This window comes from Notechis scutatus, chromosome 2 (assembly GCF_049901735.1).
Source record: "Notechis scutatus isolate UNSWTSFEM ecotype Mainland chromosome 2, rNotScu1.2, whole genome shotgun sequence".
Lineage (NCBI taxonomy): Eukaryota > Metazoa > Chordata > Lepidosauria > Squamata > Elapidae > Notechis > Notechis scutatus.
Genome location: NC_142010.1, coordinates 10,760,209 through 10,812,993, shown reverse-complemented (window position 1 = coordinate 10,812,993; position 52,785 = coordinate 10,760,209). Strand labels below are relative to the sequence as shown.

The following is a 52,785-nucleotide window of genomic DNA, read 5'->3' as shown; positions in this document are numbered from 1 at the left end:
ACCAGCCTGAAGATGGCGAGTGAGACCTCGTCGAAACATTGCCGAGATGCTCTCATTCTTACATGGGAAAAGAGACCGAACACACAAGACCTGCATATATATATTTCGCTTCGTGCTTGCAGCGAGCAAAGCGTGATCGGAGCTGCCGTCTCTCTATAAATACTGGTAGGGAGGTTGGCTGTGTTGTCATTTCTTGATTGGTTGATGGAGTTGATGTTGGCAGATTGGCTGGCTTTTTCGTAAGAACACGTGTGGCTGAGGTATTGGCTGTGTGTCTATCAGCCTCCTGTGTTGTAACGACCTGGGTAATGGGCTGTGTGATGACCTTCTGAGTTCTATTGTTTTGACCTCCTGGGTCTTGTGCTGTAATCTCCTGGGTTGTAATGACCTGGGTCATGGGCTGTGTGATGACCTTCTGAGTTCTATTGTTGTGACATCCTAGGTCTTGTACAGTAATCTCCTGGGTTGTAGGCTGTGTTGTAACATCCTGAGGTTTTGTGGTGTAACCTCCTGAGTTCTGTGATGTGATATTCTGAGCGGGTGGCTGTGATGTGATGTTCCGGGTTTTGGTTTGGCTCTGAGTTTGAGGCCTGGATATGTGTTTATGGCGTGTGTCAGTTTGCTTGGTTTGGGGGTCGGGTTGTGTGGCAGCTGGTGATGCAGCCGTGGTCTGGTTTCTGGACGGTGGTTGCCTTTCATCTATGGGATGGGTTTGGGTTTGAGTCTGGTGAAGGAGATTGGTGGTGGTGTCATGTGTTGTTTTGGGTCTTGTGTTGGTTTTGGTGGCTGGGACTCATTTGTTGATAAGGGCTACTTTCCCCTCTTAAAATAACCTTCTTTTTTCCATTCCAGCCTTAACATAATTATTTTGAAATTCAATTTTTTTCTTTTTTCCTTTTGGCTTCATTTTCCAGCCTTTTGTGAATTTTCTTATGCCTCCGGAGAGATGAACTCCAACCAAAAAGTTTTCCGCACTCAGAGCACTTATGAGATTTTATCCCTGTGTGAATCTCCTCATGGGTCCGAAGGTCACCAATACGCACAAAGTCCTTCCCACAGTCCCTGCAGGTGTGAGGTTTCTCTCCTGTGTGAAGCCTCTCGTGGACGTGAAGATATTCCTTGTAAGCAAAAGATTTCCCACACTCCAGACATTCATAAGGTTTTTCTCTGGTATGAATTCTCCGATGCCTCACAAGGCTGTCATTCCTGAAAAAACATTTACCGCACTCCAAACATTTCAGAGAGGTCACTCCTACGTGCTTTATCAGGCTGTGTTTTCTCAGGGTTGACAAATAAGCAAATACTGCCCCACAGTCTAAACATTTGTGATCTTTTCTTCCTTTGTGAACTTGCCCGTGACGTGTGAGGCCTCCTTTGGTAAGAAAAAATGTTCCACACTCGATGCACTGAAAGGGCTTCTCCCTCGAGTGAATCTTCTGGTGTTGACACAGGCTTCCCTTTACAAGGAAGCACTTCCCACACTCTGTGCACTTGTAGGGTTTCCCCCCTGTGTGGCCATCCTGGTGTGAACGAAGATAGGACTTGCCAGAAAAGCTTTTCCCACACTCCTCACATTTATAGTGTTTCTTTCCTCTGTGCCGTTCCTCGTGCCTGCAAAGGTCCGAAAAATACACAAATTCTTTCTCACAGTCTGAGCATTGATAGGGTCTGTTGCCAGAGTGGATTCTCTGATGTCGTATCAGGGAGGCCTTGGTGCAAAACATTTCCCGCATTCTGGACACTCTTCATTTTTCTCCCTTCGGTTTCTTTTCTTGTGACTCCGAAGAGAGGATCGCGGGGCAATTTCCCCCTGCACGCATTGTAAGACTTTATTTCCTGGTGAACTTTCTGGTGGAGCCAAAGCTGCGACTTCTGAGGGAAGGTCTTCTCGCATTGGCTGCACTTGTAATGTTTCTCTCGTGTGTGAAGCTCTGATTTTTGACATAACCACAATCTTTTCCTCCACTTCCGGCATTCCTGAGATCTCTTTCTTCCTTGGTGGATTCGCTGATGGGCTCCAAGGTCCGAGCCTTTAGCAAAACGCTCCCTGCACCCTCCGCATTTGTAAGGCTTCACTCCAGGGTGGCTCCGGAGATGTTTGTCAAAGCTCCAGACTCCAGGAAAGGAGCTCCCACAAAGAAAACACAGGTGGGATCCACTCCCCGTGTGCAGCTTCCGGTGGATCAAAAGGAGGGACCAGTAAGTAAAGGATTTCCCGCACTTGGAGCATGTAGACAATCCTTCCTGGTTCCTCTGAGGGGAACTCTGCTCAGAGGGTTTCCCCCCATGCATGGTTTCTGGAGGCTGCTCAATTGAAGGGCTTTGCAGTCCAATGTTTGGTGAGAGGTTGTTTGTTTGTTTTTTTCCACGTAGCTCCTGCTGGACGAAGGGAAAAGAAGTGAAGGAAAGAGTTAGATCCTTTCTCTTTCTGAACCCAAGTATCCCAAACAATAGCTAGGACAGGGGACTCCAACCTTGGCAACTTTAAGCCTGGCGGACTTCAACTCCTAGAATTCCCCAGCCAGCAAAGCTGCCAAGGTCGGAGACCCCTGAGCTAGGAGATCCCTTCCATGAGCCCTGGTAAGATTCCCAAAGCCTCCCCCCACCTCAAAGCAATGCTGGGATCCTCTTCGGAAAGATCCCCCTTCCCCTTTCTTAGCAGGTGGGGAGGGATGGCTGACAAGAGTCTCTGTTGCTCCCCTTTTGCCTGACTGAAGTGGGATAATCTCCATCTTTTCCTTTCGTTCCTTTGGGATTTTGTGCGTGTGTGTGTGTGATGCAGATGATATGTGAGATCCACTGTAATAACCCGCACAGGACTTGCATGTATCCATACATGTGGACAGTAAATCCTATGTAGATATTTGTGGACATTGTTCTTTGTTGACACAGATCAAGATGGCCGCCACCTAAAATGGCTTCCCATGGTTCCTTTATGGTTTAGGGAGGGTGTACAGGAAGTCCTTGACTTACAACCATTTGTTTAGTGACCAAAGTTACAACGGCATTGAAAAAGAGACGGAATGACCAGTTTTCACCTTTTGTTCTAACCTAGGCTTCCTCAGAAAGCATAAAACACAATCTTAATCCTGGCAAGACCTCTTTTATTTCCACGTTCATTCACAGCCTGCAAGGCTTCACAAACAGCCTTTCAGGGGAATGTTTATAAACACCCACCTTATCGCACTTGGAATGCGGCCACAGAACTAATTGCCAAATGCAGAGCAAGACCAAACTTGACACAGAGTCAAACAGAACTTTTCAAAGCTTGAACCGACCAGACAAACTCACATCCCGTTCGCTCCTCTTTTATGTCCTATGGGAGGGGCCAATCATCTCCAAGGTGCGGGCTTACTCCCGAGTCAACCCTGCTTTCTCAATTGTTCTTGTCCTCTGGTAGGTCTGCACATGTGCAGGCTGGCAACTGGTTCCAGAGACTCCTCCGCATCACTGCTGTCTGAACCTGAAGGCAGCTGATGACTGCCAGCCTGCCCTGGCCCCATTGCTGCCTCTGATGCAGAGCCCTCATCCGGGCCTTCCTCAGCCTCCAGAACCGGCTCGGGTTCCTCCCCAACCTCCTCACTACTGTCCCACTCTGCTGCCAGCTCTGTCAGCTGCCAGCGGGCTATAACACTTTCGTCCATGAAGCATCCCCACAGCCACTTGATAACTAGCATGTATTTTTGAGGGTTTCACTGTCTTGGGGTCATATGGTCCCCTTTTGCAACGTTCCCAGCCATTTTCTGATCAGGAAAGTCAATGAGGGAAGGTGTCAGGATTCCGGCAGTCACCCCCATTTAAATCATGAGTCTTGAGCGAAACTTCCAAAACTTCAAAAGGATTTATTGGGAGTTAAAATCTGGCACTGCCTGGGTGTAGCCAACTCTGAGGCACATCATTCATTGTCACCCTTGACCCTGGTTTTCCCTCCACCCCCTGGGTGTATCGTAATTCATATTCTCCAATGGGACACATCCATAGCCAAGAGTCATCAATCATGCTCTCCAGTTAAAATTTTGAGTGGCAGAAACTTCAGTCACCTAGTTACTATCTTTGAAAAACTATTTATGGAATGCACTTTCGGTTTGCACGCTGCCGTACGTCTCCCCCCTCCCTTTCTGTTGGCAACTCTAAAAAAGACCATAGAAATATTTTATGAGTTGACAGAAGGCAGATTCATTTGATGAATGCCATGATTTATTTTAACAACTGTGGCAAAAAGGGCATGAAATGAGGAACAGCTCCCATAACAACTGAATCACTTAGCATTGGTAATTTTGAGGTCTGTGGTCATAAGTCGAGGACTAACTGTACAGGTAGTCCTCCACTTATGACCACAATTGATCCCAACATTTATGTGGCTAAGTGAGAAACTTGGTAAGAGAATTTTGCCCCGTTTTATGACCTTTCTTGCCACATTTGTTAAGGGAATCACTGCAGTTGTTACATTAGTAACACAGTTGTTCAATGAATCTGGCTTCCCCACAAAAGGTTGCAAAAGGGGATCATGTGACTCCAGGATGCTGCAACCATCATAAATGGGAGTCAGTTGTTCGGCATCTGAAAGTAAATCACGTGATCATGGGGATGCTGCAACGGTCGTAAGTGTGAAAAGTGGTCATAAGTGTCATGCCCTTGTTGGAGTCTGATTCTGAGGGGGAGATTGAGCAGCTGACAGGGAGTGGGAATGTGGCTCTGGTGGCTGTGGAAGAAATGGGGGAAGGGCACAGTCCGGCTGGGCATTCAAAAAGACCAGGACCATCCCTTCTTCATCCTAGGGCACACAGGGAGGAATGGAGAAGGGAGAAACATGGCCTACGGGAGAGAAAAGGGCCCTGATCCCTTTCATTAGTTGCAGCTGGGAGAACAGGATATAAGAGGGGCGTTTGCACACAGCTCCTTACTGGAAGCAAAGCATGCATTATCTTTGTCGCGGCTTATCTGGGTTTTGGCATCCCCCCCAACTGTGGTTGCTGCGTTATTTTGTGGAAGTCTGCAATTTATCATCCTGGCCTGTCGTGTTAATTACTTCAGTGTGGTTTATGTTGTTGTTGTTTTATTTCTAACTATCTTTACTTTGGGTTCGGACTGCATTTGTTCCCTTCGTAGACTGGTTTTGGAGAGTTTGATATCCAGCCGAGGATAATTGGACCTTGGGGGCCCAAGTTGGAGGCATTAAAGGGAATTTATTCTGCTTTCGTGACTTTGTTATTTTTGTGTCACTTTTTTCAGTCCTGTTGTAAGTTTCTCCCAGACTACCTTGTAGTTTCTCCCAGACTACCTGTACATGGGTTCAGCAAGGACTCCAAAGCTTTACGTTATCCACCAGACGGTCCTACCTGCCCAGGTCAGGCTTTGGGCTCTGTCCTTATCCAGTTTCTTTTGGCTTAACGGAGGGGTGGGATTCAAATTTTTTAAAGAACAGATTATGTGGGTGTGGCTAGGTGGGCGTGGCCATGGGACTGGGTGGACGTGGCTTTTTTTGTTTTTGCAGCATTCCCCCCGTGCTCTGTTTTTGAGCCTCCTGGGCCTCAGGGGAGCCTTCTATTTTTGCTCCCAGAAGGCTTCCCTGGGGCCCAGGAAGGAAATAAAACAGAACCTGGGAGGGGCACACAGCACCTCCCCAACCTCCATTTTGGGGCCTTTGGGCCTCAGGGATGCCTCCTGGGAGAAGCAGTAAGACACCCAGGTCACCAGACAAGACAGTTGGGAAAAGGGATTGGCGAGGAGGGTATGGGGTCCCTCCTTTTCTGAACACACCAGGGATTTACACACACTCACGTCCGACCCAGGGAGCCGGATGCGCACGGTCTCTCTGATGGGAACTGTGAACGCCACTCGCTTTCTACTGGCCCACGGCGCTGGACACTCATAGTCACCAATGGGAAGCGCAGTAGTCTTTCACCTAAGTCACTCCTGACAAGTCCTCCCACCTTTTCCTAAGAGAGGGTGATCAGTCCTCTCCTCCGTCCCTGCTTACAGGGAGGGATTATTTCCCAAATCCAATACTTGCCTGCAGGTGTCTTCCCTCTCCACGGCCGGCTGGAAGATGTCCTGGTCTCCTCACCTTTCACCTGTGGTTCTTGGAGGTGTCAATCGCCGCCGCCAGAGAACAGCAGTCTCGGGAAGTCCCTCAGATTCAAAGGACCGATGGCGCCTGGGATGTTCCCTTCAACTCACCGATGCACTGGCACTCGGGATGGACCCTCCAGCGGGCCTCAGGGCCCCTTGTGTCCTGCCGCGGTTGCCATTAAATGTTGCAGCAATTCTTGCTTCCAAATCAGGACACAAGACCACGAAAGGTTAGGGAATACAGGTTTTTATTTGCGCAAAAGGTTCAGAGTATTAGCAGGGCAAATTCTGAACCCCCAGCTCTTCCTGAGGCATTATTTTTATACCTATTATGACCTCAGCTTAGGATGGGGCGTTCCTTTTATTACATTTTACCAAACAAGTTCAATATTGTATATATCTCTGAGAAGGAAATATAGAGAAAATGAGAAGTACAATTTTAATTGCTCAGTTATCTTACACCATCAGCTATTTTCCATGTTCACCCTTGTTTACAGTAACGTGGTTAGTTCCAGTTCCCGAGTTCAGCAACTTTGTGGGTTTTCACAATGTTATGTTAAGCAAAGCTTCGGGGAAATTGGGGATTTTTGCTAAATATGACTTGCTGACTTGTGCTAAATATGAAAAATGCTTTATGTGTTATTTTTCAACTGCTTCACTGAAACATTACTTTTATACATATCATGACCTCAGCTTAGGCCGGGGCGTTCCTTCTGTTACATTTTACCAAAAAAGGAGAATATTGTATACATTTCTATAAAGGAAATATAGAGGAAATGAGAAGTACAATTTTTGATTCCTCAGTTATCTTATACCATCTGTTATTTTCCATGTCCACCTTTGTTTACAGTAATGTGGTTAGTTCCAGTTCCTTAGTTCATGGCTTTACACAATATTTTTACAAGAAGCAAGGCATGGGGTCAGGGGATTTCTGCTAAGTGAGTACATTCTTTATTAGTAATTTTCCATACTGCTTCACCAGAATTCTCCACCCAACCACTGGAATTACTCCCCCAGGTATGTAAGCTTCACAAATCACCGTTAAACAAATCAGGGTTTAGCTGAGGGGTCTGTAACTTCTGGGATGAAGACCGATCCCAGCTCAGAGAGTGTGCTACAGGCAAAACCCAATTTCACATCATGGCCTTCACGGTTAAGCAAATCAGGCATGATATTCCCCTCTGAAAAAAAAATCGGGGCCGGCCAAAAGAGACCCCCCACCGCCCGCTCGCCCGCCCGCCCGGGCGATTCCCCAAAAAATCGGAATTCCGATTTTAATCGGAATAATATCATGTCTGCAAATTAAATAGAATTAACATGGTTTTTCTGCCTTCTTGTATTTCATCATTTCCCCTTCCTTCAGTGCTGCAGTTTGCGAACAAGGCCACCGACCAACCTGTACCTCCTCCTCCTCTTCTTCTTAGTTCCCTCTTTCTCCCTTCTCTCCTTTATAGCTCAATTCGCCTTTTCCCTTCCTTTTCCCTCCATTTCTCTCTCTTGGGCTTCCTCTCTACCGCTTCCTAACAAGACCCGGCTCGATTGAAAACTTTGTGAAACACTCGTCAGTCAACCTGAGGCGCTGACATCCCGGGCTTCTTCAAGGGCCAAACAAAGAAGCAATTGATTTACAGAAGTTCTGCCCAGTTTGGTCAAACAAAAAGCAAGAGAAATATTTAAAAACAACAAAAAACTGAGGATATTTATTCCCTCTTCTTCTAAGATTAAGCACAAAGAGGATCCTTTCTGGGTTGGGAGAACCTGAGTGATTGCTTTTGGGAATGAGGAAAGAGAGAGAGAGAGAGAGAGAGTCAGAGAAAGGAAGGAAGGAAGGAAGGAAGGAAAGAAAGAAAGAAAGAAGGAGAGAAAGAGAGAAAGAAAGAAAGAAAGAAAGAAAGAAAGAAAGAAAGAAAGAAAGAAAGAAAGAAAGAAAGAAAGAAAGGAAAGAAAGAAAGAAAGAAAGAGGGAGAAGGAAGAGGAAGAGAGAGATAGAATAGATAGATAGGATAGAGAGATGGATGGATAGATAGGATAGATAGATGATATATATCCTATCTATCTATCTATCTATCCATCCATCTTCTATCCCGATGATAGATAGATGGATGGATGGATGGATAGATATATCTATCATTATCTATCTATCTATCTATCTATCTATCTATCTATCCATCCATCCATCCATCCATCCATCTACCCTGATGATGGATGGATGGATGGATGGATAGATCTATCTATCTATCTATCTATCTATCTATCTATCTATCTATCTATCTATCTATCTATCTATCTATCTATCTGATCTATCCTATGGATGGATGGATGGATGGATGGATGGATAGATAGATAGATAGGATAGGTAGGTAGGTAGGTAGGTAGGTAGGTAGGTAGATAGATAGATAGATAGATAGATAGATAGATAGATAGATAGATAGATAGATAGATAGATAGATAGATAGATAGATAGATAGATAGATAGAGCCTTTTGCAGGATCCAGTCTGTGTCGATCCCCGGGACCAGAGGGGTTTGTCTTCGGACTCGTGCTGGAGCCCATCGCCACGGAACCTCTCTCTCTCTCTCTCTCTGTGTGCTGTTTGTGATATTTATGGCGCCTGTTGTGTGGGGCTGTTTGAGACGTTGATTGGGTTGGCTTTTAAGTCGTTAAAAGTGTCTCTACATTTCTTCTTCTTCTTCTTCTTCTTTGCTTCTTGCGCAACCCCCGGCTGGAATCCGGGGCCCGAAATTCTTCTCCCCAAAACAAACCTTTCCGTTATGGAGAACCTCCCGACCGAGAAGAAAAAGAGGCCAAACTTTCCTGCCATTGTCAGGTTTTCAAGGCTCTTTCTAAATAGATCCAACAAGCTACAGGTCGATCCATTATTGTTTTTGTGTTTTTTTTTAATTTTGGCCAGTGCGCTTGAAGACCGGAAGGGTTTTTTGTTTTGTTTTTTTTGGAGGGGGGTGTGTGGAGTTAAAGATCCCTACCTGGCAAAAGCGGGCAGCCTTCTCCGAAGGATTCAGCGCCGATGCAGGGAAGGGATCGCGGGGGAAGGCGGCGGCGGCGGCGGCTGCGGCAGCAGCAAGAGCGAAGATCCAACCCGGATGACTTCCAGCAGCCGAATGAGCAGAGAAGAGGAAGGGATCGCGGGGCTTCGGGGAGGGGGCGGGGCGGTTCCTCTCGGGCCCCGCCTCCTTCAGACAGCCACGCCCGCCTCCCCTTTGACAATGAAATCCGCGCTGCCTCCCGCCCATTGGGCAGCGGGGAGGAGACTGGCCCCGCCCATTCCCCCCCCTCCTCCTCGCGACTTCTCTTAAGCCAGAGCGGTCGCCTAACTTTGCAAAGCTGGCTGGGTAATTGTGGGAGTTGAAGTCCGCCAGGCTTAAAGTTGCCAAGGTTTATTTATTTTATTTTATTTATTTATTTATTTGATTTGCCAATTGTTTACAAGATAATAAGTATAAGTGTATACATAGTTGTGAATACATGAAATGGGTACATATAAGAAAAATAAAAGAAGAATAAGAGAAACAATAGGACAGGGACGGTAGGCACGTTGGTGCGCTTATGCACGCCCCCTACAGGCCTCTTAGGAAAGGGGTGAGGTCAATAGTAGACAGTCTAAGGTTAAAGTTTTTGGGGTTTGGGGAAGAGACTACAGAGTCGGGTAGAGTATTCCAGACATTGACCACTCTGTTGCTGAAGTCGTATTTCCTGCAATCAAGTTTGGTGCGGTTTACTTTGAGTTTGTATCTATTGTGTGCTCTTGTGTTGTTATGGTTGAAGCTGAAGTATTCATTGACAGGTAGGACATTGCAATGTATGATTTTATATACCATGCTTAAGTCAGACCGAAGACGGCGTAATTCAAGGTTTTCTAGTTCTAGAATTTCAAGTCTGGTGGCATAAGGTATTCTACAACGAGTAGAGGAGTGGAGAACTCTTCTTGTGAAATATTTCTGGACTTTCTCAATTGTGCTAATATCAGATACGTAATGTGGATGGAGACCCCTGCAAGCTGCTCGTCCCCCCACCCTTCTGATCCCTTCAATGCCAAGCGGGGCAAATGAAGGAACGTTCAAATCTGGGTGTTTGGAAAGGGGGTGAGCAATGTGTGTGTATGTGTTGCAGCAGATCCTGTTTCCAAATCAGGACACAAGACCACGAAAGGTTGGAGAATACAGGTTTTTATTTGTGCACAAAGGTTCAGAGCATTAGCATGGCAAATTCTGAACCCCCGTCTCTTCCTGAAACATTTCCTTTATACCTAAAATGACATCATCTAGAATCTGGGCGTTATTCTTAACACTATTCACCAAATAAGGACGGTTATACATATTTCTATTACATGTTTCTACATACGGATTATAATAGAGGAAATAAAAAGTTCAGTTAAAAGTTCATTTCAGAGTACAGGTCAAAGTACATATTCAAAGTTTCCAGTTATCTTACACCATTTGGTTATTTTCCATTCTTCACTCTTGTTTACAGCTATGTGGTTAGCTTTAGTTCCTCAGTACAGTTAGAATATGGGAAGTTACAAATATTCCTTTTGACTCGCTACAGGAAGCATGCAGGTGTTTCTTAATATGGCTTGCTTATAGTAACAGAATAATGTTTTAGATATGTTTATATGAAAGATATGAAAGTTTATATTTCATCCTTGTTCAGCTCCCTCTTCATATGTGTGTGTGTGTGTGTATATATATATATATATATATATGAATGAGAAGAGGAAAGAGGAGGAGGAAGAAGAGGAAAGAAAAAAGAGGAGGAAGGGGGAAAGGAGGAGGAGGAAGGAAAAAGCAGGAAGGGAAGAAGGAGGAGGGGAAGAGGGAGGAGGAAGGAAAAAGCAGGAAGGGAAGAGGAGAAAGGAGGAGAGGAAGAGGAAGGAAAAAGGAGGAAGAGGGAGGAGGAAAGGAGGAGGGGAAGAGGGAGGAGAAAGAAGAAGAGGAAGGAAAAAAGAGGAAGGAGGAAAGGAGGAGGAGAAAGGAGGAAGAGGAAGAGGAAGGAAAAAGGAGGAAGAGGGAGGAGGAAAGGAGGAGGGAAGAGGGAGGAGAAAGAAGAAGGAAGGAAAAAGAGGAAGGAGGAAAGGAGGAGGAGAAAGGAGGAAGAGGAAGAGGAAGGAAAAAGGAGGAAGAGGGAGGAGGAAAGGAGGGGAAGAGGGAGGAGAAAGAAGAAGAGGAAGGAAAAAGAGGAAGGAGGAAAGGAGGAGGAGGAAGAGGGAGGAGGAGAAAGGAGGAAGAGGAAGGAAAAAGGAGGGAGGAGGAAAGGAGGAGGGGAAGAGGGAGGAGAAAGGAGAAGAAGGAGGAGGAGGGGAAGAGGGAAAAAGCAGGAAGGGAAGAGGGAGGAGAAAGAAGAAGAGAAAGGAAAAAAGGAGGAGGAGGAAAGGAAAGGAGGAGGAAGAGGGAGGAGGAAAGAGAAGAGGAAGGAAAAAAGGAGGAAGGAGGAGGGGAAGAGGGAGGAGAAAGGAGAAGAGGAAGGAGGAGGAAGGAAAAAACAGGAAGGGAAGAGGGAGGAGGAGAAAGGACAAGAGGAAAGAAAAAGCAGGAGGGGAAGAGGAAGGAGGAAGAGGAAGGAAAAAGGAGAAGGAAGAGGAAGGAGGGAAGGAGGAGGAGGAAGGAAAAAGGAGGAGCAGGAGGAGGGGAAGAAGAAGGAGGTCTCAAGGCGCCTTATAAGGACATAAAAACTCAATATGAAAGAAAGAAAAAATAGTAAGAAAAAAAGAAAAATAATAAAACAATAACCCCACCACACCCCAACAATCAATATTGTCTCCATCCCATACCAAGATCTCAATCCTGACTAGATACAGGTAGTCCACGACTTACAACAGTTCATTTAGTGACCGGTCGAACTTACAACGGAACTGAAAAAAAGTGACTGATGACCCATTTTCCCCATGATCGCATAGTCAAAATTCAGACCCTTGGCAACTGACTCATATTTATGACGGTTGTAGAGTCCTGGGGTCCTGTGATCCCCTTTTGCGACCTACTGACAAGCAAAAATCAATGGGGAAGCCATATTCACTCAACGACCGTGTTGCTAACTTAACAACTGCAGTGACTCACTCAACAACTGGGTCAGTTTTACAACTTAGGTTATAACTTTCAGTTATTGTCCACCTCAGAATGGCAAGGAATGTCTCCATCGTTGTCCTCCATGCTTTCTCTCAACCTTTGGATGTACAGAGATTCTCACCGTCCTTGGCATTTTCAAGAAACAATTAAATTGTCCAAGTAACGTAATGAGACGATTGGATTTTCCCCACAGAGAAAAATATTTGAGCCCATGGCTGCGTGTTTAACTCAGGGCCAATTTTCACTCAGTGGCTTATAAACAATTTGTAGGGAGCCTAAGGGGGCCCTTTCTTCTGGTGACACTTAAATTTTGTTTCACGCCCCTTAAGGAGTTGAGTGTATTTGAACTCTTCAGAATCTCCACCCATCATTAACGCAGGTTAACTCACATCAGAGCAAAAGTCTGCAGAGATTTTCAGTTAGGATTGTCCCAGAGGTGCTTTTTTTCGCGAGGCAAGTGGACTTTCTTGTCTTTTTCTTTGAAGATGTTTCGCTACTCCTCCAAGAAGCTTCTTCAGCTCTGACAGGATAGTGGGGAAATGGGTTTGTATTCCTTGCGGACAGCTGGTCATTTGCGTCCTTTTAGAGGGTCACTGAGGCCACTTGGAGGTTTACCTGCGTCCTCAGGGTCACCTGAGTAGTTTTCCTGGTTCCTGTAGTTTGCAATTTTTTTTTCCTCTGGAAATCCATTCCTACTCTCACACCGTTCAAAGGTGTGTTCATCCCAAATTATATAGCTAAAAGTCTGTAGAGATTCTCAGTCATCCAGGTCAAGGTTGACCCAAAGGTGTTTTTTTTCAGGAGGCAACTGGGCTTTTATTAAAAACAAGGACAAATAGGCTGAAGAACAGCTTCCTTAGGAAAGTTCAAAACATTCTCAAAGATCCATCTCATCCTTTTTTTTGAACTATTACCATCGGGCAGGATAATAAAAACAATGATAATACAGGATAATAAAACAATAAAACAAGGATAATAAAAACAAGGACAAATAGGCTGAAAAACAGCTTCTATCCCAGGCCAATATCTCTATTGTATTCTACTGTATAGTGCAGAAACAGTGTGAGAAAATACCAAAAAGGTATTAATACTATTAGCAGAAGTTATTTGACTTATATGTTGCAAGCTTTAGAAAATACAGGGACTTGCTGAACGTAACATGTAACCTGACCTATGCATGTAACGTGACCTATGTGCTAGATATTTTCTGTAATGTATTGCAAGAGGTGGCTACCAGAATTAACAGATGGTGTAAGATAATAGCATATATGGAAAATGTAGCAAGAGAGCCGTATGAAAACTTCTCCTTTTCTGTCATACTATAGCCAGATAACAGTAACTAGGCGAGTCCGGGGTTTGTAAGCTGATTAAAAGTCACACCTCAGGAGTAACCCGGCGTTCAGAATTTGACATGTTAATGCTCTGAACCTTTGCGCAAATAAACCTGTTTTGCCAACCCTTCGTGGTCTTGTGTCCTGAACTGGTGACTAAGATTGCTGCAACAGTGCAGTGTTGGTGCGGTATTGTGGGTTTTCGGTTCAATGTGTGGAGGGTGAAGGATGTGTGTTTGTGTTTATTTTTCAGGGTCACGATGCGTACTGAAGATGGCGTTTGATTTCGTTGTATGAGGTGCAAGGACAATAAAGTAAACCAAAACTAAACTAAACTTTCTTGTCCATTTAGTGAAGCCAAGCCTCCTTGTGGCAAGACACACACACACACACACAAGAAACACACCGCTGTCCACTATATACAGAATGTAATTTTATTGACTCAGCAATCCAAAATAATTCTCTTTCTGAGATACAAAAATAATTAGAAGCATTTAGAGCAGCACCCAGGTTTAAAGAACCGGAAGGCAAAGCAGGATTTAAACAGGTCAGTCAAATGAGAGCCAGGCCCCCTTGCTCCAGCTGATGTCCTCCAGATGTTTGGGACTTCAATTCTCACATCTGCAGAACACCGGAGTGGGAAAGGCCATTCTGGGACATAACTGGCCACATTCAGTTGGAAAGAATTGGGTGGAGGAGGTGGAGCAGGAGGCCATTTTGTAGAAACCAATGCCTTTTTTTTTTTTTTTTAACCTCGGCAACTTTTAAGATGCGGGGACTTCAACTCCCAGAATTCCCCAACCAGCAATGCTGGGAGTTGAAGTCTACTTATCTTAAAGTTGCCAAAGTGGAAAACTGAAAGAAAACAGATATGTTAGCTTAGATAAATTGTTTGGGAACTGCTGCTCAGCCAGGAAAGCAGGTCTGCCTTCATAGCTGTTTCCATCACGCAGGGCCTTCGTGGTGGTGACCTCCCACTTCTGTAACCTTCCACAAAAACAGCTGTGAACCGCCACTGCGCTGCTGTTGTCTTTTTCAGGATGCAGATGGCACGTATGTATATATTACACACATATATTACATTTAAATACCTTGGTCTTTCTAAGGTGCACAAAAGATTGCAGCCCCTCCCCCCCCAATAATTTATCCTCACAGTCACAAAAAGCACAATTAAGGCTTAAGAATTGTGATGGCCAAGATCAACTAAACTATACTCTAAATTACTAATATATCTTTAAGGTGAGGAACTTATCTTCCTGCCCCAAATCTTGTCCAAGCGTTTCTCGGTCAGCTGCTTTCAAAGAATGTTTCTGAAGCTTTTGAGGGCATGAAATTGAGAAAGGCAGATCGAAAGTGTTACGTATGGTCCCTTTTAAGGGTCTGGTTTATTTTCTTTTTTAACTGTATGATTCAAAATCACTCCGAGTTTTTTGCGAAGAGCAGGAAGTGAGATGCGAAGAGCAGGAAGATGAACATTCTGAAAAGCTTTTTGTTTTGTGCCTGATTTATCTTGATTGTAATTCCTAGAAAGAGATTTAAAATCACATTATCTTTCCTGGTTTATTATCAGTTCTCATAGCAACATACCCAGCCTTTTCCTTCTTTGTTGCCTTCACAACAATCTGGCTAACAGCTGGAAAGAGGAAAAATGGCTGAAACTTAGCTTAAAAAGAGCTTGTAAAAGTCAGGAAAGGATTTAAAATCAGGACTGGCTACCGTATAGTCCTGTCCACGCAACATGCTTAACTGAACCATGAGGGCAGAATATCTGATGAACAGAAAACTCCAATTTGAACGTGGTTGGAACGTCTCTTAAAATACGCTGACTATTTGAATGATCTATAGCCACAGACTGAATATATAGTGGGTTGAAACTTGAAATTCTTGTAAATATAATTTTTTTTCTTTTAATTTATTTTTTATAAATTTTCATTTATAAACGTTTTTGAATAACATTCATAAACATTTTTGAATAACAGTGCATTGGCAGAGCATTATTTACAAATAAGACACGACCAACATAGGCTGGTAATAAATCTCAACATACTAACTGATAGCAATAGTAATGGTATAATAACAGTACTAATAGTATAACCAAGAGAATTGATCTAGGTTTCTTCTTACACTAAGTTACCTAGATTTTTATCAATTACTACATTTATATGTATCTACCTCTTTACTTTCCCTATATACAATATTAACCTTCATAATCTTACTTTCTCTAATTTCTTCCTCTTTTCTCTATCCATTCATAGAATTTATTCCATGTCCAAAAGTATTCTGAATCATCTTTTGTCTTTTTAAAGGGTCCTTGGTACTCTCTGAGCTTGGTTGCCTTTCTTGGAGACATTTTGTTACCCAGCTTGATAACAGCATCAGTGCTAGAAGAGAGCGAGGTTTACTTTCTGGTTTTATACTAGGGCCTTGCCCTGACAGTGTTGGTGTGAGTGTTCTTGGTGATTCCTTTAAAAACGGTTTCTGTCTGACAGAACAATGACTGGGGGTCTTGGAGAATCAAACAAAGAACTTACCCAAACTTAGTGTCTCAGTGCGGACAATCCAGCTCTATACAGTAGTTTGTACAAGAAATAAGTTGCCATCCACACTTATCTGAAAGTGTGAAAATCAGAGTAAGATTTAGGCAGCTTTATAGGGTGTATAGTAAAATACAACAAAAGCAATCCCGATCGCAATTTCATATTCAATTAAAATAAAACTAAATCTTAAGTTGTTGACTTCCTAATCCAGTGATGGCTCACAGTTTCAGCACCAAGTGCCCAAAGCGCGCACATACCCTCAAAATGCAACCCTAATCCTAACCCCGCTGTGCATGCGTCCTGCCCCCGCGCATGCGTGACCCCCGAGCCCCCGCACATGCGTGACTCCCCCATATGCGCACATGACCCCCGCATGTGCGGCCCGTCCCCCCGTGCATGCACGGCACAGACCCGAAGACCAGCTGGCCTGAGGGAGGCGCACATGCGTGGCAGAGCCGAGCTGGGGCAACGGCTTGCTTGCCACCTCTAGCACGCCTGCCATAGGTTCGCCATCATGGCGCCTAATCCATCCACAAAACACCTCAGAAAAACCATCTTTGGGGAAAGCCATAAAATATAGGGGCCACCTTTACCTGGTGTTCCATAGACAGAAACCCTCTCTCCTTAAATCCTCCACCAGTGGTCTCCCTCCCCTCTCCCTTGCGCAAATGTTCTGCCCTCCAGGCAAGTTTTATCGGGCAAAAATAGATAGTCAGCCCTTGAGACCGTATCACTCAGGTTGTTGTGGTTGGCCGGCAGCAGGTGTGGACGGCTGAGGAGAGCGAGAACTCAGATGACCATCAGGAAGTGGACTGCTGCCTTCAGAGATTGTGGGGGATGGCAGCAGCGATGAGGAGGTTCCCGAGGAGCCTGTGCCAAGTGCGCGCAGGGCTGCTCGCAGGAAAGAGCAGCTGCAGCAGCACAGGCGACTCGGGAGTAAGGCTGCAAGGTAATGGCCCCTCCTTCAAGAAGATGAAAGCCAACTGTGAAGCGAACGTTCTTTGCAGGAAGCAAAGACGTTTTGAAACCTCAGCCTCATGGGCATTCCAGTATCCTGAGTTTGTATTTGAAGACTCTTGTGTTGTAAAATATTTCTAGGTAACCGTATCTGTTATTCCTGGCAGCCTCACAGAGTTTTGGCGAGGCTCGTGCTTATCAAAGTTAATTAGTTTGCAGCAGCCTTTTAACTGGAGATACGTAAGACTCATTAAAAGGTTTCTGTTCCCTTCGGTTCGTGTTTGTTTTATTGGAAAAGGGTTTGGGTCAGAACCCAGGTAGGCTAAAGGGGATAGAAGACACTTGTTGTTGTTACTTACAAAGTTGTGTCAGACCTATCGTGACCCCGTGGACAACGTTCCTCCAGGCCTTCCTGTCTACCAAAAGACCCTCACCCTGATTCAAAGTAGTTTACTCTCAGATAGATACTTGTTGCTTATGTTTCTGAACCAATCATTTAATATTTACAAATGCAGGCAACTCATATCAGGAAATTGTAAAATTGGGGAAGCCAGGCCACATTTACAATTGTTTGTGCATCCTGCAGTCATGTGACTATGTTTTACAACGCATTTATTTTCATTTTGGGGCAAAACCATGCGGACCATTGGTTCATTTAATGACCGCAGCATTCATTTAACAACCACTGCGAAACAGGTCATAACCATTTTACAATCATCATGACTTATGAGATTGACGGGCAGGATCCGTGACAGTCATAAGTTAAGATTAATTCTACCATAACTTTGCGCCATCATTAAAGGAGGCAGTCAGTAAACAAGGACGACCTCTAATAAGAAATACCCTAGGGTTGAACTGTTGGACCGTTGATGATTTCCAAGCTTGGCTGTGAATTCTGAACTGATATTGGGGTTTTACTTCAGCATTTATTCCCCTCACCAAAAAAAAACCCTCACCCCGTTTCCTTCTTACCACAGCAGTGTTTATAGCCTCCATAGAAAGTTCCGTAAATTCTGTAGGTTCAGCTGTTTCAACCAGCAATTCTGAACATTCAGGGCAGCAGGGTAGGTGGGTGGGAAGAGAAGAAATGGATTGGTTAAAAGACGAAAAGGCCAAAACTTGACAGCTTTACGACTTGTGGACTTCAATTCCCAGAATTCCTCAGCCAGCAGTGCTGTCTGGGGAATTCTGGGAGATGAAGTCCTTACATCTTAAAGTTGCCTGAGAAACAGGGGTGTAAACGTTATGTTGTGATAGCTTTACTACTATTATAATAATAGTACAACAGCTTTATACTTTCTCCCAAGAACTATCCTCCATGTTGCTCAGAGTTTACTATGAAGCCAGTGCAGGAATGTTTCAAGCTCTCCTTCTGAAATTTTGCTTGGAAAGCTGGTGGACTATGTACCGATGAATCTCATATATCTGTATTAAATAAAGTGATATGGTACTATGTACTGGAGTAAAAGGCCGTTGGTTTCAGCCTTTCGTTTGTTAATTCATGCTGTGTGTGGGATTCTCCCAAATCTGTTCTCACTGGCGAGATTCCTCATGGATTCCCAATGCTTTGCAGTCACCACGCTTCCAGCTGCTTCCAATGTGCCAGAGCCCTCCATTAAGAATAATAATAATAATAATAATACAAATAATGCTGCCGTTCATTGAAGTTTCTGATCTATTTTCCCTGAGGTGAGAAAAATCACTCCTTGGTTCTCAGTTTGCTGTGTGTTCGGGGGCCATTGTATAAGCAAGTGTGAACTCTTTTTCACACCTTTCCAGCAGATGAAAGAAATGTGCAATGAAGCCGCCCAGAGTCACCTTGTAAGGGGGATGAGCGGCATAAGAAATCCATAAATTATTAAAAAATGAAGGCATTTTCGTGATGAAATGTCAACTCAGCCACCTGTCACAATGTGTAAGCTGTCAGAATTCCTGTACAGGTAATTTTCAACTTACAACCACAGTTTCCTTTGCTTAAAAAAAAAAGTGGTTCAGTGATTTTATTCCCTTTTTTGCTCTCAGCTGCCTGAGGAATTCTGGGAGTTAAAAATCCACAAGCCTTAAAAGTTGCCAAGGTTGAAGAGCCCTGGTCTAGGTGATGCTTAGATAACAGGAAAAAGCAACACGAAACATTATTTGGGTGGCCAATCTAATTTCTTAGCTAACCTTCTGTAATATGGATTCTTGCTTGAGCTCTGTGTGGAACCAAATACCGCCCGATACTTGTCCTCAAGATTCAGACCCAACTTTCGGCAAACAGATCCTCCCACCAGAGATTTGTCTCTGTTGCCTCGCCAAGTTCTTGCAACACCCATTTTATGAACCGAGCAGCACAAAACGTTCTGATCTCTTGACTCTCCCAGTTTTTGAACCGGGATTGGCTATTTTCATATTCGCCCTTTTGATCAGTGTTTTCAGATTATGGAAAATCATCCTTATTCTGCTTGGCTGAGATGCTGTCCAGCTCCTTCAACAGGCTGTTTTTCCACTCTGGGTTTCAGCTCTGAACAAAGATTTCAATCAGAACGTTTTCTGCTACTCCGTGCACAAAATGGGGGTTGCAATCACTCTAGGCACCCATTTCACAACCTCGGAGCTTAAAGAAGTGTGGACTTTAATTCCCAGAATTCCCGAGCCAGCATGGATGTTTGAAGACTGGGAATTCTGGGAGTTGAAGTCCACGCATCCCCAAGGTGGCAGGGTTGAGAAAGTCTAATTTAGACAGACTGGAACAATTCAGAGACCGGCAACACAGATTTTTGAAGAACTGGAAACCAATTCCCATCAGGACTCAGAACGGTGAGATGGCTTATATATTACAGGTTGGGTTTCCAGGTGAGTGTGAAAAATGTCAGTCACTTTTTTCCATGCCGTTGTAACTTTGAAACTAAGCAAACAGTTATGAGTCAAGGACTTCCTGTGCAATTCCAGACAAGTGGCTATAAGTGATGGAGCAGCCACAGCTTCTGGAGCCAAGTCGTTCCACTGGTTTGAAGCGGGACCAAATAAACATATAAAATAATAAGTATTATTATTCTTTTAAGCCCTAGTAAATATCCAGCCAAAGGTCAAAGATGCCTCTGTGTTGCTTGCTGTAGAAATTAGGAAATCTAAGGTTTTAAGGAACTAAGACTCAGATATTACTGTAACCAAGGGTAGGTATGGAAAATAACGGTTGGTGTAAGATAAAAGAGTAAGTAAAAGATGCGTATCATATCCTCTTTCCATTTCCTGTCTTAGCACAGGATGGTTTTGTATCTTTCTGTATAATCAGTTAACCATAATTGGTAAACATGCTTAAGATGAACGCCCAGGCCTATGCTGAGGTCACAATGGTTATAAAGGAACCACCCCAGGTGTAGCTGGGGGTTCAGAATTTGTCATGCTAATGCTCTGAACACTTTGCGCAAATAAACCTGTATTCTTCTACCTTTTTGTGGTCTTGAGTCCTGTTTTGGAAACACGATTTGCTGCTACAGGTTAACTCTTCTTATTGTCTGGAGATTTCTCCTAATATTTTGATTGGATCTCCCCTTGATTAGTTTCCATCCGCTGCTTCTTGTCCTGCCTTCAGGAGCTTTGGAGAATGGCTCTCCCCCCTCTTCTTTGTGGCAGCCTGTCATGCCCCTGTTGGAATCTGATTCTGAGGGGAAGGTCGAGCAGCTGACAGGGAATGGGAGTGTGGCTCCGGTGGCTGTGGAGGAAACTGGGGAAGGGCACAGTCCGGCTGGGCATTCAGAGGAAGAACCAGGCCCACCTCCCCTTCATCCTAGGGCATGCAGGGAGGAACGGAGAAGGGAGCAACGTGACTTACGGGGAAGAAAAGGGCCCTGATTCCCTTCATTAGCTGCAGCTGGGAAAACAGGATAAAGAGGGTGATTACGCACAGAACCTTGCTGGAAGCAAAGCGTGCATTATCTTTGTCAAGCCATACCTGGGTTCTGGCATCCTCCCAACTATGTGTGTTTCATTATCTTTTGAAGTCTGCAATTCCTTACCCTGCCCTGTCTCGTTAATTGCTGCAGCATGGTTTGTGTTGGTTTTTATTTATAATTTTTATGTACTTTGGGGTTAAGACTGAATTTATTCCCCTTTAAAAACTGTTCTTGGGAGTGTTTTTTCTCCAGCCGATGATAACTGGACATTGGGGGCAAAGATGGAGGAATTAAAGGGACTTTACCTACCTTTGTGACTTTGTTGCTTTTGTGCCGTGCCCGGGTCAAGGACAGGCTCCTAACACGAGTCCGAAAGTTTGGAAGCCTAAACCTCTAGTCGTGGTGACTGACCCAGATTGGATTCTGCCACATTATTCTTGGGACAGAATGTATAGGTAGTCCTCGGCTTGCGATCACAATACAGGTAGTCCTCGACTTACAACAGTTCCTTTAGTGACCGTTCAAAGTTACAACAGCACTGAAAAATGTGACTTATGATCATTTTTCAGAGTTACGACCTGTAGAGTATCCCCAGGATCAAAGCTGTTGCAGCATCCCCTTGATCATGGGATCAAAATGCGGATGCTTGGCAACCGACTCACATTTATGACGGTGGCCGTGTCCCGGGGGTCAGGCGATCCGCTTTTGCGATCTTCTGACAAGCGAAGCCAATGGGGAAAGCCTTACCCACAACATTACCAGCTTAACGACTGCCCCAATTCCCTTAACCGCTGTGGCAAGAAAGATCGTAAAACGGGGCAAAACTCAACTGAACGAATGTTTCATGTAGCAACATAAATAAACGTTGGGCTCCATTGTGGGTCGTACATTGAGGACCACCTGCACTGTCACATTAAGGACCCCCTGCCCCCTTCTATGTCAGAAGGGAGAGAAGCAACCTAGAACTAAGCAGAAATTTCCTGATAGTTAGAACAATGAAGCAGTGGAACAACTTGCCTCCAGAAGCTGGAAATGCTCCAACACTGGAAGTTTTTAAGAAGATGTTGGATAACCATTTGTCTGAAATGGTGTAGGGTTTCCTGCCTAGGCAGGGGGTTGGACTAGAAGACCTCCAAGGTCCCTTCCAATTCTGTTATTCTAGACTTGGGGATGAATAAGAGGACATTTTTAAAAAAAACACAGATATTTTTACTGTAAAACTAGTTACCTAAAGAAGTGGCGGCCTCTTCTTCAGTGAAGATCTTCACTTCTTGAGGAGAGTCTATCTCTGGATTTTCTGTGAGGGAAGAAAAGTTCAGACAGGATGGCCCACCAAGCCTCCCCCAGTTCAGATTATCCTAAAAGTTTTTAACCTCTCTCCATAATCCATTTCTCAAGAACACTTTTACCTCTGGGAATTTCAAAAGCTAGTGCTGAAGGCGGTAGCCTTTTTTTTTCTGGGGTGGAATGCAACATTTGTGAAGCTGCCTAGATAAGGGAGAACAATCCTCTCAAACGCCAAAGTGTGTAACCTTAAGGGGTAGAGGAGCTGAGCAACAGCGCTTAGACTTGTATACCGCTTAACAGTGCTTTTACAGTCCTCTCTAAGCGGTCTACAGAGTCAGCCTCCTGCCCCCAACAAGTCCTCATTTTACCCACCTCGGAAGGATGGAAGGCTGTGAGTCTACCTTGAGCCTGGTGGGAGGTGAACTGCCAAATTGCAGGCAGCCGGCAGGCAACAGAAGTAGCCTGCAGTACTGCACTCGAACCACTGCGCCACCCTGGCTCTTGAGTGTTGTGTTTTTGTTTCTGAATTGTGTCTTTGGGACTGGGCGAACTAGGATAGAGAAGGCGGCAGCAGTCGGTCTCAAAAAAAGGACATTTGGTTTCATTTAATGCAGATGTACAATGGTTGAAAATGTAACAGTGTTGGCTTTATTACTCCAGTTTTACAAATGGAGCAGGATTTGTATCGTGAGGTCCGATACAAACATCTGGTCATTTGGCTTTCTTCACCTTCCCTGTGGATTTACAAGCCAATGAGCAGGATAAGCTCATTTCCATTCCCTGAATGTGTTCCAAGGGAGGCCAGACAACTATCTGGATTCCTCCACTGAGCAGGAGGTAGGTTTGGATGGCCTCAATGGATTCTACATCCTCTCTCTCTCTCTCTCTCTCTCTCTCCCTGGACCAGGATAAGTAGAATTCCCAACTGGAGGGGGTATGAACATCAGTTCGGGTTGCCCTTAAATCATTGTCTGCTTTTTTAAATTTGACATTCTTTGGTTTTTCCTAAGCTGCCCAGAGTTTCAACTCTTTTTGAGTTGAGTAGCCACACCCATTTATTAAATAAATGTTTTAAAAAATAATAATTACGGAGCCTCCTCGCTGACGGACGGTAGATCACAACTCTCTGCGGCTATCGTCCGTGCTCTTTCGTCGGAGAGCCCCAATTATCATGATTAGGGGCTGAAACTGCCTTGGAGGGGCAGCGGAGTAAGGGGAAGCAGCAAGCCAGATTGTGGGGAGCCGCATCTCCCCCCCTTGGGCTTGGTTTTTTTTTCCTCCCGAAGACAACTGCAGCGGTGGTCTAAAATGGCCACCCCAAAGAGGACGACTCAGCTGGATTAAGCTTTGTGCAGGAGGGAAGAAAGAGGTGGATAATATCTGAACCGGGACAACTGGGTAATACAACTAAACCCCCGGGATTAAGGTAACATAGAATTTTTTAAGAAAAGAAAAGTGAGCGGCGAAATTACAAAGGGACAGAGAAAATAAATAAATAAATAATAATAATAATAATTACACTGGTTTGGTGTACTGGTGAAGGTGTTTGCCTAGAAACCAGCAGATGGCAAGTTCTAATTCCGCCTTAGCCCTGAAAGTCAGCAGAGTAGGCTAGTCCCTTTCTCTCAGCGTAACCCACCTGACAGGGTTGTTGTTATGGGGAAAAATAAGAGGAAGGAATATTACATTGTGTTCGCTGCGTTGAATTGCGTACAAAGTAATAAAGGGGGGGATATAAATTTCATCAATAAATACACCTCTCCATATCTACCTTCCCTAACAGGCCAAAGAGGTGGGTTCACCTTTGCTCCCGTATAGTTCTCACCTGCATGTGCCTTTTCGTGCCTGCGCAGCTGAGAACGTCGGATGAACCTTTTCTCGCACTGGGAACAGGCGTAGGGTTTCTCCCCCGTGTGAGTCCTCTGGTGGGTGAGGAGCGACATTTTCAGCTTGAAGGTCTTCCCGCAGTCGGGGCAGCAGAAGGGGTTCTCCTTGCTGTGGGTGGCTTTGTGAGCCTCCAAAGAGGCTTTCTGGATGAAACTCTTCCCACACTCAGGGCAAGCAAAGGGCTTTTCCCCCGTGTGGATTCGCTGGTGGCGGGCCAGGTTGCTTTTATTGTGAAAACTTTTCCCGCACTCTGTACACAGAGAGGGCTTCTCGCCCGTGTGGACTCGCTGGTGTGTGTTGAGGGACGACTGCTGACTGAAGCTTTTCCCGCACTCTGGGCACTGGTACGGCTTCTCTCCCGTGTGGGTCCTCTGATGCATGATGAGATGACACCGTGAGTGGAAACTTTTGCCGCATTCCAGGCACGGGTGGCATTTCTCTTTCGCTGGGGCCTTGCCGTCTGCGGCGGAGGGATCTCCACCATTGACACTTTTCTTGGTGGCCTCTTGCAGCTTTTCCCCTCGATGCATTCTCAAGTGCAGGAGGAAACCTCTTTTCCGCTTGAACTTCTTCCCGCAGTCAGAACAGATGAAGGGTTTTTCCTTGCTGTGGGTCGGTTCGTGTTCAATAAGGCACACTTTCTGTATGAAGCCTTTGCCACAGATGTGGCAGCTGTAAGGTTTCTCTCCTGTGTGGATCTTGGTGTGCCTCATCAGATTACCTTTGTTGGAGAACCTTCTTCCGCAGACGTTGCACAAATATCGCCTCTCGCCTGTATGGACCGTCTTGTGTTTACTGAGGGCTTGCTTCTTAATGAAGCTTTTCCCACATTCGGGGCACTTGTAAGGCCTCTCCCCCGTGTGGATCCTCTTGTGGACAATGAGGGACACGCGGCTCATGAAGCTTTTCCCACATTCGGTGCATTTAAAGGGTTTGTCTCCCATGTGGGCCCTCTCGTGCAGGATGAAGCTCCGTCTCCAGCGGAAACTTTTGCCGCAAACTGAGCACTGATAGATCCGCTCTCCAATCATCCGTGTTCTCTCATGCGTGTTCCTTTTGTGCTTGGTCAGGTTGTTTCTGTAACGGAAGCTTTCGCCACACTCCGAGCACTGATAGGGCGTCTCCCCTGTGTGAACCCTCTCATGCAGAATGAGGCGGTGTTTCCAGAAGAAGCTTTTGTCGCAGTGCGAACATTTGTGGGGCTTCTCTCCTTTGTGGCTTTTCTCGTGACCCGTCAAAGCACATTTGGTTTTGAAACTCTTGCCGCACTCAGGACACAGATAGGATTTCTGTCCGCCGTGTGTGTTTTGGTGGACCACCAGGGCAGCTTTACCATTGTAGCGTTTGCCACACTCGGAGCATTCATAAGGCCTCTCATCCGTGTGCATGCGCTCGTGTTCGATGAGGGAATATTTAAAGATGAAGGTTTTGTCACAGTGCGAGCAGGCGTGCGGTCGCTCCCGGGTGTGAGCCCTTACCCTGTGTGCATTAAGGTATTTTTCAAGGGTGAAGCTCTGGTCACAGTCCGAGCATTTGTACAGTTTTTCCGCCGTGTGGATCCTCTTGTGTATCCGAAGTAAAGACTTCTGATTGAAGGTTTTCTCGCACACGGGACACGAGTACGTCTCGCCGGCGTGAATCTTCTGATGAACCGCCAGAGATGTTTTCCAGGGGTAGCTCTTCCCACACTCCAAACATTCGTAGGGTTTCTCTCCAGTGTGGGTCCTCTGGTGCGTAAGGAGAGACGATTCCTGCCCGAAGGCCTTGCCACAATCCGAACACTGGTAAGGCTTGTCTCCTGTGTGGGATCTCTCGTGTGCAAGAAGACAAGCTTTCTTGTTGAACCTCTTCTCGCACATGGAGCATCCGTATCGCCTCTCCCCCGGATGGGATCTTCGGTGTTCAAGGAGCAATGATTTATCGGTGAAACTTTCCTCACACTTGGAGCAATTATAGGGCTTCTCGCTCACCGGAAAGTCCTCTTCTACCGTACAACTTTCTTCCACCACTTCGAAGGAGATCCTCCCGGGATCCACTTCCACCATTTCTTCCAGTTGGCCCTCTTGCTCTTCTGTCTCCTGTTCTTGCTTGTCACCTGCGGAATTAAACAAGGGATTTATCACCAGAGCTGGATGGACTCAACTGCTGATAAAAGAAGTTTTAAAACAAATGAAATCTTTTGACAAAGCACTCCAAAACCTATATGCAAGTCAGGAATTTACTAGAAGGAAGAAGAAGAAGAAAAAAGATGGATGCCAATAAAATTTCCATCCAGCAAAGGAACCAATAGAGGAAGGCTGTGTCCTAGCACAGGCCCAAGCCTGCCTGCCCCACATGACATGGACTTTGTAACTTGCTGACTAACATAGTTACTTAGTATTTTAATTTTATTTTCTCTCTTTTAAAATGATGTTCAGGTTTGTTAGCTTTTAACATTCATAAACTGATAAAGAAGCTGGAGACTAGCTCCAGATAGTACAAATTGGGGTCTGGTTTATCTCTTTTGTGAAATCCAAACCGCCTTTTTCTTTACAATTTACGCATCTTCTGATGTCAGGTCTCATTTTAATGAGCAAGTGTAACATTATGGGATGCAAATATGTAACCCATAACGGATTTCCTATGCAAAGGGGAAGTTACTTTTATCCTGTCCAACCAGCTTTCCTCTTTCATTTTTGTTTTGTTATGTTAACAATAAAAAGGGATGTTAAGCTAAGGATCCGGGTTCCCTCTTTGAGTGAGAGGCATCCCTTTTGTCTGAATATTCTGATAAATCGTAATAAAATAATATTCCTGTCTTGGTGTGTCTCATTGGAAAATATGCATGCTGAGGCACGAGCCTGAAACAGCCATATTTGGCCTTCAATTGTCCTGGGGTGGGTAGGCAGGCCTAGGCCTGTGCTAGATCTTCCCAAACTTCGGCCTGCTCCCAAGCCAGCTATATTCAGCCATATAAGGGAGTCCAAAGTCGGTCAGCAATAGTGACCGGTACACAAAGGCAGTTAAAGCCTGTAGGCTGAGGCCTACTTCCCAGTCAGACACCCAAAGGCCTCCCGAGGCCTACCCTTGTCCCTTGGGATTCCCCAGGCCTCAGCCTGCTCCCAAGCCAGCCAGTCAGCCATGCAAGTGAGCCTAAAGCCAGTCAGCAGAAGCAAATGGCAGGACTGGTGGGGCAGTTACGGCCTGTAGGCCGAGGCCTACTTCCGATCCATCCAGCCAAGGGCTCCACAAACAGCCTCTTTATAAAACAGAGCCTCCTACAGCCTAACTAGAAGTACTACTTGCAAAATAACATGAGGTTCCCATGAGGTAGGCAGCCTTCGTAAGAAAGCTGAGCCTCCCATCATTTTTTTTAGCAGAGGAGCCCTGCGGATGCAAACAGATAAATTGGATGCCGCTGGGCCCCCGAAGCTCAGTGAGGAGCAGGCCGAGTCCTGCAAGTCCCTTGAGAGTACAAATGGGAAGTAGGCCTCAGGCCTACAGCGTGGAACGTCCTCCGTGTGCCAGCGGCTTCAACTGACCCAGCTTCAGGCTCTCTTGCATGGCCAAGAAGACAACTCAAGATCGGGCTGAGGCCTGCAGGGCCTGGCAGGATGGATGAAGGTCATTGCAGCCCTCCTGTTTAAGGGCGGACAACTTTGAAACTGTCGTCTCAAACTTTAGGGTTTGTTATTTAGCGTCTTAAAAGATGCTATTAATACTTCAACACAGCAGTCTAGGCCACTTCTCTACCTATAGGAAAGCATGTGGTTGCTTACATATCAAAACAAAGGATCTTAGCCAAGGTCTTTTAGCCAGTCGTTTGTTTTGTTATGAGAGCAACATTCTGAAAGTTCTTCAGTGCACTTGCAACTTTCCAGCCTAGCAGGGAAAAAGTAATGTAACCTATAAATTTTGTCACGGGTGAAATGTTATCTAGAATCAATGTTTTCTACTGTTCAATTGTTACGTGCAAACAATGTATGCTATGGTTTGTTCGTTTATTTACAGATTGCATGAGATTATATGATTGAGCCTTGGTGGCGCAGTGGTTAGAGCGCAGTATTGCAGGATACTTCTGCTGCCTGCTTGCAATTTGGCAGTTCAAATCTCACCAGGCTCAAGGTTGATTCAGCCTCCCATTCTTCTGAGGTGGGTAAAATGAGGACCCAGATTGTTGGGGGCAACTGTAAACCGCTTAGAGAGGGCTGTAAAAGCACTGGGAAGCGGTACGTAAGTGTAAGTGCTGTTGCTATTACAGATGATATATTTGCTTCTGTACTCTAGAACAGTGATCCCCAACCTTTTTTACGCCACGGCCCGGTACCGGCATCAGCTGGGCGCCGCCATCTTTTTTTGATGAAAAAGTCCTTCCGGTGACCTCACCGGAAGCACGTTTTCATCAAAAAAAGATGGTGGCGCCAGCGCTCCGTGAGCTTTTCCGGTAGAAATGGCTTTTTTTTTGATGAAACGTGCTTCCGGTGAGCTTTCTACCCGGAAAAGCTCACCGAAGCGCTGGCGCCGCCATCTTCTTTGATGAAGCGTGCTTCCGGTGAGCTTTCTACCGGAAAAGCTGGCGCGCCGCCATCTTCTTTGATGAGCGTGCTTCCGGTGAGCTTTCTACCCGGAAAAGCTCACCGGAAGCACTTTTTCATCAAAAAAGATGGCGGCGCCAGCAAGCCAGCGGCCCGGTAGGAGTTGTTCGCGGACGGCACCGGTCCGCGGACTGGTGGCTGAGGACCCCTGCTCTAGAAGCCGCAAACATAATGGTGTCTTCTCTCCCAAATTCAGGGAATAAGTCTTCATCACCCTTGGGGTGCCTCAGTTTTGAAGCAACAAAACCAAGTCATAAGTATCTTTTTTTGGGGTGGGGGGTCAGTCATAACTTCAAATGATTTTTAAGTGACTGGCTTTAAGTTATTAAAAAGGCAGGATGAAAAAAAAGGTTTTGTGACGACATATCTATCTCAGAAATACTCTCTTCTCTGTCTCTCTCGGCATGTGTCTGTTATGTGTAAATAAATATAAATCAAAGAAGTGATACTCATTTTAATTCAATTTGGAAATTATTTATGGACTGTAATTCTGCATAGAGCTTCCGGCCACACTGGAAGTTTGAATTTCTTCCAACAGAAGGCTTTAAAACTGGCCCTAAAATTGAGAATGGGCCGATTCACGATAGTTAGAAATAGTATTATTTTGCAGTTTTTGTCTGCTTCTGAGTCAATTGTAATAGTCATTTTTAATGTGCTTCAACTGTTGCATGATTATCTTTGCTCTACTACGATTGGTAAGAATACTTGCGGGCTTCCTTCTTTCAGTTAATATCCTGTAAATTTTTAATGTCATTTTTTTTATACTTGGTAAATCCTTATTGCGTGTTCCTTTATTCTCTTTCTTTATTTGCTTTCGAGAAATGCCATTCTAAAATTTATTCATTTAACACAAACAAACAAACAAGCATCTCTACTCCTCCCATGTCCATAATTCCCTTTTGTCTGCTACCTGTCAGGTCCTCCTGGGTGGCTTCATTGCTTTCTGGATTCTCAGGGTTTTCCTGCTCCTCCCTACCGCCACCTCCGTCGGCTTCGATCCCGTGAGGGCTGGCCTGATCCTGGCTCTCTGACACAGCTCCATCTAGCCTCACCCAAAGACAAGAAGAGAAGCAGGGCCTTCAGTCAAGACCATTTTTCAGCTTCAACTTACGCCATGCTTAGAATAGAAATTCTGTGATCTATTACAGTTGTAAGTCAAGGACTACCCGTGGGGACATAAGACATTCTCACCCTGCAAGACACCATCCTCCTCCTTGGAGATATTCCTGCACCCCGATGTACGCTTTGTGTGGGAAGGGGTCCTCTTTGGTTTGGAGGCATCGGCTGCTCTCTTCTGAAAACACAAAACACCCCCTGAATTCAGAAAGCTGGAAGCCAAAAACAAATGACAGTTTATGGCTTTATCGCCTATATTTGCCAAATATTTCCAGAGTGAAAGTTAGTGTCAACTCTGAAGCTGACGTGACTGGAGCCATTTGGGAGCTTCAGTGTTGCCACACTGGAGCTGAGGGACAGGGAGGGGGGTGGAATAGAGATAGCTGGGGTTTTGTAGCCAAAACAAAATACTTTCTCCTGGGAACCAAGGTCATTCCTACAAGGTGGTCAGAGAGGGAGGGGGGAGTGAAGTTACCAGGCAACCGGACCAGCAGTGGGATCCTAACTGTTCCACTACCGGTTTGGTGATCGCGCGTGCATGCACCAAACATGCGCACACCTGACGCCGGGCGCAACTTTCCCCACACCAGCTGAGGCCTGCAGTGCCAATCAACTGAGAGGATAAAGAAGAGAAAGGCGCAGGGGCTGGTGGGAGGGCCAATCCTGTGCTTTTTCTCTTCTTTCGCCTCTCAGATGATGTGGAGGCTTTTTTCCCCTCGTCTCAGCTGATCGTTGGGAGGCTTCGGTTCGGCCGAACCTGTCCAAGCCGGTCACATACCACCATTGAACCGGACGACAACACCTTGATTGGACCACGTGACTGACTGACTGACTGGGGAAGGGGAAAAACCTTTACTTTTAATTAGGTGAAAACTGCAGGAACCTTCAGAGTCGGTTTTCACCAAAACTGTGCCAATATGAAGTATCCAATAAAACTATTATTTGAGGAATCCACCTGCCTCAAGAGTTTTGTTTGCTATGGGTGTATTATTTGGAACCCTGACAGTTAGGCCATCTCCTTCATCCAATATGCCCACCTCTTCCCTTTGCTGGCTCTTTATGAACTCCTCGGCCAGGCTTACGGCCTGGTCACAAGTGGAAGGCTCCCGTTCCTTGACATACTCCTGCACCTTCTGGGGCAGGATGGCCTGGAACTGTTCCAGGATTACCAATTCCAGCATCTGCAACTTGGTATGTTTCCCGGGCTTCAGCCACTGATGGCAGAGATCCCACAGCTGGCAGCACGCGTGGTGGGGGCCTTCCATCTCCTGGTAGCAGAAGTCTCGGAAATGCTGGCGCTGAACCTCCGAGTGGACCACGGGCTCCTCGGAAGCGTTTTGCCGGGTCCCTTCCATGAGCTCCCTTCTGTTCCGAGCCTGGCGGAGGCGGAGGCTCTTCCTTCCTTGGGGTTCTGCGGGAGCTTGGTCTCCTGGAGAGGCCACCCGGAGCTCCAGGGCAGAAGCAACTGAAGTGGACAAAGGACATTGAGGTCTTTAGTTCAAGCGCCGCTTCGGTATAGGCTAACAGCTATATCAGTTTGCACAGGTCGCTTGCGTATGTCAGCCGCGCTCTTTCCTTGACTTGGGGGCCCCAGTCAGAAAGCAAGTCATACCCCAGTTGCCTCAGGATGGGACTACTGCAATACACTCTACATGGGGCTGCCCTTGAAGACGATCTAGAAGCTACAGAGGGTTCAATGTAGCAATAGCAATAGCACTTAAGACTTATATACCGCTTTATAGTGCTTCACGGCCCTCTCTAAGCGGTTTTACAGAGTCAGCCTATTGCCCCTCAACAATCTGGGTCCTCATTTTTACCCACCTCGGAAGGATAGAGGTTGAGTCTACCTTGAGCCTGGTGGGATTTGAACAGCTGATAGTCAGCAGATATGGCCTGCAGTACAGCACTCTAACCACTGCGCCACCAAGGCTCTACTGCACCAAGGCTCTACTGCAAATGCAGCGACATAGGAGTAATTGGCGCTTCTCATGATGTCCATGCATCATGACTGCTTCCTCAGCTGCATCAGTTACTGCAGTGATCCCCAACCTTTCTTATGCCATGGCCCGGTATCCCCAACCTTTTTTATGGCGTGGCCCGCTACGGCTTAGCTGGGCGCCGCCATCTTTTTGATGAAAAAGTGCTTCCGGTGACCTCACCGGAAGCACTTTTTCATCAAAAAGATGGCGGCGCTAGCGCTCGTGAGCTTTCCGGGTAGAAATGGCTTTCTACCCGGAAAAGCTCACGGCGTTGGCGCCGCCATTTTTTTGATGAAAAATGCTTCGGTGAGCTTTTCCGGTAGAAAGCTCACCGAAGCACTTTTTCATCAAAAAGATGGCGGCGCCAGCAAACCAGCGGCCCGGTAGGACTTGTTCCACGGACCGGTACCGGTCCGTGGACTGGTGGTTGGGGACCCCTGAGTTACTGAACAGCCTCTGGGTGCAATTCAAGGTGCAGTGATCACCTATAAATCACATCATGGCAGAGGGTTGGACTACACAACCTCCAAGGTCCCTTCCAACTCTGTCATTCCATTCCATTCCATTCCACTCCCCTCCACTCCACTCTATTCTGTTTTGCTCTGCTCTGCTCTGCTCTATTCTAAATTCTATTCTATTCTTAATTCTATTCCATTCCATTTCATTCCATTGCACTTGAGGGACTGGTCGTCTCTGATCATTTCTGCTTGTCCTGGATGTTTCGACAGAGTGTTTAGTACAGCTATGTCAATTCAGAAAGCTGGGTGAGTTTTCATGGTGCGGGGGAGGTTAGGATTAGGATCCTAGAAGTCAGCTTAAGCAGAACATCAATATCGCTAAATCTGTGGAATAGTTTTACTAGAACAAATGGTTATCGCGTACGATCTGACAATGCATTAAAGAGCTGGAATGCTTCTCTACACTAAAACATCAAATAATGGTTTTCTCTGAATGAAAAAAAGGTAGCATGTCAGAATGTCCATGGAGATTCTCAGTCATCCAGTTATCCCAGAGGTACTTTTTCGAGAGGAAATTGGACTTTCTGGTTTTTAGTTGAAGATGTTTCGCTTCAAGCTTCTTGGATGAGAAGCAAAACGTCTTCAAGGAAAAACCAGAAAGTCCAATTGCCTCTTGAAAAAGCACCTTTGGGACTAGTGTGTCAAAATTCAGAGCATAGTTCCATCCAAAATGGTGGGCCGTTTATGTTTTCCCTAATGACCAACTGTATGTTGATGCTCCCGAATAGGATATATTTAAGAGCAGTGGTTAGAATGCAGCACTGCAGGCTACTTCTCCTGCCTGCCGGCTGCCTGCAGTTAGGCAGTTTGAGTCTCACCGGCTCAAGGTTGACTCAGCCTTCTGTCCTTCTGAGGTCAGTAAAATGAGGACCCAGATGGTTGGGGGCAATAGGCTGGCTCTGTAAACTGCTTAGAGAGGGCTGTAAAGTACTATGAAGCAGTATATAAGTCTAAGTCCGTGATGGTGAACCTATGGTATGCGTGCCTGCAACAGGTGGCATGCAGAGCAATTTGTGCTGGCACGCGAGCTGCAGGCAAACCTACCTCACTGCGCATGTGTGCGCCTCACAGCTGATTTTCAGCGGGTTTGAGGCCTTTTTCGGCCTCCCAGAGGCTTGAGGAAGGCTTCGGCAGACTTCAGCAGGCTTTGCGGGCCAAAAACGAGCCCTGTTTTGTCACTTCCTGTTTTTCCGAGAATATTGGAAGTGACCAAACGGAGCTAGTTTTCGGCCTGCAAAGCCTGCAGAAGCCTTCCTCAAGCCTCTGGCAGAAAAATCAGTTGTGAAGTGCAGTGCTGGTAAGCGGGCAGCGGGGGGTGGGGTGGGGATGAAATGTGCATCCGTTCTGGGTGCTGGCACGCGAGCACGATTGTGCAAGCGCATGCACAATTTTTGGCACAGGAGCCCGAAAAGGTTCGCCACCACTGGTCTAAGTGCTATTTCTATTGCTATTTATTTGACTCAATCTGAGCCCTGCCTGACTGCAAACTGAGTCTTTTCTTACGCAGGCAGAAGTTCTAACTTCCGTTGTTTAGAACAGGCGTCCCCAACCCTGTCAAGAGTATATTCATGAGCTGGAAAGGAGCTCTTAGTAACAAGGTCAGCCAGTGAGAGCTGAGTTGAGGGCTGAAACTTAAGGAGAGAATCTGGGCCTGCTTTCTCTCTGTTCTGTGCTCAGCTCTAAATTGAAAGAGAAACCAACTAACTAGCTTGCTTGTCTGCAGAAGTTGAGTTGCTGCTCCACTCTGAACCTGTAACATGCCTGCTTCTGTTTGAGTTTGCTCCATGTTGGAGAAATCTACAACTGGTATTGTAAAATTTACTTTTATGTGTTTATAAAAGAAGTTAAATTCTGAAGCCCCAGCCATCTGTGTTTACTTTTCTGGTGCTGAATTTACGCTGCGATATTCTGAACAAAACCCCAGTCTGTGGACTGGCACCAGGCCGCGGCATGCCAGCAACTGGGCCGCCGCAAACAAGCAAAGACCCATACCCCTTATGGTCCACTGAAAAACCTTTCTCCACAGAACTGGTCCCTGGTACCCAAAAGGCTGGCTTAGGACATGCTGACTGGGGAATTCTGGGAGTTGAAGTGCACACATATTTAACGGCTGCTGAAGTTGAGAAATACTGCCTGGGCCACCATATTATGGACCAGTTACAGTGTCAAGCCCGAAGTTGGCATATGTGTAGCCATTTTAGTTAGGCTTAGTATATATTCTTTTTCTTACTTTCTCTGTGGCAGTCATGGGGGGAAGGGTTTCGGGCTTGCCACATTCCTAAGGGGGGAGGAGTGGAGATAGAAATTGTTTAGGCTAGGTGATTCTTCTTCCCGTGGGAAATGAGCTGTCTGTGTTTGGGCCCCTTGAGGTGGAGATTTGTGACATCAAGCAACGTTGAATTACTTCTATTGGAGAATGTGGGTTTGTTTGGGGGTTATTTCTAACTTCTAATATTGTGGGGTAATTCCGGGTTGTGTCAGATCCGGAATTACCATGGACTTTGCCAATTTGATGCTTTCCTAAATAAAAGAAATTGTCTTGGAAGATGGACTTTGTTCTTTTCTTTTTAAATGGATTTCATCACTTGGAAACCTTTGGGGGAGGGGATCTGAAGACTGCCTTGTGTGGAGTGCATTGCAAAGGATGCTATTTTGGTCACGCGTGTGATAATGTCATTACAGACAGGTCATCATTTACACATCCCAGTGGCACCCTCTCTGAATTACCAAGCTCAGGAAACTCCAATTAATTAGTAAGTTAGTAATTTAGTAATCACCATTATCTTCCCCTCCTCCGTTCTCATCCCAAAGGTGCTTTTTTCAAAAAGGCAGCTGGACTTCCTTTTCCCTTGAAGACATTTCGCTTCTCCTCCAGGAAGCTTCTTATATTCCTTGCAGTCGTCTGGTCGTTAGCGCTCTTTCTGAGAATCGTGGAGGCCACTCGGAGGTTTATTATCTGCGCCCTCAGGGGTGGTGGAAGCAAAAGATCTTCAAGGAAACTCAAAGTCCAATTGCCTTTTGAAAAAAATCACCTTTGGGACAACCACTGTGACCTGGGTGGGTGACTGAGAATCTCCATCGACACTCTGTTCATGCTTGGGATCCTGAAGCGGTTTCGTCCATTTAATAACAAATGTCATGAAATTCACTTGCTTGCTTTACTTGGACTTGCCGGAGTAGAGTAAGAATGTTCTAGGATGACAATGTCGTTCTGGGAGGACAAGACGTCGGCATCGCCCTCGCCAACCTCCGGACGAGTACTTGGCTCAGGATCGGGGGGATTCCGTCGGGCGCAACGCAGCCCCTCTTCTGAGCTTTTCTTTTGAGCCCTCTGCAAAGGAAAGTGGGGGCGGGGGAGGGGAAAGGCATTTTGTTAGGCAAAGAGAAGAAATGCTGCTAGGTCCTCAGCTTATGACCTTTTCAATGCTGCTAGTCTTCAACTTACGACTGGCTAAACACTTCCAGTCCTCGACACGATGACCTGCTTAATAACCAGAATGGCCCTATTGCTGTTGTGGTTAGCTGGCAGCAGGTGCGGACGGCTGAGGAGAGCGAGGACTTAGATGAGGGTCCAGGACCATTAGGGAGTGGACTGCTGCCTTCAGAGATTGTGGGGGCTGGCAGCAGCGATGAGGAGGTTGCCGAGGAGCCTGTGCCAAGTGCGCGTGCGTGCAGGATTGCTCGCAGGAAACAGCAACAGCACGGGCGACTCGGGAGTAAGGCTGGAAGGTAATGGCCCCTCCTTCAAGAAGATAAAAGCCAGCCATGAAGCGAACGTTCTTTGCAGGAAGCAACGACACTTTGAAACTCAGCCTCGTGGACATTATAGTTGGTGTTTGAAAACTCTTGTAAACTATTTCTTATCTGTGGGTTTTTGGCAGCCTTGAAAAACAATTTGACAAGGCTCTTTCTTGCCTTTTATCTGTGAAGAAACAGGATTCATACATGAAACCTTAAAAGGTGGGGTCAGAACAATTTCCAAGTTCAATTGCGGAATTAAGATTATGCCGGTTGTTAAGCAGTTCATCCTGTGAGCCACCTGATTTCATGCCTCTTTTTGCAGTGGTTGTTAAGTGAAGAGTTATGGTCATTAAGCGAACCCATTGCCAATACAATGGGTACTTTTTTTTTGCCTAAGGATTACTTACAGCTGTTTGTTTAGTGACTATAACACAGCCTGGAAAAAAAGTGACTGCCGACCGTTTTTCACACTTACGACCGTCGCAGTATCCCCACGGTCACGGGATCAAAGTTAGGGACAGCTTGACAACTGACTCATTTTTATGACGGTTGCAGTGTCCCACAATCCCCTGATCCCCTTTTACGACTTTCTGATAAGCAAAGCCAATGGGGAAGCCAGATTCACTTAACAACTGTGTTACTCACTTAATAACTGCAGTGAGTCACTTGGCAATTGTGACAAAAAAGGTCGTAAAGTGGGAGCGGGGGGAAGAATCACTTAACAACTGTCTTGCTTGGCAATGGGAATTTGGGGTTCAGTTACGGTCCTAAGCCATGAACCACCTATATTAACTTTGAAGTTTGAAGTTATTTTACAATGTTTGAAGTTATTTTACAATGTTCAACTCGCGTCTTTTCTTACAAAATTCTTATTTTCACAGGACTTGGGGGTGACATCTCCATCGTCTCTCAACATAGCAAAATTCCAATAGACTTTAGTTATTCTAATTTTCTAAATTAGTTTTAGTTTAGTTTAGTTTACTTTATTGTCATTGCACCTCGTACAACAAAATCAAACACCATCTTCAGTGCACATCATTGACCATGAAAATAAACACAAACACACATCCTTCACCCTCCACACATTGAACCGAAAACCCCCGACCCCGCACCAACACTGCATTATACAGTAGAATTCAATAGAGTTACTGCCCTGGGATAGAAGCTGTTTTTCAGCCTATTTTTATTCTCCTGTACCGTCTGCCAGATGGTAATAGTTTAAAAAAAGGGGTGCCCAGGATGAGATGGATCTTTGAGAATGTTTTGAATTTTCTTAAGGCAGCGGGAGCTATAAAGCTCTTCCAAAGAGGGGAGAGGACAACCCATGATCCTCTGGGCAATGACGTTAACCCTCTGGAGCGCTTTCCTATCTGCCACTGTGCAATTGGCAAACCATACAGAGGTGCAGTAAGTTAAGATACTCTCTGTGGTGCAGCGGTAGAAGGTCACCAGCAGTTTTTCATTCAGTTGTTGTTTTCTGAGAAGTCTTAGTTAGTATAATCTCTGCTGGGCCCTTTTGACCAGGGCTGCAATGTGGGCACCCCAGGTCAGGTCCTCTTTTAGGGTAACACCCAGAAACGTAAAACTGGCCCCTTGCTCTACTCCAGGGGTCACCAACCTTTTGGATCTCAAGAAGCACCAAATTCATACTTTTAAATCCCAAGGACCACTAATATGATTTTTTTAAAAGCTAATATATTTAATATAATTTTTTATGTTATGTTATGTTTTTATGTTAATGTTTTATATATATATATATATATATATATATTTGTTTTCTTAAGTTTTCGCGGGTACTTACATGTATGGCATTCAGCTTTGTTCGGGTATTTTCCCACGTCATTGTAGTTGTGCTTTTAAAGTTGTAGCAACGTTTCGGCAGAATCTCATCTGCCATCATCAGGCTTCCGATTGTGTCCGGAGCCAAGCTGCACAAAAGGCCTCCAATAAAGGAACACAATGTTGCCAACCAATCAAGACACAAAAAGAGCCACTAAACAGACAGAAGATATTAGAAACACCAATCAAGCAGAACACAGCAAACTCCAAGACCAATAAACACAGACCAAGACTCCCAACTAATCAGGAGGAAGAAAAAAACCATTCTGGCACAGCAATAGGCTAGCTCCAAATTTAAAACTAAAACAACTGTGGGGGCCTGACTCACAGATGGACACAATCAGAAGCCTGATGATGGCAGATGAGATTCTGCTGAAACGTTGCTACAACTTTAAAAGCACAACTACAATGATGTGGGAAAATACCCAAACAAAGCTGAATGCCATATATATACATATACATATACATATACATACACACACACACACACACACACACACACTTACTTATTTAATTATAACAAAAATGTAAATGCTTAATGATAACAAAATAAAATGTTCTGGGCTGGAAGCCTCCCCCACCTGGCACCTTCCAAAGAGACAGAAGAGCAGGCTGTGTGTGTGTGTGTGTGTGTGTGTGTGTGTGTCTGAGCTGAGGGGCCTCGGGGCAACTGCTGCTGGGAGAAGCAGAGGGAGAAAGGGAGCTTTGCTCGCCTTGGGGGGGCAGCGCCCCTTGGCTGCCACTCCAGGGGCTTCTCAGCGGGCATCTGTCTGCAGAAGGACTGCCGCTCTTGGTGATTAATTGGGGGAGGGGAGGGGGAGAAAGGGGGAGCTCCTTTCAGACCCCGGGTGGAGGATTGAGAGGCTCAGATCTGCAGCCGAGGAAAAGCTGTGGGGGGCTCTTCCAGACTCACCTGGAGACAGGCAAGGAAAGGCGTCCCTGGGGGCACTTCGCTCGCTTTAGCACTTCGCTGCCAAACCCAGCCACAGCCAGTGATTATTTGGGGGTGGAGGGGGGAAGAGAGAAAGTATCTCTCGCATTACCAGGGGAGGAAAGGAGACCAAACAAAGCTCACTCTTTCACTGAGACCTACAAAACGCCAATCTACCGTGTTCCAGGAGTTCTTCAAAAATCATCCAACGCTCCTACTTGCAGTTCTCACGCCTCCCGGCTCAGGTCCCTGAGATGCACGCTCCCACACACGGCCGGTGGCGGCAACAACAGTCCCCGCCCCCAGTGCCTGCCGTCAGCTCTCCCCATTAGTTTTCTAGCCTTGAATTGCTCCCAGCTCTCTCTTTCCTCCCCCCTCACCCACGTGCAGGCAGGAAAGGGAGACGGAGCTTTGCACAGCTCTCCCCTTTTCCAGCCCTTGCTGCCTCTCCCAACATGGAAGCCTCGGAAAGGCAGGCAAAGCCGCCACAGCGGTAGCGCCCTTGAGTTGCTTGCTTCTCCACTACTGCCTCCTCCTCCTCCTCCTCCTCCTCCAGCACCACTTCCTTCTCTGGGTAGGGGCATTTCTTAACTAACCGAGCATGCTAAGGCAACTCAGGACGCTGAAACAAGATGGCGGCGCCCAAGCAAACATTCTTTGCGGGCCGGTACAAAACGATCCACGGCCCGGCACCGGTCCGGGGCCCGTGGTTGGAGACCACTGCTCTACTCGGTCTCCATTGATAAGCAAGGGCTGGATGTCTGATCCGTTCCTTCTATAATCCACTATCAGCTCCTTGGTCTTGAGGACCAAGTTATTGTCTCCACACCACGAAAGCAACCAGTCCACCTCATCTAGATAGGCAGACTCATCCCCCCCGGAGATGAGTCCCACCACTGTTGAATCACCTGCAAATTTAACAATAGTATTACTAGCGTGAGTGGGAATGCAGTCATTCACGTAAAGAGTATAGAGTAAGGCAGTGATCCCCAACCTTTTTACGCCGCGGCCCGGTACCGGCATCAGCTGGGTGCCGCGCCCGGTACCGGCATTGCTGGGCGCCGCCATCTTGTTTTGATGAAAAAGTGCTTCCGGTGACCTCACGGAAGCACTTTTTCATCAAAAGATGGCGGCGCTTAGTCATCGTGAGCTTTTCCGGTAGAAATGGCTTTCTACCGGAAAAGCTCACCGAAGCGCTGATGCCGCCATCTTTTTGATGAAAACGTGCTTCCGGTGAGCTTTCTACCCGGAAAAGCTCACCGGAAGCACTTTTTCATCAAAAAGATGGCGGCGCCTCAGCAAGCCAGCGGCCCGGTAGGACTTGTTCCGTGGATCGGTCCCGGTCCGCGGACCGGTGGTTGGGGACCCCTGGAGTAAGGGACTCAACACGCAACCCTGCAGTGTACCAGTGTTAAGAATAAGGGCTGAAGAGGTACGATTACCTAATCTGACCCTCTGTCAACGGCCAGACAGAAAATCCATCATCCAAAGGCAGATTGAATAAGAAAAATGGTTATATATTTGAGCCCAATTATGTATCAGGACCAGAAATGAAGATGTTTAAATGTCAAAAGAAGGAACTGACCAGGCCCTGATTTTTCTAAGATGATTCAAAAAAGCCAAATAAATTTCCGGGGAGAAGAGGAAAAAAAAAAAACAAAACAGTACCTTGGCAGTGTTTAATCTTTTTGAACGGCCAGAGGCATTAAAGATAGTTGGGACAGCCCCTGGCTTTAAATTCCTTCTCCCAGAAGCCAACCTTCCCCAAAAATCCGTCTTCCTGAAATGTTCCGAACACACGACGTCGTCGCAAGAGGGAGCAAAATTCGGACGACCAATGCTTTTGATCCACTTTTTTAACTGCCTCTGCTTCGTAAGAGGAAACCTACAGCAACGATTGAAAAAGTTGTGTTAAAAAACAAAGACAAACCCAAACTCAACACAGGGATATTCACAGGATTATTTACAAAAGAATGTAATTGTCATGCCCCTGTTGGAATCTGATTCGGAGGGAGAGGTGGAACAGCTGACAGGGAATGGGAGTGTGGCTCCAGTGGCTGTGGAGGAAACTGGGGAAGGGCACAGTCCGGCTGGGCATTCAGAGGAAGGCCCAGGCCCACCCCTTCTTCATCCTAGGGGCACGCAGGGAGGAACGGAGAAGGAAGCAATGTTAAGTTGCATGGTTTACAGGGGAGGAAAGGGCCCTGATCCCCTTCATTGGCTGCAGCTGCATGGCAAAGTTGCTGGAAGCAAAGCGTGAAATTATTCTGGTTTGTCAAGTCTTATCTGAGTTTTGGAGTCCTCCCAAGTGTGTGTGTTTTGTTATCTTTTGATGTCTTTAACCCCTTATCCTGCCCTGTCTCGTTAATTGCTGCAGTGTGCTTTGTGTTGGTTTTTTATTTATATGTACTTTGAGTTTGGACGGAATTTCTTCCCTTTGAAAACTGTTTTTGGGAGAGTTTTTTCTCCAGCCGATGATAACCGGACATCAGGGGCCAAGTTGGGCCAATTAAAGGGATTTTACCTATTTTTGTAACTTTGTTGCTTTTGTGCCACACCCCGGGTCATCACATTAATTCTCTGCTTGAGCGAGGGCTTTACTTTACTTTACTGTCATTGCACCTCGTACAATGATATTAAATACCCTCTTCAGTGTACATTATGACTATGAAAATAAACACACACACACCTCCTTCACATTCTATACGTTGAATTGAAAACCCCTGATATGGCATTAATACTGCACTATACAGTAGAATTCAATACAGTTGGATGAAAATGAAACAGAGGAGGCCAAGGGTAAATCGGGCTTTCCCATTTCTTTGCGGGAGGGGCAAAATGGAAGTTTCCAGACCACCTCAGAAGATCCACCATATCTTAACCAAAAAATGGTAGTGAAGCGGAGCTAAATAGTTTAAAGCAGGGGTGTTAAATTGGATTTCTTTGAGGGGCCGGATCAGCATTGTAGGTCTCTTCCGTGGGCCGGCCAAGTTGTGGGGGAGAAGGGCCGGCCACCTCTTGCAGCAGCACCCTGTCGGCCAAAACGGGGTGCGTGTGGGCCCCCCCCCATAACCTCTTTTGGCCAGCAAAGTGCTGCAGGAGGTCATCTAGGCCGAAAACAGGCCATGGAGGGTACAAGTTTCTGCCGTGAAAAAAATCTAATTGGAGAGCATGATTGATGACTCTTGGCTACGGACCTGTTTCGTTGGATGATACACCCAGAGAGGTGGGGGGTGGGGGGAAGCAGGATCAAGGGTGACAGTGAATACCTATCTCAGAGTCAGCTATCTGTCAGGATTCCGACAGTCACTCCAATTAAATCATGAGCCTCGAGTCACACTCCCATAACTAAAAAAATATTTGTTAGAAGTTAACATGCCGGCATTATCCTGGACGTAGCTGACTCTTGAGATACGTAATTCACTGTCACCCTTGATCCTGCTTTCCCCCACACCCCTCTGGGTGTACCATCCAACAAAATGTCCATAGCCAAGAATCATCAATCATGCTCTCCAATTAGATTTTTTTCTTGGCAGAAGCTTCAGTCATCTAATCAGTCTTTGAAGAAAATATGAATGGAGTGTACTTTCGATTCCACACTGCCGCCTGCTCTTCTTTCTGTTGACAACTATAAAACGTGTCTACAAAATGTTTTATGAGTTGACACCCCCCCACATCCCATTTTGGCTGCCAGAGGCACTGTGGGCGAGTCCTTTGCTATTTCCAGGCCGGCCCTGCGGACCAGATTTTAAGGACCCCACAGGCCGATCCGGCCCATGGGTCTTGAGTTTGACACCCCTGGTTCAGAGGGTTTCATTAAAATTGAAAGGGAAGAAGGGACATTTTCAAATTAACTGTAAAGAAAAAGTTGCTTGTTGAAATGGGTGGCTATAGAGATCAAATCAGTCAACCAATCACCTCCCCATTACAGGTGGCCCCTGACCTACAACAGTTCGTTTAGTGATCGTTCGAAATTACGACGGCACTCAAAAAAAAAAGTGACATGACCATTTTTCACACTTAGGACAGACTGCACCATCCCTGTGGGCACGTGATTTACATTTGGATGCAGATGCTTGACAACCGATTCACATGTATGACGGTTGCAGTGTCCTGGAGTCGTGGGATTCCCCTTTTGCGACCTTCTGACAAGCAAAAGTGTCACAACTCCAATAAAGAACGGACTGGAGCCGAGACAGCCAGGATGTGATACGACCATATTCTTTCACTTGCCTAGTCTTGCCACGTGGATGCTATAAGGAATATTCGTCAAATAACTAACATCAGCTTCCTGACAAGGAGTGGTGTAATAGTAATGATTCATGGCTGGATGTCAAGGGGGTGATGTTGTAATAATGATAAGAAATAAATGAGGGTACATGGGTGCAGTTACTATGTTTCTTTAATTTAAGGATGACGGATGTTAGGCAGTGAAGCCAGACGGAAGGTGGTTATAGTAATTATATTGTTATCCAAAGTATAACAAGTATAAATACAGCCCTGGGTTTCATTGTAACCCAGAGCTGACTTTAAACATGATTTGATCGCTGTTACCTGTTGTTGTGGGTGTGGAAGACAAATAAAAAACTTCACTAAAGCTACGATCTCGGACGAACAGCTGACACAAAGTCAGTGCGGAAGCCAGATTCCCTCAACAACTGTGTGACTAACTTAGCAACTGAAGGGATTCCCTTCACAAACATGCCATGGAAAGTCATAAAATGCGGGCGAAACTCCGTTCAAACACAGCCTTCTGTCCGGGTTCCGGCAGTTACTCCAATTCAACCATGAGCCTCGAGCCACACTTCCAATGGTCCCGTGAACTTTGGCCCCAATTTCTTGCTAAGGAGTCTTAACTTCAGATATTTGGTGGACAGGTAGACCTTCTCCCCCCAACTGGTCGTTGTGGGGCTCGGTCTTTGTCTGCCTGTCTCTTAATAGGTCTGTGCCGCTTTTGCCAGTGCTTTTTTTGACATTCCCCCAAGTTGCTTTCAGTGTTGACCTCCAATCGGTCAGGCTGACCTTGGATACTCAGGCATTGGGACGAAATCCATGCTGTTCGCTACCTTGAAGAGGGTTAGTCCCGTGCTATTGTGAACAGCATTATTGTACGTGACCTCTGCGAAAAGCCGGAGGTCCGCCCAATTGGCCTGCTGATAATTTACGTAGCACCTCAGATACTGCTCTACCATGGCGTTCAGTCTCTCTGCCCGCCCCCCGCCCCCATTGGTGCTTGGATGAAAGACCGAGGTAAGACCGCTAAGCGTTGTTTTACGAGCTGACCCCTTCTATTCTCACTTACCCATTTGAAGCCTCGGCGTTTATCCTTGCTTCACTTACCAAAATCAAGGTGGTGTATTTTATCTAAATCCAGATTAGGGTTATGCTGGCCTCCAGACACAGAGACGGGAGGCTGGAGTGGCCACGAACGGGGCCCCTCTCCTGCTGCATCTTTTACTGCTCCCCGTTTACGTCAAATCCCCTCTCGCTGCCAGCTTATGCAGCCGTGGAATAAAATGGTGACGCTCATGGGGTGAAGGGAGATTCAAGCTCGCTCGCTTACCTGTGAAAGGTGACATGGGATCCATGCCACCGGCGGTTTTTGCAGTTGGCCACCGAGCAGGAACTTGCCATGTTTGTCCTGAAATCCCTCGTGGGATCGAGCGACTTTCTGTCGCTCTCCTATGTTAAATCCAGCGGCTGGATGCTTTGAAATTACAGGTGAAAAAACTGGAAATCTCCCCAAAAAACAGCACTTCCTGGTAGCATGTTTAGTTTCTCAACAAAGCTCACCCACATCAAACTTGAGGATCAGCCCAGCAGCACAAAAGTGCATTTAAGGCTTAACAGTTGATGCCTCTCTAGGACTTTGACAGTTCATCTCTTTGTGTTTTAGATGTCTCCAACTGAACCAACAAGAGGAAGAAGAATATTTCCTGGCAATACCTAGAAGAGATAAACAACACAAGTCAACAAAATAATTAACTAGGCTTCCCGCCCACTCCCATTTTCATCCCTGATGGATAATCGTAGGTGAAGGATTTCTGGTTTCTATTCTGCTTATTTCCAGGCAGGTTGAGGATTACAGAATTTTAGAATTAGAATAGACCTCGGAGTCCATCCCTTGCTCAATCCAACATTGGAAGTTGAAGAAATGTAAGATTATCCAGAGAAAGCTGAAGAACAACGTTGTGATGACCCGGAGTGTAACACAAACGTAACAAAATCCAAAACTAAACGTCCTTTAATGCCTCCAACTTGGCCCCACTGTTCAATAATTCTCAGTTGGAGATAAAACTTACTCAAAAATAGTTTTTAAAAGAAAGCAATACAGTCCAAACTTAATGAGCAGATAGAGGTGAAATAAAAACCCCAAAACAAACTACAATGAAAGAAATTCCACAACGGACCAGGATAAGTAATTACCAACTTCAAGGACATAACAGTCTGTTGGAAGGACGCCAACCAAGATAACTTCAGCCCAAAATAAAACATGCTTTGCTTCTGGCAATGCTGTGTTGTAATCATCACTCTTATGTACTATTCTCCACAGCTGCAACCAATGAGGTGGATCATGGCCACTTCCTCTCTCATAAGCCAAGTTGTTTCCTTCTCCGTTCCTCCCTGCGTGTCCTAGGATGAAGAGGGGATGGGCCTGGTTCTTCCTCTGACTACCCAGCTGGCCTCTGCCCTTCCCCAGCCTCTTCCACAACCTCCGGAGCCACACCTCCACCCCCTGTCAGTTGTTCCTCCTCTCCCTCAGAGTCCGACTCTACCAAGGGCATGACACAAAGGAGTTTCAGTTTCAGAGCAGCAACCAGCTTGAGTACAGAACAGTTGAGGTAAGCCACGCCCAGGCTCCTTGCTGTCTCCTTCTTACTCACACAGCAAATACTGCTTCAGTTTCCAAACAGACCTCAACTCTCTCACACACTGACGGGACGCTACCCACATGAACACCAACGGATGCTGGTAGGCAGAGGCAGAATTTTTCCCTTATTCCTTATTTTCCTACTCCCAAAACTAAGCCTGATCACATAGTTTTGTAGCAAAGCATGGGTATTGAGCTAGTGGCTGGTGGTAAGGACTAACTGGTATCTTCTCAAGCCTCAATCCATGCCATAACACTGATCCATCTTGCAAAATTGTTGTGCCCCTGACAAGTTCACTTTCTGAAACGTTTTCTGAATAACTATAAATCCTATACAGTGATAGCAAACTCATGAAATTGTTGCTTATGTGATCAGGAAAAAAAAATCAATCAGAGAAGGGAGAATTGGTAAGCTTTAGAGAAACTCAGGAATCTGAAAAAAAAGAAAAGAAGAAGAAAAGAAAACCCAAAGAAGTCTAGAAGAAAAAAAAATAAGACACAAAATTGAATATAATAAACACATCCCTTGGCCTGGAAAAAAAAAGACACAAAATTGAATATAATAAAAACATCCTTCCTTGGCCTGGAAGCGCAGCAATGTACTTTATATTCACTGATTATTTAAGGATTTCCTGGATTCACACCACACTTTTATTTTCCACCGGGGTGAGCAAAAACACAGCTTCTGTATTCTTGAAAACATACAATATGCACAGAAATAAAGTACAAAATGACTTAACAGGGCAACCCGAGGCACATAAGCTATTAGAACAATGGCTGTGTTCTCCAAATAAACCAAAATGCGACTGTTTTTAAGCCAAGCTTGGCTTGCTGGACAAGAAAAAATTTCGTTTTGAAAAAAGCAATATATACTGTATATACCCCTTCTTCACTACCCCTGCCAGCCTTATAAAATTTCACGGTTTGTCTTGGTCCGTGAAATTTTATAGTTAGATACAACTGTGCTGGTGGAGCAAAAGTTGGGTTAAAGAAAAAATAACCTGTTTTCTTTTTTTATGTATGTGTGTGTGTGTGTGTGTGTGATTTGTGAGAGAAGTCCATTTTCTCAGGCAGAAAGTTGGATCAAACTGCCTCTTCCAGGGCCATCAGCTGAAGGCACGGTGAAATCTGAATTTTAATTTAGCCGAGCAACCTTTGCCGAAGGAGTCAGAATTGATCAAGTTCACAAGCAAAAATACACACTCTAAAAGAAGTCTCCCCCCAAGCAATAAAAAAACATCCAATGCAACCATAGATGTAAAAATTCTAGGATACTCAAGTTTCAGATTAGACTTGGAAGTGGCTGCATCACACACACACACAAACACCTCTTGTGTAACCATGTCAAAGATGTGCGTCATAATAAACCTTCCCCTGCTCCGACGGGGAACCGAAGAGTCACAGTGGACAAATTATCAGTTATTTTTTAAAATAGAGGGATTCCCCCCCCCCATTGTTCACTTAATAGAAATTCACAATCTTCTTATCTGTGAAAGGAACGCTAACTTTTTTTCCGCAGTATCCCAAAGGTGTCAGCCAGCCATCACCAGGGGGGGGGAAAAGGACAAGAAAACTTCGCCTAATTGTTGCAATGAATTTTCCTCTCCGCTCCCAATTCTCTCTCTCCCCACACAAACATACAATCTGGGGGTCCCTTCCTGAGCATCACAATAGTCGAATTGATGCTCCACGGCAGCTTGAGTTTCCAAGCAATAACCACAAAACCCATCCACCAACAGACAAAGCTCAGAGAACTGGGAAAAAACAAAGAGGTCGCTGCACAGAAATACTCCTGTGTAGGAGGGGAAACTCGGTTTCAGGAAACCTCAGCCAGATTACCGAAGCCCCAACAAGCAAGTCACATTCTGGCATTCGCGCCGTGATCTTTCTCAACATTTTTTCGACTTTCCCAACCATCTTTCTCCTTCGCGATAGGCAAGCGGGCAGGCGAAACTCCCTCGTGTTTTCTTGGCCTCCTCTCTGTATTAAGCCAGGGACCAAAACACAGGGGTGGTTGTAGTAAATATACTCCAGTCCTTTTTGCTCATCCGCGATGGTTTGCATTAAGAGTGCTGTTGAGGTAATTCCCCGTTAGGAGAATGAGCGCATACGGGGAGACGTATTTGAGAGAAGTGTTTGAATAATACACACACAGCACACAGATACACTGTACAGTAAATGTAGGTTTTTACTTCCAGAAAGGTTTAAGCAAAGTCCAAAATAAGCAATCCAAAGTCATTCACAAGTTAAATCAGTCAGTTTTCAATCCAGGGATAATCCAAATATCAAAGTCCAGTGTCAAAAACAGTTCAGTATCAGACTTACATTAAATCCAGGAATATCAGTCAATTAGAAGAAATGGAGGAACGGCAATACTTTCCAACAGAAGGAAACAGAGATACACTCACACTCTCTTCTGAGACTCAGACTAAGACAAACCAGGTTTCTAGCTCCATCTTATGGCCGTTTGAGAAACCACACCCAATTACAGTTTTGCATTTTCTTAAAGTTACAGTTTTAAAATGTTTATCCTGGTTTATATATTTCTAACCCAAATAGCTGTTAGGTGACTCATATTCCTAACAAGTGCCATACGTGTGGAGATCACCCAGCCAAACAGATCCAGTAGGGTAACCCTTAAGACTGACTTTGAATGTACACTAATTGGCATACATTAAAATGAAACCGCTCTCAAAGGGTGACTACCTCCAGCATACACTACATAAACATGACTAAATAAATAAATAAATACAAAATGATGGATATACCCAGATATGATACAACACAGAGAAACAACACAATCTAGTTTGGATGTAGACATGTACGTGGGAAGAAGAAAAAAACCTCATTTAAAAACGGATTGAAATGTTGGGCGATCTTGTGCCTTTCTAAGTTTCCAGCTAGTTTATCCCAGCAGCCACAACAACAAAAAAGGCCAAGATGGACTAATTTAGCTAGTGAGGGGGTCCTTGAAGCTGAGGTTGCTTGTTTTCTTGCAGATGTTTCAGGATCTTAACTAGGTAACATCATCAAGCGCTAGCATTTTTCTTGCAGATGTTTCATGACCTTAACTAGCTAACATCAAGGGCTAGCATTTTTCTTGCAGATGTTTCATGACCTTAACATCAAGGGCTAGCATTTTTCTTGCAGATGTTTCATTTCTAACATCAAGGGCTAGATGTTTCATGACCGTTAACTAGCTAACGTTAAGGCTAGCTAGAGCATTTTTCTTGCAGATGTTTCATGACCTTAACTAGCTAACATTAAGGGCTAGCATTTTTCTTGAAGATGTTTCATGACCTTAACTAGCTAACATTAAGGGCTAGCATTTTTCTTGCAGATGTTTCATGACCTTAACTAGCTAACATTAAGGGCTAGCATTTTTCTTGCAGATGTTTCATGACCTTAACTAGCTAACATCAAGGGCTAGCATTTTTCTTGCAGATGTTTCATGACCTTAACTAGCTAGCTAAGGACCTTAACATCAAGGGCTAGCATTTTTCTTGCAGATGTTTCATGACCTTAACTAGCTAACATCAAGGGCTAGCATTTTTCTTGCAGATGTTTCATGACCTAACTAGCTAACATCAAGGGCTAGCATTTTTCTTGACAGATGTTTCATGACCTTAACTAGCTAACATTAAGGGCTAGCATTTTTCTTGTAGATGTTTCATGACCTTAACTAGCTAACATTAAGGGCTAGCATTTTTCTTGAAGATGTTTCATGACCTTAACTAGCTAACATTAAGGGCTAGAGCATTTTTCTTGCAGACGTTTCACGACCCTAACTAAGTAACATCATCAGTGCACTAGTAAGGAGTGCTGAGTGCTGTCAGTTTATATTCTGGGGACTTACCTGTCTGTGGGTGGGTGACATAAACGTGCCCCAATCAAGGAACTGCCAAAGAAGCCATGGGCAAACAGCCCCAACCAAAGAATCTCTAAGACCACCCAAACTCACCCAGATTAAGCAAGTCACCAGAATACAAACAGACAAGCGGGGTTTGCTTGTCTGTTTATATTCTGGTGACTTGCTTAATCTACCAGCTCCCTACCAGCACTGATGATGTTAGTTAGTGCAGGTCATAAGACATTCGCAAGCTCAGACAAGCGCCAAGGACACCACCACCCCTGTCTCATATCAACCCCAAGCTGCAAATATTCTCATCTATTGGCAATTTAGCCAAAGCTTCATACGGGTTCGATTGGGATGAAGCCCTGCCGCGCCCTCTCTCACCTCTTTGTCTCACTCTCTCTGTCTCTCTCCCTCATCTCTCTGTCTCCCCCCTCTCTCTCATTTCTGTCTCTCTCCCCCTCACATCTCTCTCTCTCCTCTCCCTCTCTCTCTGTGTCTGTCTCCCTCTCTCTTTCTCCCCTTTCTCTCATTTCTCTCTCTCATTTCCTCTCTCTCATCTCCCTTTCTCTCCCTTTCTCCCTCTTCTCTCTCTCTCTCTCTGTCTCCCTCTCTCTTTCTCCCCTCTCATTTCCTCTCCCTCTCATCTCTCTGTCTCCCTTTCTCCCTCTGTCTCTCTCTGTGTCTCTTTCTCCCTCTCTCTCATTTCTCTCTCCCCTCTCATCTCTCTCTGTCTCCCTTTTCCCCTCTTGTCTCTTTCTCTCTATTTCCCCCTCTCTCTTTCTCCCCTCTCATCTCTGTCTCCCTTTCTCCCTCTGTCTCTCTCTGTGTCTCTTTCTCCCCCTCATCTCTGTCTCCTTTCTCCCTCTCTCTGTCTCTCTCTGCTCTCTCCTCTCCTCTCTCCCCTCTCATCTCTCTCTGTCTCCCTCTCTCTCCCTCTGTCTCTCTCTCTATCTCCCCTGTCTCTCTCTTCTCCCTCTCATCTCTGTCTCCCTTTCTCTCCTCTGTCTCTCTCTGTGTCTCTCTTCTCCTCTCTCTCATTTCTCTCTCTCCCCTCATCTCTGTCTCCCTTTCTCCCTCTGTCTCTCTCTCTGTGTCTGTCTCCTCTCTCTCTCCCCTCTAATTTCCCTCTCCCCTCATCTCCCTCTGTCTCGTCTCTTTCTCTCTTCTCTCTCTCTCTCATTTCTCTGTCTCTCCCCTCTCATCTCTCTCTGTCTCCCCTTTCACCCTCTGTCTCTCTCTCTCTCTTTCTCCCCTCTCATCTCTGTCTCCCTTTCTCCCTCTGTCTCTCTGTGTCTCTTTCTCCCTCTCATTTCTCTCTCTCCCCCTCATCTCTGTCTCCCTTTCTCCCTCTCTCTCTCTCTCTCTCTCTGTCTCCTCTCTCTCTCCTCTAATTTCCTCTCCCTCTCATCTCTCTCTGTCTCCCTTTCTCCCTCTGTCTCTTTCTCCCTCTCCCTCTCTCTCTCATTTCTCTGTCTCTCTCTCCCCCATCTCTCTATTTCTCTGTCTCCCTTTCACCCTCTGTCTCTCTCTCTCTTCTCCCCTCTCATCTCTGTCTCCCTTTCTCCCTCTGTCTCTCTCTGTGTCTCTTTCTCCCTCTCTCTCATTTCTCTCTCTCCCCCTCATCTCTGTCTCCCTTTCTCCCTCTGTCTCTTTCTCCCTCTCTCTCTCTCTCTCTCATTTCTCTGTCTCCCACTCTCATCTCTATTTCTCTGTCTCCCTTTCACCCTCTGTCTCTCTCTCTCTCCCTCAGTCTGTCCGTCTGTCTGCCTGTCTCTTTCCCCCCACCACCCTCCGTGGCTGAGAGTTCGCATTTCTGCGGCCTCGAGAGGAGGAAAAACAAACAAATAAATAAATAAATAAGCAAGGAGGAGGAGAAAAAAAAAAAAAAACCAACCAAAATGGCTCCCCGCGCAATTGCAAAGCGTTCCCCGCGTCGGACAATGGGTGCTCTCCGTTCTAGCCTTTTGCATAAGTCTACGGTTGAGAGAAAGAGAGAGAGAGAAAAAAGACGCGTGTTTCCTCCTCCTCGCCCGCCGCAGATGCGCGTTGTCACAGCCAGCCCCGGGCTCCGTGTGACTGGGGTTTGCCGCGCGCCTCCTCCGCCGCCTTCCGACCCGCAGGCCCGGCTTTTTTTTTTTTTTCCCAAGCAAACTCACCGCTTCTCCTTTTTTTCGCCCTGCCGCCTCTCCTTCTTCCCTTTCTTTTGCAAACGGGGCGACACGCAAGAGGCCTCGTTCACACGATCGCGGCTTGCAATTAAAAATATATATTAAACAAAAAACAAAAAATACAACCCACGAACAAGATCCTTCCGCTCTGAAAAGGATACGGTCGCCGGGCCGGATTTTTGGTTTATACCCGGGATTCCTCTCTTCTCTCCGTCTAACAGCCCCCCCTCCCCCCGCGAAGACAGCAACATGGTTTGCTCCGCTTGGAGGACGGGAGGGGCGAAGATGGTGACGTGGCTTGTTCCACGTCGAGGAAAGAGGGGGGGGTGACTTTTTTTTAAAAAAAAATCTGGCTGGCTCTGCGTGTAGCTCAGACACGCTGCGGGGAGATTTTAAACAAGCTCTATCGGCCGTGCTCTCGCTTTCTAAAAAATGACATTGTAAAGTTTCGAGGGCTTGGGATAAAGGCGGCGAGAAACACACAGACACAAACACACATACACACCCCCGGGGGCTCTGAAATGGTACCGCCCGCTCTACCCCGCCGCTTTCGCTGCGCCTTTCGATCCGCCTCCGAATCAAAAGATCGACGAATTGAGCGCGCGCGGAATCCCGGGCTTCTCCCGACCCGGAAGTCGCCCTCTTTTTTCTTCTTCTTTTTTTTTTTTTGCAATTTAATCTGGATTGCATAAACTCATGACGCTTCATTTTCCCAACTACCCGAGACGGCGTGGCTGCAAAACAGCTCTTACTTCGGATTAAAGGGTGGAAAGGGAACGCATTTGCAATCAATTCGTTTTAACTTAAAATAGTGCTGCGGTCGGCGCTGGTTTTGTTTTGTGTGTGTGTGTGTGTGTGTGTGTTTTAAAGCGTCAATCGAGCATTAAAACGGCGATCCGGTGCTAGATAAATAAGCCCAGGGAGTTGAGAATGCGAAAGCAATGCAGACAAATGAAACTCAAGAGTAGAGGGGGGGGGGTTGGACTCCGATCCCATCAGCCCCTGCCAAGGTGGGTAGCAGTCAGGATCGATGGGAGAAGGGCCCATATTCCGAGATCCTGCTCGAAATAACGCCTGGCCAGTGAGACAGCTGGTTCTTACCTGGAGATAGAAATCAAGTCATAGGAGAGCCGGAAATGAAGGTCCATATTGCACCGCTAATCTTTT

At 45.8% G+C, this 52,785-nt stretch overlaps 2 protein-coding genes across 8 annotated transcripts; both read right to left on the bottom strand.

The window, feature by feature from the left end:
* Positions 1-123: 123 nt before the first annotated feature.
* LOC113429921 (uncharacterized) lies at positions 124-9,146 on the bottom strand. Its single transcript, XM_087953188.1, is given in 4 exon segments — positions 124-1,717; positions 1,720-1,812; positions 1,815-2,379; positions 9,056-9,146. Coding segments are annotated over 3 exon segments (1,413 nt in total). The 5' UTR covers positions 2,293-2,379; positions 9,056-9,146; the 3' UTR covers positions 124-875.
* A 4,758-nt stretch (positions 9,147-13,904) lies between these two features.
* On the bottom strand, positions 13,905-51,903 carry LOC113424460 (uncharacterized). 7 transcript variants are annotated; one of them, XM_087952889.1, is made up of 12 exons: positions 51,607-51,903; positions 44,287-44,669; positions 40,392-40,608; positions 35,375-35,543; positions 30,885-31,180; positions 29,791-29,893; positions 29,510-29,641; positions 23,964-26,120; positions 22,080-22,148; positions 17,949-18,019; positions 16,014-16,092; positions 13,905-15,005 (listed from the first exon to the last, which is right to left on the bottom strand). In XM_087952889.1, exons 2-11 carry the CDS (start codon positions 44,355-44,357, stop codon positions 16,048-16,050), a joined length of 3,330 nt encoding a protein of 1,109 aa, XP_087809015.1. In that variant the 5' UTR covers positions 44,358-44,669; positions 51,607-51,903; the 3' UTR covers positions 13,905-15,005; positions 16,014-16,047. The 7 variants fall into 7 exon arrangements, with proteins under 7 accessions (XP_087809015.1, XP_087809013.1, XP_087809010.1 ...); XM_087952887.1 differs by having other exon boundaries at positions 30,753-31,180; positions 51,607-51,902; XM_087952884.1 differs by having other exon boundaries at positions 30,753-31,180; positions 35,366-35,543; positions 51,607-51,901.
* Between the last annotated feature and the right edge of the window lie 882 nt (positions 51,904-52,785).

Bases quoted from the DNA above. Each gene is read 5' to 3' on its own strand.
- LOC113424460 (XM_087952884.1), bottom strand. From the start codon at position 44,357: ATGGCAAGTTCCTGCTCGGTGGCCAACTGCAAAAACCGCCGGTGGCAT. The intron at 35,544-40,391 runs GTACTGTTTTGT...TTTCCTTTGCAG, and splicing joins AAAGATTAAACACTGCCAAG to AGGGCTCAAAAGAAAAGCTC. The intron at 29,894-30,752 runs GTGGGCATATTG...TTGTGTTTTCAG, and splicing joins AGAGCCAGCAAAGGGAAGAG to AAGAGAGCAGCCGATGCCTC.